Source organism: Dipodomys ordii, unplaced genomic scaffold (assembly GCF_000151885.1).
Source record: "Dipodomys ordii isolate 6190 unplaced genomic scaffold, Dord_2.0 Scaffold43, whole genome shotgun sequence".
Classification (NCBI taxonomy): domain Eukaryota; kingdom Metazoa; phylum Chordata; class Mammalia; order Rodentia; family Heteromyidae; genus Dipodomys; species Dipodomys ordii.
The window spans coordinates 14,932,523-15,002,605 of record NW_012267259.1 but is presented as its reverse complement, the minus strand read 5'-3'; the positions used below and the strand labels follow the sequence as shown (position 1 = coordinate 15,002,605).

Genomic DNA, 70,083 nt, shown 5'->3' with positions numbered 1-70,083 from the left:
TTTTTTTTTTCGGGCAAGTTCTGGGCAGTTTGGTGAGGAACTGGCAGAAAGTGTGAGCAGCTGAAGAAAGCCATGGTTTTGGGTACACCTGAGCTTCCTTGCCAAATTTGCCTTCTCAATGAACAAGATGTCCAACAAAAGATCCATGCCTTACATACAAACGAAACAGTGAAAGTTAAGAACTTCAAAGACGCAGACACTTGTAGAGCTTCAAATGAGTAAGACTCCTGATATTTTGGGTTTTGCGTTGTTTTGAATTACAAAGAAGAAAGGACCAGAAGGACACCAGTTACACAATAAGAATTTATTCAAGGAAAGGAAGAGTATGACTTTAAGAATTTTAGAAAAAAAACTGTTACATACCAAATGGCATCCACAAACACAATAGTGTGTGTGTATTAATTATAGGGCTTTATGAAATGTTTCTGCATGCAGAATTATTTTATCATCATTTGGGAAACAAATATTAGATGCTGGAAGAGGTAGGAAGTATTTATGGCCTCCAATGCCAAATGTTAAAGAGATACTATAAAAATTCTCTCTAAATTTTAGAAATATCAGCAGGTTGAGAAGGGAGAAGACAAAAGAACAATCATACCATTCACCACGCTTTGTCTTCTTCCTACAAAGTTGTAGAAAATAAACTAGGGAATGCCTACTGAATAGTGACTAAAATTATCGAGTATTTCTTACAAGAAATGTACTGAAATGGTTGTGACCTTTAGCCTGAAAAGATTCTGAAAAGGTTGACATTTACAAGAGCATGAAAGGAATAAATAAGGCTACTCATTTCAGAATATTGAATGAAGAAGTGTTGCTTTAATTCTGAAATAGATTTAAAATTGTGACATTTAAATCACTACGCATAAACCCTTGGCATTTATGGATTTCTATTTGTGGTTTAAATATATGAGATGCATTAAGCTTCTCCCTAGGCAGGGTTAGGACAAGAATTCCTTGCTTTTGTCATTCTGTGGCATTCAAAATACTCTGCATCATGTTGACTGTAGGATGTAACTTAGGTTTCAAAATGACAAAATCACACACACACACAGAGACAGATATCCTTCTGTTGAGGTTAATCACTATGTGATGATAATTAGGCTATTTACAGAAAGGCACTTCTCCAGTCCCCCATTTGTGTTTTCAACATTAAATATCTCCCATTACCTGTGAGTTTCTTCAGGACAAAAATCAAATTCCCTGGAGTTCAGCCAACTCTTCTCTTCTGTGGTTCCCAGAAGACAGGCTTATATTCGCTTCTATAGCAACCACTGCTCTTTCCTCTGACATTTTAAACTTAGCAGTGTAGGTTTCTTTGAAAAATATGCTACAAGATTCAGATCTCAAAAATCTTAGGGAGCCTGACTTTGTCCATTCTAAATCTTTGAAAGTGAAGACCTCGTTTCTCTATTTGCATGTATATCTGTAACCCTTCCAGGTGTGAGTTGGGCGAAGCAAGTGGTCCAAATCTTAGTCTTCAATAAAAGCAGAAAGTCAAGGTTCCAGCAGACGATGCCATTCTGATCACTCACCCCAAGCTGGAATCCAGAGCGACTTCCTGACTGATACAAGCAATCTTACTTTTTCCCAGCAAAATGGACCAGAAAGTGAAAGTATGATTCCCATGCAATCAAGTGTAATATTTCATTTTTAAAATGAATAAACAGACTGAGTTGATCAGAAGGCCTCTTTGGTGAATTCTCAATTTGGGAACATTTTTGGTGAGCTTCTAAATTCCAGTTTATTCATCCATTAGGCAGGGCTACTGATTCAAAATACTCGAGGAGTGTGTGCAGCCGGCCACACACCCTCTCCACAATGCAGATATGCATTAAGAGACTGACCATTCAAGCCAGACTAGGGAGAATGCAGACTCCACGTGTTAAGGCAGCCAGGTTTCAAACAGGAGCCTCAACTACACATCACAAATACATAAACAGTAGACCTTCCCCCTAGTGAAATCTGTATTTTCAGCGTCTCTTTATAACAGCTTCCTACAGTTTTCTAAATTCTGACTTTCCTTTGCTGACAGTCACAGTACCATTTCCTTCCTGTCCACTATTCTGTCAACTGCAAGAAAATAGCCACAAGGGCTTAAAGAAAAATGGCAGTTATGAGATATTAAAGAGAGTTGTGATTCACAGTCCCCCTCGGATGGGAAACAACTAGAACTAGAAGCACACAGCTTTCCTCCTGACAACTCACAACAGTCCTGGCTATCTACCGGCCAAATCATCTGCCTCCTCTTCCCCCTGAACAAATACAGGCAGTGGTCTTGGAAGAGAGCCCGAGACCAAGGCGACAGCTTAAGTCTGATGTCCCTGGTGGTTACAGATGCTGCTGAGACGGTGAAAGCCTTTGCTCAAGGTAAGATGGCCTCCTGTACACCCTCCCTCCATTTCCCCCCATTTCCCCCTGCTCCGCCTAACGTCACTTTCTCTGGTAGTAAGGGGGTGGCACCACTTTTTCTTCAGCTGAGCTGAAGCAGACTTGGTTGCCCTTCTCAAGTTTTTCTCCCAAATATAACCTGTTGGTCTGTAGAGTTTGCCTTTAAGCTCTTTTCTTTATCCATACCCTTGGTACTTGAGATACTTCCTTACCTTTCCTTATACCCTTTTCCCCCTCTTTCCTTCTACTCTTACACTGTTCTTAGTAAACCATTATTTTAATTGCTATTCTGCCACTGTGGCCTTATTTTCTGGCCCCTTGAGTGCTTATGAGGGTTCTTTACAGAGCTTTACTTTCAGACTCACCTTCCTTTCTCTCCTTTCTCTCCTTCACTGCCTGAGGCTAGCTGGCTAGCAGGATCCCTTGCTGATCTGGTTTTAGTTCAGTTACTCTGGGGGATTCACCTAGGAAGCTCAAGCTGAGTCTGTTCAGCCTGTGACTCTCTGGCCTGGGGAAAAGTCTCCCTTGGCACTGACAGCTTTTGGCATGGTTTTCCTTGAGAATTGGGTTTCTTCGTTTGTCAGTCTATGAGAGGTTTCTGGTCTGAGAAGCAGGAAGGGGGCCTTACTCCTGAAAAGTTGGTATTAAGTCAGTATTGTCTCTGGTCAGTAGACTGCAATTGGCATAAGGGTAACTCAAAATTTCAGATTTGTACACAGAGTTATGCCAACCATGACATCCTGAAATAGTTAAAAGAACTCAAAGATGAAAGAGGAGAGAAGCTGTTGTGTTAGCTGTTGTCAGGTGAAGAAGATTACAAAAGAAAGATCTAGTTTTACAAAAATATTTTGAAAAATTCCAAGCAGCCATTCCGAAGAATTAGATTTTAAGATACAATGATCATTTCCAGAGTCTTTCTGTCAAAATACACATATATTTAAAACATACAAGTACCATACTCAGTCCTATCTGGGCATTTTTCTCTAGCTCTAGGAGTTCATGGTCTATCAATTTTACATCACAGTGAAGGCTTATCAGTAATTTCACAGCCTGTTGTACTTCAAACCAAGCACAGCTTAGCAAATATCTCTGAATTAAGAGTTAATGTTTACTGAGTAGATCCCTTCATATTTTTCTTTTAAAAATACCTTGCCCTGGTTTTTACTTAGCTGGTTTGTTTTGTAGTACTAGGGGTCAAACCCAGGGCTTTGCTTGTGCTGTTCAAACACACTTAATCTTCATATTCTTTTTCTAATACCTAGAACATACTTTTAGAAAGGAATTGGTCAGGAATCTTTGTAAGTGATTTGACTTCTCATATCAACTGTCAAAAATGTTTCCTTAAAACCAGTCACAGTGTGGGGGGGGCATTGTGGAGGGAGGGAAAGGTGGAGTAAAACAGAGGATGGGTAACAATGCTTTGACTAGAAATGTACTCACTACCTTATACCTTAGTTATGTAACTGTAACCCCTCTGTATATCACCTTGACACTAAAATTAAATTAAAAAATAAAATGTCATAAAGCCCACACTTCTATACAATTATTATAGACTAATAAAAACCAATGCTGCTTTGAAAAAACAAACAAAAAAAACCAGTTACAAGAGAAGGACACTAGTGGCTCATGCCTGTAATCCTAGTTACTCAAAAGGCTGAGATGTAACAATTATGGTTCAAAGCCAACCCAGGCAGGAAAGTCCATCAGACTCTTATTTTCAATAAACTACCCAGCAAAGCTGGACCTAGCACTGTAGCTAAAGTGGTAGAGCTCTAGCATTGAGCACAAAGAGGCTCAGGGACAGACCCCAGACCTTGAGTTTGAGCCCCAGGACCACAAAAGGGAAAAATCCCCAAATCTCAAATAATAATGTTGACAGATGAACAATTTACTGCAGGAGCAGGGTATAATATTACAACAGTGCTCTAGAAACAATTATATGGGTGAAAAAAATGTGTCTCAATGCCAGGGGTCTGAGCAAACAGCTTTCATTATCTTTCTGTAGTGTCAAAGAATATGCACTTTCTTTCTTCCATTACAAACACCAACCTGTGCATAGATCCCTATGGAACTAAGAAGCCTTAGGCAGAGTCTCAGCAGGGACTTCATATCTTGCTGTCACTTACACACATTCCTTCTGTAAAATCAGCCTCAAAAGAACTCTACGGGCTCTCAGCTTACCGAGATCAAATATAAATCAACCTCTTATTAATTAACAAGGCTGGCAAGCTAGGAAAGAGAAAAAGTGTTCTGGGTCCACAATTCCAGAAATATTACTGTTTTAGCAGGTTTTTAGCTTTGGACTAGAGATTCATTTGATCTAGGAAATCATCTCAGGATAGTCCCAGAACTGCTACAAATTAGCCTTCAGAGCACATATTATTCTACTATTCTTAGTTTACTGTTAGGATTGGGGGTTTAATCATAAAATTCTGTTGCTATATTTCAATGATGACGTAGTTTAATTATATTAAAATTTCTCCCTTTGGTCATAGCATAGCTGTATTTCTGGGAGCAGGGGGAGGAAGGATGGGTCATGATGGTTTTAGTTTGTTTTTGTCCCTCATGAGCTTGAACTCTGTACCTGGGTGCTGTCCCTGAGCTCTTTGGCTCAAAGATAGTGCTCTATAACTTTTAGCCACAGCTCTACTTCTGGTTTTCTTTCGGCTAATTGGAGATAACAGTTTCACAGACTTTCCTGCCTGGGCTGGCATTGAACCACAATCCTCAGGTCTCAGTAGCTAGGATTACAGGTGTGAGCTACCAGCACCTGGCTTGTTATTATTTTGGGATGGCATTTCATTAAACTTTTTTGCCTTTCTGTTTGGGAGTGCAGTTGGCCTAATTTCCTTCCTCAACAGGCTTCTTCTGGTTTGTGCATGTTCACACTAGCTTCATTGAATAAACAGGTGAATGTTCTTTTTGTCTCTGTTCTTGGGAACTTCGTATCAGCAATGTGATCGTTAATTTTATGTGTCACCCTGACTGGATTGAAGAATTCTCAGATAGGGGATAGAACTTTAGTTCTGTGTATCTGTGAAGACATTTCCAGGAGCGGGTTATCATTTGAGTCAGAAACTGAGCAAAGCAGTTGGCCTTCCCAATGTAGCGAGGCCATACTTCTTTGGCAGGAAAAAAAGGCGGGGGGGGGGGGTTGTGGAGGGAAGGCTAGTTTGCTGTTTACTACCTCCGCTTGGGCTAAAATAACCATCTTCTTGTGTTCCCACTTCTTGTTCCTAGTCTCTAGGCCCTGGAATTCAGGGTGAAGTTGCATCATGACACCCAGTCCTCAGGCTTACACTGAATTACACAACCCCAGCATTCTTGGTTCTCCAATTTGGAAAGGTGGTAGAACTTCCTGGTTAGCACATCCTGTGAATTATTAAAATAGTAGCTTTCTTCCTAGTAGCTTGTATTTATCTGGTGAATCATGATCAATGTGAACTTCAACATAAATGAGAATGGGAGGGGGAAAATAAGAAAGTGATCTGCACTATATAAATCTGCTGCACTGCTTTTTTTGTTTGTTTGTGAAAATACCATACAGAGGGGTTAACATGGGCAAGGTAATGAGTATATTTCTTATCAAGCATTGTTGCCTCCTTCTGTTTCCCCTTCCCGTCCCCCCCTACCCTCCAGCCAAAGTTGTAAAGTTCGTTTTTCGACATAATGACTTGTACATCTCATTGTTGCAATGGGTCCACCTGAATCCCTATTTAAACGATTTGTTTTTTCCCTTCCCTCCACAAATTATACCAACATCAAATACAGTGAAAGAAGGGGTTATACCGTGGGGGAGGGACATACAAAGCAACAAAGAAATCATCTTATAATTATGTTAGAAACAATTGCATGAAAGCAAAAACATTTGAATACTTATCTTGGGGTTTATTTCACCTAACATCAACTTATTTGACCTTTTCTGCTTGTCTCAGACATATACTAGTTATTGCAAATAAGGGAAACCATGGGGCCTATGTTTCTTTGGGCCTGGCTTACTTAATATAATTTTTGCACTGCTTTTTTAACATTGTCTTCACAATAGTCCTCTTATTTTTTTAAGTCTATATTTTATTTAAAAAATATCTGAATCTGCAGAGTGCCTGCACAGAAGGGAAATCTAGAGCCTGCTTTCAATCCTATTGTAATTCACCATGTTCTTGTCACTAGGAATAGCATTGATAAGGACATTTCTGTCCAGCAGAATTTTGAACTTAAACAGAATAGGCCGACATCATATCCCTCTGTTGTTCCCCTGGCATACCCTTTCAAGAGCTGGTTTAACCAAAATCTGGTACCTTACTTCTAGTAAAAACCTTTTTTAAATCAGATACAGTGACTAGATGCAAAAGTGTTACCAGTTTTACAGCAATAAATCCTATAGGAATTTCTTTATTTTCTGCATAATCAGAAAGCAACAAAAAGGGAATGCCCAGTGCTGGTGGCTCATAACTGTAAATCCTTGCTTCCTGAGGAAGAGACTGTGATCTCAGGTGCAGAGTTCAAAGCCAGCCAGGACAGGACAGTTGTAAAGACTCTTCTCCAATTAACCATCAAAACACGCCAAGTGAAGGTGAGCCTCAAGAGGTCCAGTGCTAGCCTTGACGGGAACAAAAAGCTCAGATCGGCGCCCACGCCCTGAATGCAAGCCTGGGACTGGGCACACAGTGTGTGTGTACACACACAGTGTGCCTTTATTTATATATACTTATTTATATAGTTATATATATATACTTACATAGTTATAGTTATAGATACATATAGTTATAATTATATATAGTATATATAATTATATATAGTTATATATAGTTCATTAGTTATAATTATATATAGTTATATACATAGTTACATAGTTATAGTTAGTTATATATAGTTATAGATAGTTATAGTTACATATAGCTATAATTATGTATAGTATATATATAATTATATGTTGTTATAGTTACATAGTTATAATTATATATAGTTATAGTTACATATAGTTATAGTTAATTATATATAGTTATATATAGTTATAGTTACATAGTTATAATTATATATAGTATATATATAATTATATATAGTTACATATAGTTATAGTTATATATTGCTATATATAGTTACATAGTTATCGTTAGTTATATATATAGTTACATATAGTCATTATATATAGTTATAGATACATATAGTTATAATTATATATAGCATATATATAATTATATATAGTTACATATAGTTATAGTTATATATTGTTATAGTTATAGTTACATAGTTATCGTTAGTTATATATAGTTATAGTTACATATAGTTATAATTATATATAGTATATATGTAATTATATATAGTTATATATAGTTAGTTACATATGGTTATAATTATATATAGTTACATGTAGATCTGGTTACATATAGTTATAATTATATATAGTAGGGCTGGTAAGGTGGCTCAGTGGCAGAGCGTTTGCCTTGCATGCCTGAGGCCCTGGGTTTGATTCCTCAGCACCACATAAGCAAAAAGAAAAAAGGCGGAAGTGGTGCTGTGGCTCAAGTGGTAGAGTGCTAGCCTTGAGCTGAAGAGCTGAGGGACAGCGCCCAGGCCCAGAGTTCAGGCCCCGCGACTGGACCCCCCCAAAAAAATTACATATAGTATATATATAATTACATATAGTTATATAGTTACATATAGTTATATACAGTTATAGTTACATATAGTTAGTTATATATAGTTACATATAGTTATAATTATATATAGTTATATATAGTTCTGGTTACATATAGTTATAATTATATATAGTATATATATAATTATATAGTTATATATAGTTATAGTTACATACAGTTATAATTATATATAGTTATATATAGTTCTGGTTACATAGTTATAATTATATATAGTTATATATAGTTCTGGTTACATATAGTTACAATTATGTATAGTTATATATATAGTTACATATAGTTATAATTATATATAGTATATATACAATTATAGTTACATATAGTTATAATTATATATAGTTATATATAGTTGTAGTTACATATAGTTATAATTATATGTAGTATATATAATTATATATAGTTGTAGTTATATATAGTTATAATTATATATAGTTATATATAGTTCTGATTACATATACATAGTTATAGTTAGTTATATATAGTTACATACAGTTATAATTATATATAGTATATATATATAATTACATATAATTATATATAATTAGTTACATATAGTTATAATTATATATATTTATATATAATTCTGGTAACATATGGTTATAATTATATATAGCATATATATAATTATATATAGTTGTAGTTACCTATAGTTATAATTATATATAGTATATATATAGTTATATATAGTTACATATAGTTGTAATTATATATAATTATATATAGTATAGTTACATAGTTATAATTATATATAGCATATCATTATATAGTTATATATAGACAGTTACATATAGTAATAGTTCTGGTTACATATAGTTATAGTTATATACAGTTATAGTTACATAGTTATGTGGTTATACAGTTTTATATGCATATACACAGTTAAGCCCAATCGCCTTTGTTCGGGTTGTAGAGCGTCCGGTGCCCGGGCCCGAAGCTGACCGCGGCAGAGCTTTGCACTCAGCTCGGGGCTGCAGAAGCGGCTCGGGCTCGGCATCCGGGGCTGGGCACCGGGGCCCGCGCGCGGGCTCCCGATTCCCACGCGGCCCGGAGCCCGAGCAGCACACGCGGGAGGACGCCGGATGCGACGCGGCCCGGCGAGTCGCCCGCCCCCTTCACGCCCCCTCCCCTCCCGCGGGGCACGACCCCACGCCCCGCTCCCCCGCGCCGCCCCCCCACCACGCCGCCTGAGGCGCACACACGCGACCGCGCCTGCGCCCCGCGCATGCGCTCTGCTCCCCTGCGCGGACGCCGCGCCCCCGCGCATGCTCAGAGGCAGAGCCGGCCGGGCCCGCGAGGGTAGCGGAGGCCGCCAGCCCCGCCCCCGCTCCGCGCGGCGCTTCCCGGCGCCGGCCCGGCCCCGCTTCCCTTTCCGGACCGGCAGGCGGGGTCGCCGGCGCTTCCTTCTCACCTCCACCGGGCGGCGGCGGCAGCTGTCCATGGCGAGCGCGCCGGGCCGCAGGAGCCGGGCCGGCCTCAGGCTCTGCGCCACAGGTAAGCGCGGCGGCGAGGCGGCGCGCGCGCGTGGGGGCGCGGCCGGGCTCGGGTCGAGCCGGGGTCACGGCGGGAGCCGGGGGCGCGGTGGGGCCCCTCGGGGCGCCTCTGCCCGGCGCCGGAAGTTCTCCCGGCTCCCTGGGTGGGGGCAGGCCGACCCCCGACCTCTCCCCTTTCACCCCCCGAGTGGAGGGTGTGCGTGGAGTCGGGTGCGGAGGCCCACGCTTGCTCCTGGGGCCGAGGGCCGGGATGGTGCGGAGACCCGCGGTGGCCGGCCTGGGTCTGCGGGGGGGGGGGTGTCACCATCCGGGTCACCGCGCGGGTCAGGAGCGTGAGAGGTGCGCTCGGATCCGGGCCCCCCGAGGACCCTGTGCCGCAGGCTGGGAACGTCCCCCGCACCTCCCCGCCAGCGCCGGCTGCACACGCCTCGGCCTCACGCACCACGTCCCAGATCCGTGGTGAACGTTTGCTAGATGACCAAGAAAACAGAAATCAAAACGCCTTAACCGTGACGAAGCATGCATCAAAAGCCAGGTGATAAATCACCTCTGTGGGGTTTTTACATTTTCTCTTCTTTTTTTCCCCCCCTAGTGATATTATTTAATGTGGCTTTCTGTAAAGGCTTTGTAGAAGATTTGGATGAATCGTGAGTATATCCATTTAAATATCATTTTGACTTCGTTCCACTTAGACATCTAATGTTAAATAACTGGGAGAGCTCAGCGACAGATTGCTCAAATGTCCAATGTTGATATACTGCTAGCTTGATTCCAGGAATGATTCTGCCTGCTGTGTATGTCCAAAGGAGAGAGTGCCCCCAAGGAGCTTGTTTAAGAGTTTAAAAACTAGCATTCTGTTTTGTTACTTACATAGTTGTTGCAGTTTTATCATATGGAGTGGGTGCTGGAATTCATATCTTAGTATCACTGCGTTCAGTTTGGCTTATAGTAGGTGAAAGGTTTTAGCTTCATCCTACAGTCCTTTGTGTAGTCTTTCAGGTATGACTGCAGGCAATAATGCCATTTTTCCGAGCAGGTCACATGAGGGAAGCTGACTTCTTCACCCCAGAGTGGGTGTACAACCAGTGCTTTTCAGTCTCTGGAGTTTTGCCTACTAGCCAAGGATTCATGCTTCCCAGGCCAACCAAGTTCATATATGTATTGGCACTCTCGGACCAGTTGCTTCTGGCTGGAGGCCTGATTATTGGGGTGCCTTATCTTTGCCAGGATTGCCTTGTGGAAGGCTGTAAGCATAAAGAGGCAGCAGCTTGCCTTTATTCAGAGCTGCTCAGCCCCAGCAGGCATATTCCTGTCGAAGCTGCATCCAACTGGCTTACCTGGTGCTCTTTCATGGGAGAAAATGGATCACAGCTGGCACGTTTTTTGTAGACTCTTGGTTGCACTGTGACCATTTAATGAAGATTTGTTTCCTCCAGTTTAGCTTATCGTCCACCTTGAAGACACCTGATTGGGTGGCAGAATCTGTGTGATAACAGTACAGTACAGTTCTGGAAAAGCCCTAAGGAGGGTCTCAGGGGCCCCAAACATGTTCACCTGTTTTACAAAGTACCTGTGGTCTGATTAAAGAAATTTTCTGATTGTGAAGAAAACTGCAGTCAACAAGTGGTAACCTTGTTGAGCTCAGTGGTGCCTTGAAGGGTCTATCCCTTTTTGAATGTGTGGTATCAGTAGTGAATGCCTTAGGAGCTGTGCTTTTAAGAATCATTTGGTTAGGCATGTGGATGCTCATTGCCAATGGCATACCATGCTTATCATGTAAATATAGAAACTGAGTAGCAGCAGAATTAGCAGTTGAACAACTAGCGTCTCCAGGAGTCATAAGTTGCATGGAATTTATGACACGACCCTAGATTGAGCTTGACATGCCAATGTTGGCAGGGCATCAAAACAGAGAGAAATAGATGTCCTTCTGATCATACCCTGGCTTAATGCACAGCTCAGGGTCAGATTCCTCAAGCCAGAAAGCCAGGGTATTCTTCACCACATACAACCTTTGGCCCTTGGTGCCATTCATTATGTTCCCAGGGAGCCTAACTTTTCTGTCCCTATGCTGTCTGATGATTTGAACCACATTGCTCTGGGCTCTGCAGGTCTGTGTTTGCTTTTCCATGTCTTTTAAGAACACTGTTTTAAATGCTGATTACAGTTTTGACTTGGTTTACACATACTGGGCCCAGTCATGGGCATACAGCATAGGCACATAGCATCCTAATCCACAGGGCCAAGCGTTTTAATGGACAGGTAAATGGATAGGGTGGTGAAGGCCTGAGGTAGATAGAGTCATCTCACAGTGTCCAAGGGGATCGCTTCCAGGACTTAAAGTTGACAAAATCTGGATGCTAAGTCACCTGAGGTAAATGATGTGATTACACATACTCTGCACTTAAGTCCTATTTAAGTCATGTTACAGTCCATGCCTGTTACCATGTAAATGTTGTGTAAATAGTTGTCATGAGTTATTGCTTAGGGAATAGTGACAAAAAAAGAACATCTAAACCTGTTTAGAGCACAGGCAGTTCTTGCCTCCCAGAGTATTTTCAAGTCTTTGTTGAAGTAGGACAAAATTTAGAGGTGATAGAGTAAAACATTGTTGAAAGAATTTGTTACATTTCCTGTAGTCATCAACTTATTCTTGCCTGTACTAGAAATTTGTAACTGTGTGGTGTTCACATCTGTAGTGTGTCGTGTGCTATATAAGTGGAGATGTTTGTGGTGGGTGCCAGTGTCAAATTACAGATTTGTCTTTTTTTGTTGCCTTTAGGTTTAAAGAAAATCGAAAAGATGATATTTGGCTTGTAGATGTAAGTATATAAATTTAATTACCCTCCCCTACTATGTTATGTAGCATTTTCTAAAAGAAGAGAACGTGCATTTGGATCTACTGTTTGCTTTCTCAGGTTTTACTCTTAGGGTTTTGTATTTTGAAATTTGTATTAGTGTTATTAGTTATTTGTTAATTGATTATTATTACTTTATCAGTTCACATAGTTTATTATTTATTAGTTGTTTTGCTCGTTTGTTATTAGGTAGTAGGGATTTCACTGTGACATCTCTGTACATTCACCATTTTCCCTCTGTCACTTTCATTGCCTCCCTCAAAAAAACCAAAAATCCTCAGCAGGCTTCTTTGTTCCATCTTCGTAGTTGCAGATACTCTTTTACGATTTATTCTCTAGGTTTTAAGTTGAATTTATTCATTTCATAGTAAAAATTAGTCTCCACGTTTAAAGTTCCTGGCAAAGGAACTTACCTATTTTTGATGAAATTCAGAGGTCTGTGGGACAGTGAGGACAGAAGTTGGAACCCACTCCGTTAGTGAAGTACATCTGAATTACAGTACGCTCTTCCTATGAAATCTACTGTTTCTCCATGTTTTCCAAGAGATTGAGTATGTTCATATCTCTTAGTAGTCACAGCATACACTCATCTTGATAATGAAAAAAATTCAATTTTCATTTTCCTTTCCTCACTTTCAAGTTTGGAAGATACTTATACTTCGTAGTTTTTGGAGCTTGTTTTACATGCCTGAGTGCAACATAAAGCGGCCACAAATGAAAGGGACAGAATAGCAGATGTGACAATTACAAGGCCATTCAGTGGGGCACCGAACCTCCATCTCATTCTCTCTCTTAGGTGACTTCACATTTCCATAGTTGGAAGTTTAAGAATAATTTTCATTTCACGAGCAGTTGATTACGTAGTATGACTAGGGAACCTAAGTATCACCTCACAGTTTCATAAGTCTGAATGAAGTATCGGGGATTGTGGTTTTATTTTAACCATCCTGTCTTATCTCTTAGCCAAAGCAGTCATCTTAATGATCGCCCACATTTCACTAGTAGAAGTAATGAAAGTCAGCAAAGGCAACTGCTGTGCTTAAATTTCTGTAACGAAAAATAGCCCAGTGTTTGTCATTAATAGGGGATAGATGTGGTAATAGTATTCACGTGGTTTTGTGGTGTTTCATTTTTTATAGAATGTGGACATATTCACTTGAAGCAAAATCATTTCTTATTTATTTATTTTTTGGGTCCGGTCGTGGGGGCCTGAACTCTGGGCCTGGGCACTGTCCCTCAGCTCTTCAGCTCAAGGCTAGCACTCTACCACTTGAGCCACAGTGCCACTTTTGGCTTTTTTTCTTTTTGCGTATGTGGTGCTGAGGAATCGAACCCAGGGCCTCATGCATGTAAGGCAAGCACTCTACCACTGAGCCACCTTCCCAGCCCCAGCAAAATCATTTCTATGTTAGCTTATGTATCTTTAAAAAATATCAGTAGTCATTTTAAATGAACTGAAATAGTATTTGTACTAGAAGTTAACCTATCTAGATTTATACATATTTTTAATTAATATTTTATTATCTTTAAGTAGTTGTATAGACTATATAACTTAACACTTTTTTAGTATATGTGGTGTGTGTGTGTGTGTGTGTATGTATGTGTTTATTTATATTTCATCATCACGCAACTACCAGTGAGGTTTAAACTCAGTGGGCACTGGGTACTGTCCCTTAGCTCTTTTGCTAGTTACTTGGAGATAAGAATCTCACAAACTTTTCTGCCCAGGCTGGCTTCCAGCTACAATCCTCAAATTTCAACTACCTGGTTAGCTAGGATTACAAGTGTGAGCCACACAAGCCTTCCATCAGACTGAAGTTATTGTCAAATACAAATTATTAACATATTAATAGTCAAAGACATTCTTTAAATATTTAGACCTATATAGTAGCACTTTTTGAAGTTTCTTTCTTTTGATTTGGATAGTTCTATGCACCGTGGTGTGGCCATTGTAAAAAATTGGAACCAATTTGGAATGAAGTTGGTCTTGAGATGAAAAGCATTGGCTCTCCAGTGAAAGTTGGAAAGATGGATGCCACTTCCTATTCTAGTAAGCCTTTTCTTAAAGTTTATGGTTTTACTGTTCTTAAATTGAAAATGTTTTAATTACAGGCAGTAGTGTTTAAATCTTGCAAATTGCTTTTTGATCCTGTAAAATTATCTTGATAATCTCAAAGACATTATGAGCTAAGTGAATTGGTCATTACATATTTAATGTGGAGTGAGGCCCTAGGGGAGACCTGTAAACCATCATTTGTTACCAGTCAAGTCCATTTACAGGAGGCAAGTACAGGAGTCAACATGTTACTTTGATGTTGTTATTGTATGTATAGCCTTGGTGGAGCACACGGGAATGTGTAGGTAAGTGTATTTAGCATAGATACACAGTAAAAAATCAGAAGATATTCAGAGTTGAAAATGAGTTTATTGAGTCCATATCAAGAATAGAACAGAATGAAACATACACAGAGAAACTAGGAGATACGTCATGTTTGTTCTGCCTATTTTTGGAACCTGCCCAAAGTTTTGGAACCTGTTTGCTGTTGTCCTGGCGGTTTTTGTGCCTGTTAGCAAAATTGAACAATTGTGACAAAAACTAACTCCTAAAAATACTCTTGAAAGCCTGAAATAAATATTATCTGACCTATTACAGATAAAATTCACTGGCAATTGTCTTAAGAGATTTTGGAAAAAAGGAATTAAATATAAAGAATTATAAGTTATCATAGAAATTTGGAAAGGTCATAGCTTCAGAAAGCAAGGCCTGCCTTTCTTTCCTGTGTTTGCTCTATAATGCTGGGATTGTTTCTGAGGGCCTTAAACTTTGGTCTCCATATTGGAAAATACTTCATTGTAATGCTTTTCATTGCTTATTTTGAAGTTGTAATGACGTAGCACGTAATATCCCTTGTGTCTTTTAGCTAATAGAGAAAGTAGAAGGATGCAAGCTACACTTCTTTTTAGGTAGTCAACTGTCGTCTCTAGGTTACACCTTTAGAATGAGCTAGAATTAGGTTTTAATCTTGGCTGCTTTATAGTTTGGCAAAAATACTTACTCCCTCTGAAATGTAGTTTCCTTGCATCAGGGAGTGTGATGTTTTCAGGATTGTGAACACTATAGATGTTCTATATTCAGAGCCTCTTGGCATAAAGCCTAGCACATATATGATACTAAAAGGTACTCTTGATTGTTAAAGCCTCCCAGCTCAGGTAATGTATTTTGCATTTGATGAGTTATCCATGGGAAAGTAATACACAATTTTGAGACGGCAAATACTAGAGAAAAATGTTGATGGCACAGCTTATGGGATGCAAGAGGAGAACTGGTAGACCCAGAGGTCATTGAGGGAAACTTTAGAGTGGAAAATGGTAGGAATTGACCCAGTAGTGCAGAGGAGCATTAGAAGAAGTGACAGTGTACACATCTCAGTGAAGTACCACTCTTAGTGGAAAGGAATGTCAGTCGTATGTACATTTTCAATTATTTAATTGAATTGATAGTGTTATTATTTAGAATCAGGTGCATGTTAGAGCTACAATTAATGAGCAACACAAATACATGTGTGTGTGTGTGTGTAATTTGTTAGAATTGGAGTGTGAACTGAGGGTCCTGGTGCTTGCAGAATGAACGTTTTTATTGCTAAGCACCATCTCCAGTCCTGCAAATGAGTTTTTGAAACTTTGAAAGGACAAGAAACATAACCAGTTTATTATTGTAGAAAGGGAGAGAATAACGAATGAGTTTATATTTCTTGAAATGAATATTTAATGATATTAAAGAAGTTATTGATTTATTGTTCAGTAGTTACTCATGAAAGTAAGTTTTTATGTCTAGACGTTGGTTAAACAAATACACTTTATATATCTATTTGGCAGTACTGGAGATTGAAATTAAGACCTCACACTTATTGGGCAGGTACTGTACTGCTTGATCCATGCCTCTCGCCCTTTTTGCCCTGGTGTGTGTGTGTGTGTGTGTGTGTGTGTGTGTGTGTGTGTGTGTGTTTGTGAAGGTATGTGTGCCTGAGTGTGCACATGTGTACGCATGACAATATGGGGCTTTGAACTTGAGCCTTAGCTTTATTACTCAAGTCGGGCCATGCTTCCATTTGACCCATGCTTCCATTTCTGGATTTTTGTTGGTTAATTGGGGATGAGTCCTACAGACTTTTCTATGAGGACTGGCTTTGAACAGTGATTTTCAGATCTCAGCCTCCTTTAGGTAGGATTATAGGTTGAGCCACCTGAGTGCCCAGCTTGCTCTGGTTAGGTTTTGATAAGACTCTTGCTTAATTTGTTTTTTCAAGCCATCTCTCAGTGTTGTGTGTCTTAACTATGGAATACTGAAAATTTCTTCTGTCCTCTTGACCCTTCTTTTTCTGCTTATAATCTGTTGATTGTCTGTCTGCAATAGGTTTGCAGGTGCTTCTTGTCATCTCTTGATCCAAAGGCCCAAGCCAACTTCCAAATCTTTTAGATTGGGTCGAGTGGGCATATTTTAAAATGCATTTTACATGATTTTGCTACATACTTAAGTTGGACAGTCAAAAAGTAAGATGGTATGATACACCATTTTTGTGGGTATATACCTATAGGATTTTGGTTTGGAACAAGATAGGATTATTCAGAGTAATAAAGTATAGAAAATGTCTCTGGACATTCTTTGATAGTAGATTATTTTTCGTTACAAAACTGCAGTAGTTGAAAGGAAAAACCATCAATTTTCTTGCTGAAATCTACAGACTTGTATAGATCTGATGGCTTGACATTACAAATTTGACCTGTTATGGTCTATTCTGCTCTATGTATTTGAAATTGTAGCAAAACTTATGATACCCAGGTTTAATAATAGTATAAGATGTTAAATAGTGTTGAGTGTAAATTCAGGTTAGACTCTCAATAGGTCTTTTCAAAAATGAGTACTAAATTGTTTTACATTGAAAAGTTGAATGATGATATAAGCTCTCTGAAATGGTACATTTATCTCTCTTCAACCTGTATGTGGTAACTTTTATGGTAAAACTATTTTACCTCTGTGTTGCATAAATTTACAGTTATATTTGGACAATTCATATTCTGACTTTTTACTTATAGGTTACATTTATAAGCTCATTTTGGTCAATAATTGTGTTTTAGTTTTTCAACCTTGTGTTAATATTTTGGGTGGCCAATTCTGGAATCATTTTGGGGGGCATGGTTTTAGTGTATAGTAGGATATTTTACTTCCATCTCTGTCCTCTATTCACCAGATTCAAATAGTACCTCCTTAGTTCCCCTGCTCTCCCAGTGTATCCCAAACCATCTTGATTTAACTGACAATCACTACTGTATTTTGTGGCTTTTCTTATTAGATGTATAGTGACAGTAAATACTTAGAAAATAGGAATTTGGGGCTGAACAGGTTTCAAAGCCTTTCTAGTTTATCAGTCAAATAATAGAAGAAAACAAAAGGTGAAATTTGTATGTACTTCACACACTGAGTTAGACTATTGGTCCTAGGGTCAAAGATCACCATGACTCATATTCTTAGTTGTCTTTATGGCAAGCTGTTATCATTTCAAGGAGAATGCAGAAATGAAGTAGAGAATGTTATGTTTAGCTTTATTTTGTGCACATTAAAAATTACCAGTCTTCAGAGGAAGTCAAGCATGATTCTGATTCTTAACCCATTGAAAAATAGTCTCAATTCTTTGTATAAATTATTATATAAAATGAAAAGTGAAAGTCATTTTGTATTACCTGAATTTGCACACATTTTTCCTGCTGCATCGAAATTGTTGTGAGGAGCAGTTTAAAGATATTAAAGCTCATTATAAAATGCTCTACAAGCTAGTATTTAGGGTTATCTGAACATTGATGTGTCGGTAATTAATGATAAGATGGGGCTTACATCTAGTTTTTAAAGATCTAATTATTTTCTATATATTTTCCTATTTAAAAAGTCTCACAATCCTGCAAGATGAGTTGTATTCTCACAAGGGAGAGCAGACTCAGAGTCATGAAACACATCAGGTTACATTGGTAGGTGTATATGTATGTGTGCATGTATATAAAGGCATTGCCTAGTTATTACCTGTCTGTAGACCCAACCTTCCTTTGCTTCTATCCTTTTTATTGTACCATTCAACTTCTCTACAAAAAGCTTAAAGCTGATGAAGCTTTAGGACTCAATGACAAAAGATTCTATCAAAAGACAGGAGGATTGACTTAAGTGGTAAGCCCTTAGTTCAATCCCCAGTACTATCCAGAAAATTAGGTAATAAATGAAGGTTCGTGGTCCAGTAGACAAGGCATTTAGGGTAGGTGGTATGTGGTATCCCCATCTTCTAGATGTAAAAATGAAGGGCATGCAAATGCAAGTTAATTGATAGGATAGGGATCTGTGGGGAGCTAGTATTTTTCTGATGAAGCCTGTTTGGAGATTCTTAGCATCACTCTCTGTAAGACCACCACTGTTTCCAATTGATTGCATACTTTCTTTATTTGATATTTGGCATTATAGAGTTTGCATTCAAGGCATTGTGCTTTGCTATAAACAAGTACTCTTATCATTTGAGTGACACCCCAGTACTCTTTTTGCATAGGGGCCTCCATTTTTGCCATGGGCTTGCTTCAGACCTTGATCCTTCTACTTACAGCTAAAATTGTGGGCATGAATCACCACATCTGGTTTAATGGTTGAGATGGAGGTCTCCGTAATTTTTGTCCTAGGATAGCCTCAGACTACAGTCCTCCCAATCTTTGTCTCTCAAGTTTCTGGGATTACACCACACTTGGCCTTAAATTTTTAAAAATTATGTGGTGATATTACTAGTGGAACATCAGTTATTCTTTATGTTTGTAGTTTATGTTATTTATGGTTTTGCTTTTTTAATGAGTTTTAGTAGAATATAATAAGAACTTGTGTTTCCTGGCCTCCAGCAGTTGGGAAGGGAGACGTTTAAAATAATTTACTCTGATCTCCCAAGTCATTTGGCTTTGAACAGTGCAGTCCCAACAGCTACACTCATACTCTGTTAGAATGTACAGAATTAAGTCATAAATGATAAATGACACAAGTAATACAAGCAGTTGCATTGAGTTCACATGAATATTCACAGGCAGGCCTGTATCAGTCTTGGTTACCTTTGCTCTTTGAAGTGACTTTTATAGATTGACCATTAAGGAAACCTTTCCAAACAAATTCTTCCACACATCTAAGGGAGGGATGACAAACGAAGATGGAGAGCTTTGTGATATTATCTTGCCACAGATTTACTTTGTCATTCATTTGACTTGGGGAGGAATAAGAAACAACATTTATGAAGATCACTAAAGTATTTCAGAGAACTGAGCCCAAGTCTGGAAGTATTTTCTCCATAAATGATGAACAAGTACCCTGGAAGTAAAATAGTTGTAAAGGGGAAAATGATGTGCATTAATATTAATTCTGCATACTTTGCATAATTTTATAAGTGTTTTTGTGTAAGATCAAATAACTGAGACTCTACCATTCTGTTCTTGACTAGTCTTTCAGGTAGTATGGTAATTAATTTGGTAAACAGTTGCTATACTCTTAAAAGTCCTGATTTTCTATTGATGTTTGCTCTTTTGTTTTCAAATGATCCTATTATAGCAAATATTTCTCATTGTAATGTTTTTTAGAATAATCTTGAAAATTGGGTTATTAGGATTGTCCTAGGTTATTAGAAAAGCAGAAAATTAAAAATTGATTTTTTTATCATATGTTGACAACAGTATGAGATTTTTGCAGGTATAGTGTGTATTTTACAATTAAATATACTGCCATTCTTTGAAGACTCAGGGAACAATAAGGGAAGAGTAGAGGTTCTTTTAATTTTTTTATTAATTTTTGTAGAAGAATAATAAGATCTGTAATAAATTCTTGTTCTAGAATCAAATGAGACATTTTTTGTACTGTATATGTTTTTTTCTTCTTTTACCAAAATATCTTTTATTCTGAGTTCTTAATAAATTTAGTCTTTTGATATTTATTTTTGTTTGGTCATTATATTTTGTGTAGTACCATAGATTAAGAAATTATTTTATGTGAAAAATTGTCATTTTTTTTCTTTTTTTAATGCTTCAAAACATATATACATGGGTTTGTGTACATAGAGCTATATCCCTTAAGTAAAAGGCTCATTTGTTACCTAGTTTCTCATTTAAAACAAATTTAGAATTATTTATTCTTTTTCTTATCAAGGCATTGCTTCAGAGTTTGGAGTTCGAGGTTATCCAACAATTAAGCTGTAAGTTGAGTGTTGTATGTTTATATGTATATTTTTAATAGTTCACTCTGCTTACATTTTATGTTTATTTCTAGTATTTCCATGGTGAATTGAAAGATCTGGGGTTAGTCATGTTTTCTTTTTAGGCAAAGTGTGTTCAAAGAGGACTTTGTATCTGCCTTTCTTCTGCTTGAGTAGTTTTGCTGCTTATGGCTAATGTGTTGTGCTGGCTGTGTGGGGTGACCATATGAATAGTCTCGTTTGGGAGAGAGGGCTCTGCTTTGTCATTGTTAATCACAATTTCTCACAGATCACGTGTGTATATAATTGACATGGAAGCAAAAAGAAACTAATCATAATTGATGGATGGTAATTCTAAGTTTGGGTGTTGAGGTAGTGTAATAAAGCATACAGGTTAGAAGAAATAGTGTGGTGATTTTAAAGGACTTAGTTAATAATCATGACTTCTAGATGTTTCCAGGACTTCCATTACCCTTACAGTGGTAATGTGGAGAGCAAGTGAATTGGTTTGAAAGTTATTTTATGATAAAATAAGGAATTTTTTCAATATTTTAGAATCTTGCACTTCAAAATTTGAGTATTTTAAGCTTATTTCCTGTTGTGTGTATGTGTTGAACTTCCTTTCTGCACTTGAAAAAAACTTTGCTATGTTTCTTTTACTTGGATTTAAGCAAATCATTCTTTTTTTTTCTGTTTAACTACAGTGTTGTGTTATGCTTCTTCATTTTTCCTTTTTGTACTTTCAGTTAATTAGATAAACAATAACTCATTGGCAGGCTTTTTTGAAGAATTATTTAAATTTGTAGAAGAGTTTTATATTATGGACATTGGTTCATCTATTAAGTAACTATGATATTATATTGTTTAAAATCTGTTAGTTCTGTTTTTTCCCCTTTCAATAGAGAAGAGAGTGAGAGTTAGTGTTTCAAGTTTTTGTCCATGAGTGTGTTCATTACTCATTTTTCTGAAGGCTTGAATACAGTGTGCCTATCAAATACAGAGAAAAATGTTTTCATATAATTCTAGTAAAGCGCAATCTTTTTCCTTACGTTTTGAGTTGCTGGTGGTCTGAAGTCAATTACTCATTGTGTTTTACAGACTGTGCCATTTAGTAAACTCCTCTATACCTCCCCTTTTGCATACTGTAAGTTCATGCTGCAACAGAGGATGATTCTTAAATGTTAAAAGAGTTAAGATAACAAGTACTTATCCTTTTTCCTTTTCCTTTTTCTTTCTTTTCTTTTTCTTTTTTTTTGCTTTTAAGATTAAAAGGAGACTTGGCATATAATTACAGAGGACCACGAACTAAAGACGATATTATTGAATTTGCTCATAGAGTGTCTGGGTAAGTTCTTATTATAAAAATAACTTAGCATACCATACTAATACTTGAAAATGCAATATATTATAATAAAACTGAACCTCACACTCATATTTTAGGGACTTACCTAAATTAAATAAAATGAATTTATTCCATTTGTCTATGTATATGATAGCTTTAAACCATTATATGATAAATTAAAACAGCAAAGATTCATTGTGTTGGGCTGATAGTCCATCAGAGCATTTGAGGAAATAGAAATAGTAATGATCTGTATACATTAAAGTTTGTAATTATTGTTAATAAAACTTCTGTTATTTTCTCATTGTAATTGTGGGTTTCATTTTCGTGTCCTTTGTGAATAAAAACATTTTGCAGGAGCTGTGATATATGAGTTGCTAGTATGTGTTTTATTCCTAAGTGACATTTACTGTTCGTATTTATGTTATTAATAAGCTTGATTCCGGCATAAGAAGAGACCCCTGAGGTAAATGACTGGGACTCTATTGCAAATGCAGTTTCAGGAGCCAGTCCTGGAGTTGCATCACTTCTAGTTAATTACTAAGTATTAAAATAGAAGAGGGAAAATGATGCAATTAGCTATGTGTGCACTTTGAGAAACTTTGCCTTTAGCCTGTCTTGTGATCTTTTTAATAATGCCTTGCAGTACAAATCTAATATTGTATACCATATTTACAAGATTGTGTCTTTTATTTATTCCATGATATATTTTCTAATAATCTTTGCCTTCACTCATTTCCCAATGCCGGCTTTTGTCAGTTGCTTATATAATGAAACTATTGTAGAGTCCTGGTTTCTCTTTATGAGCTGAGCTTCTTATGCATAAACCATACTATTCTTTTCTTCATTTTTCTGAAACTAATATATTTTTTAAAGCTTTTGGGACTTTAACTTTCATTGAATACTTAAATATATTTAAATGACATTGTGTTTCCCTGAGTGCTTTTTGGAAGGGAAATAAGATCTCATGTGAATTGTTTGTTTTTAGCTGAAGACTCTAAATAGATGACAGTTCCGTTTTTTATCTGTCAAAATATTTTCAGTGATGATGCTCTGAAGCTATGTATTTATTCACAACTTAACCTAATTGATTGAACTGTGATACTTCATAGATATATGGGTAGAATAGTTGTTTCCTGGGAATTTGTTAGGTTATATTGATTTGCCAAAGCATCTGATATGCGGTTGACATTTCTAAAACCTTACGATTTAGAATATGATTGGCCATCATACAGCTGTGTTATATAATCTATTTTTAGTTCATATTTGTTCATTTTGCTTTCTAACAGGGCTCTAATCCGACCACTTCCAAGTCAGCAAATGTTTGAACATGTGCAGAAGCGACATCCTGTGTTCTTTGTTTACGTAGGCGGTGAATCACCACTGAAAGTATGAAATTACTTTCTTACCTACAGAAAATTCACATGACAATTTAACTTGGTTTCAGATGTCACTCAAAATTTACTCCACTCTTACTGGAAATATTTTGTTGCCTAAGTAATTTTTGTAACCAGAACACTGGTTGTGTACTTGCTGTTTGTGTTGTTAGCTGTGTATGTACATAGTGCCTGCCTTGGTGTTTCTCCTGTTACTGACCCCCAAGGCCATCCAGAGTTTGCATCGCTTTTAACAGTCTTTGTCCAAGGCAGTACTGCTGTGGGTGTCACAACTCACCACTGTGGACATGAGACATGCACATCTTCCTTGGCCACTGTGCACCAGAATTCACCTCACTTTCTGTTTATAACTAAGCCAACTCAGCCTTACTTGGAAACAGACTTTTACACGCAGTTGCAGTGTCTTTTGCCTTAATGATGTATTTGACTTGCTTTATTTTATGTTCGTTAACTCAGTGTATAATAGGAGAGTGTTAACCTGATGATGTTTACTACATAAAATTTCTTTGACATCTTATGAGTGACAGTTTTAATCTTTAGTCTTGTAAAATGGTCTTTATTTTCTGCTTGTGTTGTCACAGGAGAAATACATAGATGCTGCTTCAGAACTCATTGTGTATACCTACTTCTTTTCTGCCTCAGAAGAAGTGGTTCCTGAGGTAATATTTAAAATTGAATTCTGATAATAAAATCTCTTCTTTTAGATTTTACTGCTTGATTTTTTTCGTATTTATTGTGACATATGGAAAGAGTAAACCTGTTAGCTCTTTCTTTACTGCTCATACCAAACTACTTATAAAATCGACTATCAACAGATTCTTGACATTTACTGAAGAATTCATTACATTTGTGGTTTTGTCTTTATGTAATAACCTGTGTGACAGATGGTATCTGAAACCCTTGACTTGTTTATAAGTAGTATGTGTTGCAGATGAACTCTTCTGTTGGGTTGGCAGAATTCACTAGTGATGCTCAGAAAAACTTTTATAAACAGGACAAGTGCAGTGAAAAAAATCAAAAGGCATTGTGGGACATACAGGATTGGCATAACTATTCTTTATGGGTCAGCCAAGAAATATCAGTGTGAGAAGAAAACAATATAAACTGGGATTAAACCTGATTTAAAAAAGAGCACGTGAAGGTCTGTAGGCAGGCTGTCAGTAACAGTTTCGGGATAAAAGATGACAGAAAAGGAACTACAGTAGCCATTGTGCTTGGTTCAGTGAGACAGGAGGTAGCAGAGACAGTTCCATATCATGTATGTTGTGGCAGTGCAGATGATGGGGTTGTAGTTAAAGAATATGGACTGAATATTACTCTGTGTTACCCAGGATGTTCTGCTCTGTGCAGAAAGAATTGGATAGGTGTAAAGAGACAAGTTAAAGTTCTGCAGTACACAGGGTGTTAGGTCTTAGGCGCTAGTAAGAGAACTGGGGAGACTTGAAAGGCTTGTTGTGTTTAAGTGAGAATTGTCATAACCCCGTGATACAGAAGGAAAGGTTGCACTGAGGATGATGTACTTCTTGGGTGGAATACCTGGGTGGATGGTGGCATTCTTTATGACTAGGAGGGGTGGGGGAAAAAACTGGGGAAAAGTTAGGAGGGGGCGGGGTAATCTAAGAGCTTTCAGTGATTTAATTTGACTCAGTATGGCTTGCTTGATATCCAAAGGCAAACTTCAAATAAACAACATTAATGTGAGAGAGTGTGTGTGTGTGTGTGTGTGTGTGTGTGTGAGAGAGAGAGAGAGAGAGAGAACCTAGCTCAAGATTTCAGGGAGGTAAAGATAGAATGTCAGGTCAAGACCATTCCAGACAAAGTTTACAAGACTCTTATCTCAAAAACAAAATACAAAATACATGGTTAATTGCATGGCTCAGGTAGTAGAGCTCTGACTTAACTTGTACAAGGACTTGGGTTCAATCCCTGGTAATCCAGAAAGTTGAGTAAACTGCCTACTCCTGTCAAGTTTTCTAGTAGTTCTGGTTGTTGGTACCATCCAAGACCTAATATAAAAATAGGATGTATTAGTTAAGGCCCTCAGATGCCAAATCTTGGGGGACAGGGTACATATGACATCTACTACGTGGGCTCACTTTATTATTAGCTATTCCAGCTAATTTCTTTAAGCATTTTTAAGTCAATTTTCAAAATGTCAGTATGTGTCATTTCTCTTTATTAGATCTTAAATCCGTTATTGTAAAAAGTTGACTGGAAAAAATAGTAATTTCAAAATAATATGAAGAGTTTTACTACTGTAGGAGATTCTCAAGAAAATATAAAGTTTGTAATTTTGTGGTCTCTGTATTTTGAATATTAGTGTCTTATTCAGAATTTTTCTAGCTTTAATCTAGGTTTTATGAAAACTTGAGTAAGTACAGTGAACAGACATAAGAATGAATTGAAACAGTTTTTAACATGAGAATACTTAGATGCACAGAGAACAGTGAATAGACAGTTATAAGATGGTGCGATCACAGGAACACAGAGAGAAGGGTAGACCAGGAGTATGTGGCATTAGATGACAACTGCAAGTGTTCAGACTAGTTCAGTGCTCTTCTAGAAAGTGCCACTCAGGTTTCTTTGAAAGGAGGAGATATTGAATGTGAAAAACCCTTCCCAAACATCTTTGTGAATTAGTTCTCAGGAACAGTTAATAACCTGTGCTTGATCACTGAGCCTAACAAGTGCTTTACCACTTCTGCGATGAAGTAGTTCTTTTCACAGTCTACATCATTTTTGATTAGTAATGTAACTAAATCATTCCTGTCTTCTCGTACTGAGATATGCCTGCCTTCTGTTCCCCTTATTCATAGTTACTTTCGTTTTTCATGTTCATGTAATGACATCACTGCTTCTCTACTACAGTTTGACTCTTTAGAAGTACTTGTTGTATAGAAACAAAGGTTTTCCTAATGACCTTATGAATGACGATTGCAAGCTGGTTTTAAAATCAGTTGACTGTTTACACTGTGCTATTGCTTGTTCTTTAATGCAATTCATAGCTACTGTGTGAGGTAGGCAGCCTCGGTGTCTTTATGTTTGTGGGGGAAGGCAACAGACCCTCCCCTCAGTGAAGTGTTGGGCCCACATCACACATCTGGTGTGATGCCTGTCTTGCTGCTTCACTGCTCCTAAGAGCTTCCTTCCTAGGTGATACTCCAGCTGTTAGCAGCTTTAAAAGTGGTCCATGGTCTCCCATGGCAAACAGAACACTGTCCAAAGTATGTATATGGTATTTATAAACATTTAAATCCAACCTTTGGATGAGCTTTGAATTCTACTGGCTTATTATTGTTATTGGTGGTATTATTTTACTAACTTTCATTGACTGTGTATATTTTTGTACTTTTTGAATCCTAGCTGCCAATTAAAATTTGATAAAACTTGTTTAAATTTCTAATGTTTTACAGTATGTGACGCTAAAAGAGATGCCAGCTGTGCTTGTTTTCAAAGATAAAACATACTTCGTTTATGATGGTGAGTTTCAAAGATTTTACTGATAGAAAATGTGCAATGTTATATGCATGATAGGAATTGTTGCTAAAAGATTTAGTAAATACCAAAAGTACTTAGAGTCCCTGTTAATGTGCAGTGTTGTATGTATGATAGGATGTGTTGCTAAAAAAGTACTTACAATCCCTGTTAGCTGAATGATTGAAGTGAATTTTTTCTTCATCGGTTCTTAAGTGTCACGTTTTCAATTTAGTATACTTTTACTGACTTCTGTTTTCAGTGTGTTTTATCAAATGACCTGGCGTTTTGAGAACCTTTGATACTATTTCATTATGCTCAGAAATTACAAGAAGACAACAAACATTACTCATATAAACATGAACAAATAAAACAGTGTTAGTTCCTATTACACACACCCAGAAATCTCTCCTACTTCTCTCCCTCCCTTTCAGATATACTACTTCTTTGAAGCATATACTTTCTTTTGAAGTAATTTTTTTATACTAAGCATCATAAACAGTGATACAATCAAAGTCCTGCATACTATTACCAAGTTCTAACACATACCTAAATAGCATTTTTTGGATCATTTTAAAGTAAATCCCAGAGGCATCTCATGATCTTGTCTTTTGTTACACCTCTTAAAGAACCTTTCATTTTTGATGACTGCATACTATTTATACACATAAGGTGATCACTTGTTCCTTCCTGCCATCAATTATCTACTCACATGATTTCCAAATGGGATAGAGCAGCCAAAGCATGGGAAACTGGGAAATAGAGAATGACAGCTGCTGGTACTCACACAGCGCTGTCTCACAGGACATGCAGAGTTACTCATGGCCATCACTGCAACATTGTAAATCACAATTTAATAAATTCAAAGTGCGGTTTGTTATTCCAATCACTGTGAGTGACCTGATGTGGCCTGAGTACTGTGTTGAAGACCACAGATATAGAGCATTCTAGAGTGTGCTATGGCATTGACTTCTAGTAAAATGAGAATTCAAGTGGACAGAAAAATGTCCAATAGAACAATTTTGATGCAGTTTAGTAAAAGGAAAGTTTTATTTATTTTGACAGTTATGAAAACGAAACAATTTCTAATCTTCATTGTGTTTAAATGAAGTAGAAAGTGAAATTAATATCTTGCTATGGAATCATTGTGATTTATGGTGTCAAGACAGTAAGTAGACATTGTCATTTTCCTCCAAAGAAATCACATAGCAAATCGCTTATGTCCTGTGTTACAACGGTGGTAAACTGAGAGTGAGGACCAAGGCGGCATGTGCAGCTATTTGGCTATTCATTTATGTGCTCCTGCAATCATTCCTCTACTGCATGTTCCTTGAATGTTTGCATAGACAGCAGTCCAAAAGGAATCTTAAGCATAATTTGCATATGTAAAAAAGAGAAGAAAAATTTAAATCTAAATCTGTCCTTCCTACTTGCTGTTTGATTACAGCATTACTTACATGATACTCAGTTTGGTTTTGTTCGTTAAAATGATCCTTTAAGGGTCTGGCTTGGAGGGATGGGGGCGAATGATGAAAGAGGTGCGTTGTCTTCATAAACTCACTTTTCAGTGGTAACCCCTTTGAAGATAATAAAAATATTTTTTAACTACATAAAAGTATAATTAAAAATCCTTGAAGACCTGTATTCTTACTATTTTACAGATAAAACTTTTTTGCAGAAGAGGCTAAGTCTCTGGTATTAAGGACCAGCTTTCGGATATTTTTTTGTTTTTTTTTTCTCTTGTCAGAGAGCCACTCTGAGGCTTTTGGGAAACACATGGTCATGACTGTGTGGATGTAAATGTGTTCTTTGAGCCTGCCTGAGAAAGGACATCTTCTCATCCTCCCATGTTTCAGGTGTGGCTGCAGGACATGAGGATTATGTGGAGATCCTATTGGTGTCACCAGAGCCAAAATTTGCTCCTACACACTAGACAGTATTTAGAGCCTGTTCACTTTGGCGTTTATTCCAAGCATTAACTACTGCTAGTCAGTGTGGAAGCACTAGATCAGGAGGATAGTTTATTTTCCAAAGATGTTTTTTTCACCGGCAGAAAATTGTAGCCCAGTAATAGGCTAATTGTTTTTAAGTCTGTATCCCTAAATGCTTTCAGATTTGCATTATATTATTTTATCGATTTGATACCTTGAAAATGTTTTGTTAGCAATGTAAGTGACAGAAAAAGCACATCTTCCAAGAAATCAGTATAATCCAGATGACAGCCTTGGCAGGTGTTTAAAGATGTGTGCTTTACATGGGCTTTTTCATGCAGTTGCAATCATTTTTCAAAATTACTTCAGAATTACTTCTAATTGGGATAGAAATTTTTGAACAGTATATTAGCTAGCTGTTTACTGAGGAATTATTTGATATTGGGGAAGAAAAAAAAACAACGTACTACTATGATCTTACATGTATGTTTAAGTTATAAATGTGAGAAAGAGCTGTGAACTAAGAAAAATGTCAAAACAGAGAAGAGCAAAAAGCTGTGATAAAAATTGCTGCAGTGCCATCACTGAGGGAAAACCATCAATCCGGAGCGGCCATTTAATGGGTGTACACCTTTGCTTAACATTCTGTCACCATCTGTTGCACTTTATTTTCTGTAGTGTTGCAGCACTATTCTCTTTAAATTTATAAATAGTCTTTTTCAACATACCAGAATCTGCTCAATTTTGTTTGGGGAATCTTATTTCCTGTATTTTAAATTAATTGTTGCTATTTTAAATGAATTTTTGAAGAATTAATTTGTACACTAATCTTTTCTGTGCATCTGACTGTTTGCCTAGAGTGCATTCCTAAATATAGAATTTTCAGATTTAAAATTAAGACCCTCTGTCAAGTATTCTTATAAACATTGTCATGCTAAAAACATGTTCATTATCACATTGTCTTTCACTTTATTTTTTTTTTAAGAATATGAAGATGGTGATCTGTCCTCATGGATAAGCAGGGAGAGGTTTCAGAACTACCTCACTATGGATGGCTTCCTCCTGTATGAACTGGGAGACACAGGTAGCAAGCACATGACTGACAGCTTAAATACGGTTCTGTAGAAAATGGATGTGGTGCTCTGTTTCCCAATTTAAAGTAGACCTGAATATTGTTAGTTCTGGCTCTGTAGACTGGTATTCCCAAATAATACACCATGTGTATTGCTTAAAGATTAGAAAGAGGATTTGCTTATCAGAATTGAAGTTGAAGACACTGGATGATCAGGGAATGGGAGAAATTCTGCCAGGAAGCTAGAGGGAACAGGCTGCTTTTGCTTTTCTTCTTCTTCTTTTTCTTTTTAGTATATATTTTTTATTCTAAAAATACTTTTATTTTTATTGTAAAAATACAGAGAGGTTACAGTGACATTAGGAAGGTAATGTGTACATTTCCTATCAAGCGTTGTTACCCCCTCCTTTGTTTTTCCCCTACCATCCCTTCCCTCCCACCTCCTCAAGTCCTTCCACCCCCCACAAAGTTGTAAAGTTTGTTTTCAACATAGTGTCTTATACATCTCATTGTTACAGTGGGTCAGCCTGTATTCTTGTTTCAGCATTTTGATATTTCCCTTCCCCTCCCCAAATCAGAAAAATGTATAAACAAGATGCAAGACACCAGAATCAAATACAGTGGAAACGGGTTATACCATGGGGGAAGAACATACAAAAGAAACAAAAGAAAATCACACAGTACATTATAAGTACATTAAAAACAACAGCAAGAAACATAAAAGCTCTTGTGTCCCTATCTTGGGGTTCATTTCACTTAGCATCATCTTATATGGTCATATGTACATAGCTTTTTTTTTTTTTTGGTTGGTCATGGGACCTGAACTCTGGGCCTGGGCACTGTCCCTTAGCTCTTCAGCTCAAGGCTAGTGTTCTACCACTTGAGCCACAGCGCCACTTCCAGCTTTTTTCTTTTTGCTTATATGGTGCTGAGGAATCGATCCCAGGGCCTCTTGCATGCAAGGCAAGCGCTCTACCACTGAGCCACCTTTCCAGCTCATATGTACATAGCTTTTGACCTTTTCTGCTTGTCTCAGACATATACTAGTTATTGCGAACAAGAGAAACCATGGGATCTATGTTTCTTTGGGCCTGGCTTACTTTACTTAATATAATTTTTTCCAAGTCTTTCCATTTCCTAACAAATGGGTGGTATCATTCTTTCTGATGGAGGCATAGAATTCCATTTTGTGTGTGTGTGTGTGTGTGTGTGTGTTGTATATATACCACATTTTCTTGATCCATTCATCTACGGAGGGGCATGTGGGTTGGTTCCATATCTTAGCTACAATAAATAATGCTTTTCTTAATTTTGCTTAGTTATGTTGTCAGTACTGTGCGTGCTTGGTTTCTGGGCCTCATGCTCTTCCTGGGTCTTTTCACTCTGGGCTGTCACGTTTCCACTTGAGCCATGCCTCTGTGCTTTTCCACTTAATCCACACATTCACTTCTGTTTGTTTCTTTGCTGGCTAATTGGAGATGAAAGTTTCTCCAATTAATCTCCAAGACTGGCTTCCTACCACAATCCTCAGATCTCAGATTTTAGGTGGAAGCCACCAGTACCAAGTAAGAGATGATAGTCAAAGCAAATGTAGACATGGATATGCAGTGATATGATACTAATACAAAGTGTTTTGTCAGTATCACAAATTACAAATGAGAAATTCTGCCTGTTTCTTTTTTCTTTTTGCCAGTCATAGGGCTTGAACTCTGGGCCTGGGAGTCCCTGAGCTCTTCAGCTCAAGGCTAGTGCTCTACCATTTGAGCCACTTTCTGGTGGTTAATTGGAGATAAGGGTTGGACAGACTTTCCTGCCCCAGCTTGCTTTGAACCACGATCCTCAGATCTCAGCCTCCAGAGTAGCTAGGATTATAAGCGTGAGCCACTGGTGCCTGGCAAAGTTCTGCCTGTTGCCACAGTTTTTATGATAATCAGGCTAGAATTAAGACTGAGCTTTTCTGTATAAGAAGTAATGAGCATGAGCTTTTTCTCAGTGATGTCCTGCTCGTACAAATTAGAAAGGTTCTCACATGCAATTGTGTAATTTCAGCAGGTTATCTGCTCTAGCTCTGGAGCAGGATTTTGTATGCTGTGTGGGCTGAGATGGTGTCAGCTTTCTTGTGGAATGTGCCTGTTCACTGCCCCACCTGTAGCCTCCTGGCCTGCAGTGGATAACTTCTGCATAATGACTGAGTCATTTGTGGTCACATTGCCACATGCACTGACTATGCTAAAACATCTTCCCTTCCCTTCCCCGCTCACGCCTCACATTGGCCCTCCAGATGGTTAAGAGAGCTGTATCACCTGCACCAAAGCACTTTCTATGTTCTTTCTTAGAATGTTTTCTGTGCCTGGAAATAATGTCATTTCATTTTCATCTGTCTACACTCAGGCCAGATATTACTTCCTTAGGAAAATCTTCATTGACACCTTGAACTCTGTTAATTACTCATGTTCTTTTATAGCAGTGTGCTTCTTCCCTCACAACTCATCTTAGTCTTCATTGAAGCTGTATGTTATGGGAATATCTCTGCACCTGCTAGCCTGTGCTTTCCTGGGCAGAGCTCTGTCTGCATGAGCTCATCATGATGTCTTTGTAGCTAGCCCAGTGTCTGCCACGTTCATTATGGAGCACTCCTGTGAGAAACTGTTGCTGTGTTTCTGTGGACCTGGCGGGTCCATGGGATTGTTGTTATCCACATATAATTAAAATATTAAAAAAATTGCAAATCATGAGGCTTTTGAAAATTAAAGGAACACATTATAAAAACAAGTACTGTTGGGTACCAGTGCCTCAACCTACAGTCCTAGCTGCTCAGGTGGCTGGTGTCTCATAATCTCTCCAGTTAATCAACAAAAAGGCAGGAAAGGAACCATGGATCAACTGGCAGAGTGCCAGACAGAGCTGAGTGAGAGTTACAGTTCACACCCTACTGCCCACAGAAAAAAGAAAGCCACAAGAACAAAAAAAAACAGGTATTGAATATTAAATGAAAAGATTCAGTGTTGGAAGCTAGTGTTTTCCTCAGGAGGTAAAAAATGGCCACGTATATCATGTAGAATGTCTAGATCAAACTAACAGGATTAGGTTAGGGAAACTATTTTAGTGACAGATTATAATGATATATTGCTGATTTAATCCTACATTTTTGTACCTGCCCTGAGTCAGAAAAGATTGAGTATCATGCATGTCATCTCGTTTAACTCTCCCAATAACTGCAATAGTTATTAGTGTTCTAAAACAAATGGAGACTTCCTGAGGTAAAGTCACACAGACAGGTTGTTCTGCCTGGTCCTGAACATGGTGTCTGGCAGCCGCTTTCTGATCCCTTGTCACTGTTCTGCTTACTACGGCAGCTGCCTTTCTGTTAGGTGTGAGGATGTGTGAGATTATGTTCTATTTTGAGGTGAAGAAATAGAGTTCATTTTCATTCTGTTCGGTTGTATTGGCAGTTAATGAATCCTGGTATCAAAGGGAATGGTCTTCACAGACCCCCCTTACAGCCATGTCCCGCAGGTCTTTGTGCACCTCGCAGGGTTTTAGCCTTTAACACACTACGTAGTCGTGGGGTGCCATTGAAAACAAACACGATTGGACTCTCTACATTGTTACAGATATCAGTCACATTTTAGAAGGCATAAGAGATTTATCCTTGGTCATTTACTCCTTCATTTCACAAATACAAATTTTAGCATAATGTCTTGATTTATTTAGGTATTAGCACATAAAATAATTAGAATAAAGTTCTAGAGACATTTTGTGCTGATTCCTTATCAAAAGAAAAATGACCATTGTAAAGTTTGTTTTGTGAGGGTTATATCATTCTGTCTTAAGAATTGAAGTATATGTCACTCCTAATTTCAGGAAAGCTGGTGGTGATTGCAGTTATTGATGAGAAAAATACATCACTTGAACATACCAGGTATAGTTGCCTTGAAATTTATTGAAGCCTTAAATATCATCTAACTCGCCCCTTGCATGGCTGAAGTGGAACTTTGTGTGGGAAATCCCTTTTTCTACAACCACTTAATAATGCAGCAGATGTTACCTTTTAATTATCTCTAATACGCTTTTCAAGTGAGGAGTTGAAATTTTTATGTCTATTTCTCTACAGATTAAAGTCAATTATTCAGGAAGTGGCTAGAGATTACAGAGACCATTTCCATAGGTATGTGTGTACTTCCATTCTAGAAGATTCCTTTATTTTTGTGTTTTGCAATGTATTAAAGCAAAACTAACATGCATTGAGCAGCTCCAAAAATCTGAAATTCAGAGTATTCTCAGACTTCAAACTCGGCCCTGGCGTGACAGTATGAATGGAGAAGTCCACACCCAAGCCAATGGGCAGCAGGCTGGCGTCAGCCTCATTAACTGTAGCACGCTGTTTCCTTTATGCTTTGTCTTGGGTCCCTTTCCCAATATTTCTTATTCCATAGATACAGATATTCCTCCTAACTTTTTAAAAATCTAGAAGTTCTCTGTCTACATCTTCTAGATAAGAGATCTTCATTTGTATTTCATACTTTGAAAGATAAATCAGATGCTGCTGAAGTGTCTGGGTGGTAAAATTCATTGATGTCATATCAATTACCGGTTTCTTGCTAGTATTTGAGGTGAGTTTTATGAAAAGAAAACATGCACAGATTTTCATAAATTTGAAATTAAATGAACAGTGATTTAACAAAAATTTAGATGACTGAGTTAAAAATGAATGGAGAAGCACTTTTTGCTATTTTCCAAACCATTCTATTTGTTGCTGCCATGAAAGATAGGACTGTAAACTAGTATTATTTTCTTACTCCAAACCTGATAGATGTCTGTGTGTGATGTTCATGGTTCACAGTAAATGGCTTCATGAGTAGTCCTTTTGGATAGTTTTTCTTAAATATATTTTGCTTAGAACCGTTATTTCCTTGCATTTAAAACTTAGAAGTGAACTTAGACTATTAATATCATTTATGTGCTTTGTATCTCAAAAGCAAGCAAAATGTACAGTTGCCCTGTTATAGGGTTACGTACTTTTACTAGGTTATAAAGTTTATAGTATTTCTGTTTTAAAAGAAATATTGTTCTCTTTCTCTAATCTCTTTCTCTTCTTTGTTACTATCTGTTAAGAGATTTTCAGTTTGGCCATATGGATGGAAACGACTATATAAATACCTTGCTGATGGAGTAAGTCAAGTGCTGATAGTTTCTGAGTTCTATAGTTGGACCTTACTGACTTGAACATTTCTCCCAATTCCCAATAACACCATAAGCTGGGACCAAGCCTTCTACACAGTAACCTGTCAGTGACATTTCATGTTCAAAACTTAGCCAGGAGATTTACTCCCCAGGACACTGTTGCCTTAGATCTCTCTTAACAGATGTTCTATATGTACTTGAAAAGATACACATTTACTGTGTATTTATTCTGCTGTCTGCATAGTGTGACAGTGGGAACCCAGAATCAGAATTTGTCATAGAGAATTTGTAGTAGTATGCACTAAATACTTATAATATCCAAAATACTGTTCTGGATGTGTGACTTATTTGTCATGTAATTTTTGTAGCAAGATAGGTACATTGCTCTTCTCTTTATAAATGAAAAAAATGTATATGAAAGTAGCTAATTTACTTCCTAACCTCTTGCAGCTTTAGGAGAAACTGCACAGTTTACACACAGGCAGCATGATACGGCCCTAGAGGCAGTGCCCTTGTCTATGTCTCCTGTGTGCAGCTGTGATGGGACCGCTCAAGAATGGGTGCTTCTCACATGATCAGATTATTCTTACTTTACTTGTGATTACTCAGCTGACTAATACTGTATTGTATAAGGATGTTTTCCATACAGTCGTCCTTCATTTAAAATTGATACAAAATTGTAAACAAAGAGGGGGAAGCCATTTAAAACAGCTCCCTTCTTCAGGTAGAGTTTTTGAAGTAAAAGTAAGTGCCAGAATAGTTGCTGTTCTCCATTAATGTGATTTTGATTGGTTTGTTTTATAGAGTTTTTGAAGTAAAAGTAAGTGCCAGAATAGTTGCTGTTCTCCGTTAATGTGATTTTGATTGGTTTGTTTTATATTTCAGTGAATTAACAGTCCCAACTGTAGTTGTACTGAATACTTCAAACCAACAATACTTTTTGCTAGATAGACAAATTAAGGATGCCGAAGACATGGTCCAGTTCATTACTAACATCTTGGATGGCACAGTAGAAGTAAGTTTTCAGAATGAGGAAGGGAGGAAGTAGAATGGGAGCTAGGGGTGGCTGACAGGGAATGGTTTGTATGTTCTGTTCCTCTCCTAGTGCAGGCAGTCCTGTTCTCCTGGACCCAGAAGGTTCTGTGGTAGCATTCATGGTGTTGCATGCATGGTATGGGATAAATGTTACAGAGCACTTGTCTTGTACTTAAACATTTCTGGGTCAGAAGGACAATTGGATTAAGTGATATTGAAGAAAACCTACAAGGAAGACCACTATTTCTTAAAATATATTGAAAACCAGAGCCCCAGAGAATTCCAAACATAATCCTATGGCATGTTTTTCAGAAATAAGTGAACAGATAATTTTAACTTTGTATTTATTTTCGCTAAGTCTCACCACAGGGTTTTTCAAACTGGATTGCAACCCATGTTGAAAATTCATGTAGGCTGGGCAGTGGTGGCTCACTTCTGTGATCCTAGCTACTCAGAAGGTTGAGATCTAAGGATCGCAGTTCAAAGCCAGGCAGGAAATTCTGTGAGATTCTTTTATGTCCAGTTAACTACCAGAATACTAGAAGTAGTGCTATCGTTCAAGTGGTGTAGAGCACTTGCCTTGAGCTGAAGAGCTCAGGCACTGCCTAGGCCCAGAGTTCAAGCCCCACCACTAACCAAAAAAGGAGAAAAATTCATTTAATCTCAGGTCACAATTGGTGCAACAGCACATTTGCTACATACATACTAACATAAAATAAGAAAATAACAGTCTTCAGGACTATTTTGAGACTTTGTTTCACTTTATAAAAACTTTATTTGAAAGATTCACTTGCATAGCTACCCTTGGGTTAAAATCGAGTTTGAAAAGCATTCTTAATCCATGGAAGGATTTTGGTAGTTCTTTGAATGGTATCTTGGTTGAAGTGAAACTCATTTAGATGTGTGAAAACTTTTCTATGTGCAACTTAGTGAAAGCTGACTTAAAATGTGGGAGGACAGAAATTTGTCAGTCCTACATTTAGCAATTCAAGCAATGAACCAGACTTGGGAGATGGCTCATTCAGGGATCTGAGTAATGTTATTAGAATTCCTTGTGGAGCTGCATCCCCAGAAGGACTTCTGCATGGTAGCAAAGGTCTCCTTCAGCAGGTCTGTTTTAGCAGGCCAGGCCAAATTCAAAACCTGTGGACCCCAGGTGGGCGTGCTTCAGCAGAGCTGAGTGGGTTGTGAGCAAGAGGAGACAGCGTGTTGATTCAAGGACAGGAAACATGCTGAACATTTAACACATGATTTGGGGGTTATTGATGTAAGACTTTTAAGTCAACTTTTTGATCTGCAATTGCGTAACAAAAAAAATAAAGTATTAATACATGTTTTCTTATTAAATTGAAGGCCCAAGGAGGTGATAGCATTTTTCAGAGAGTGAAAAGAATAATATTTGATGCCAAATCTACTATTGTGGTGAGTTCCAGCTTTGTGGTATCATGGGTAATTTAAGAAGTATGGATTCTTTATGTCTGGCAATGGTAAAACCTACAATGCATAGCATTAGGTCAATATATTTCTTTTTTCTTTTGCAAGATCTGAACTACTCCATATTAAACATTCAGCAGGTAGACATTGCTTTTTGAATGATTAATGAGTTACAGAACTTCAGAATTAACTAAGCTGATGATAGAACTTAGGCAGTTCAGTTTTCCCAACCATACCCTGTAAAGGTTTTACTTAATTTCTGTAATTTGATAAAAACAGAGATACAGGAGATTTTTAGCCTGTCTTCCAAGAGCTAGCCACTCTTTTTGAAGAAAATATTTTGTCTTGGGGTATTATTCCTCTTTTGTAATAAAAGAGAAGTTTTCAGTGTTAAAGCTTTAACACCTTTGTGAATTCTATGCCTTTCTCATTTGCTAAGTAGTGAGGTTTCTACAGGTGTTTTCAGTGCCTTTTCTCCTCTGCTCTGCTTCCTTTTTCCCTTGTTTTTCTGGTTTTTTATTTAAAAAGTAGACCTTAAGGTATGAGTGGGTCAAGTGCTTTTCATCAATATTTTCAACCATTGGTTCATCTAATATTTATACTCATAAATGTAAAAAATAGCCTTAATGAACTAATTTGCTCGAGTATACTGTCATCTTCCCTCTAGAAGTAAATATATTCCCTCCATTCTCTTCACTCTCTCTGCCTGGTTATCTGTACTGTTCTAACTCCTCTTCATCCTCCTGTGTGGCACTCCTACCCGTCCTCTGATTGCCTGCTGATCAGATCTGTGTATATCTTTCCTCTGCCCATCACAGCAGTTTTTCCTTGGCATTCTCCTTTCCCTTTCTGCTGTGGCAGGACCTCTTCAGGCCCTGAACTGATGCTGACTCTCCCAGAGTCAGCTCTTTGTCAGCTTCATAGCAGAGACATTCTTTTCATTTGAGCCCTAAAGTTAGTTCCATGAGCTACTACATGGACATTTTTACTTATGGGCCAAAGCACTCATGAAGATACAATTTGCATACAGGGTCCTAGTGAGGTAAGCCAAGCTCAAACAGTACTTGTTTTTGCTCTGTCATATGCTGGATATTCCTGGGAATACTCCAAGTTGAACTAGGAAATCTATTCAATAACATAATTTTTATTTTTTTGAGATGTGATTAGATAGCATATAAAATGGTGGTAATTAGGAAACGATTAAGGCTTTACTACCAGCTAGATACAAAGCAAGTATTACCAATACCATGAGAGAGGGGAAAAATTTATGCTCTCTTCTAAGGGCAGATCCCAGCCTTCTTGTGAGCAGATTTCCTGTAGTTCAGCAAATACCTAATGGTGCATAGTAACCATCTTAAAGAGTCCTTTGTAGATAATGTGAAAAGAATACTTTTGGAAAGTAATTAGGCTATTTGATCTCTTTTTCTGTTGCTCATACTGGTTATATAAGTGCACATGAACACACACACTTGTATACTTGGATCTAAAATTAGTATTTCCTATAGAATGTGAATCAGGTAATTATTGCTAGTTATTCACTGGAACTAAAGGTAGTTGGATAGCAGCATGAAATCTGTAGTGGTTTTATGTGCATGTACTTTGTGTTTTTTATATCACAATTATACCTTATGAGAACTCAGTTTTAAATATCTCTCCACAGTCCATATTCAGGAGCTCACCACTTATGGGCTGCTTTCTCTTCGGTCTGCCACTGGGTGTCATCAGCATCATGTGCTATGGAATCTACACAGCTGACACTGATGGAGGCTACATAGAAGAGAGATACGAAGTTTCTAAGAGTGAAATGGAAAGCCAGGCACAGATAGAAGAGAGCAAAGAGCAACAGGAGCCAAGTGGTAGAGAATCACTAGTACCGGCCATGCAAGAGCCTAAGGATGTCTTAGAAAAGAAGAAAGATTGAGACTTTGCAGCTATGGAAATTACAAGAGTCTATTTATTAAATTTAGATATTTAATCATGGTCCTTACAGGAAAGTATTTGTATTTTGCTAATACCAATTGCATGGGTTAAAGTAGTCCTTCTACAAATGGGGAGACATTTGTAGCAAAGAGAAGAATGGCTTATCTAAAAATCCAGATCATACCATCAGAATTTACCTTGTGGATATTATTATACACATCAGTTCTATTTGCATGTTGCTCTATCTGAATATTCTGCAACAAAGTTAAAATTGGGCAGAATATTTAAGTTGGTCAATCAGATAGAAAATACATGTTGGATAAAGAAAATAATACCTCCCCCCTTCTGCTATCCATTCTCATATATTTTGTATAAGATTTATATAGGCAAATTTAAATCTTTAAAGTTTAGACACTAAGGAAAGCCAGTAACTTTTTCCATGTATCAAATTAATAAAATTCTGAGGTTAATGTGGTTTTATATAGCATAGTGATTTTATTTAATTACTTTTAAAGGAGAGGAAATGTTACTTTTTAATTTTATACTCCGTTATGTTGTTATAAAAATTTTTATATGGGTCTGTAGAATAGAGAAGGAAATTTTTGTGACTGACCTGTGCAGAAAGCCAGGGTGTACTGGGGGCAGCGGCCGCAGGCCCCGCCCTGCAGCACTCCAGCCCAGACACTCACTGGTCAGAAGGAGAGCATGTCTCTTATTTCTACTTTGCTCTAGCCTAAGTGGCTAAGGGTTTTAATTTTGTTTCATTTTGTGTGTGTGTGTGTTTTGGTGTTTCTTCTAAAATTACCTATGATTTAAAAAAAAATATTGAAAAGTAATATATAAATTTTGTTTAATGTATTTAAATTTTTATAGTGGCTATGGTCCAAAACCTGCATGTGTGTTGTTCTGCATACGTGTATACAAGTTACTGTCACACACGCACTGTGGTATTCTGTGGCACGTCTGTCACAGAAAGTGACGTCCTGGGCAGGCTAGGTGGGATGTTCTCTCCAGTGAGCCCGAGGCGGGCTGGTCTCCTTCGTGTTCTCCGCTCTGGCTGCCCAGGGAGTTGTGCCCATCTTTCCTCCTAAGTGGAATCATGCAGGAATTCTGGCCCAACTGATGTCGAAATATTGGTATTCTGTAGTAATAGTTTGGAAAGTTTATCATACATTCAATTTTAACGCCTTCAGTTCATCTATTTTCAGAATTTTTAATTGGGTTAACTTATTTAGATAGTTATCAGTTCCTTAGAACTTGTTCATTATAAAGGTTTTTATTAACATTAAAAGTGTTTAATCATTTTTAAAGTATGGTCCTAACACTGAAGTTTTTATGTATAGCATTTTGATCATGTGGGCTGCTTTTTGGCTGTTTCCAATGCCATGTTAATCAGGAGTGAACTGAGACTCTGGTGTCTTAAGTGCTAGCCAGTTAGAGGTCATCGTTGTGTGTATGTGTGTCCATTGTGCTCTTCTAGTGTTCATTTATTAAATACCATTCTTGATTTTAATTGCTAAATGAAATAAATATGCAGTCACAAAAAATTTCAGGTAATACTAGTGGGAAATAGTCTCATGGAAACTGGAGGTGAACACTGTTAATCTAACATGCAGTTTTCTCTCAAAGGCATAAGGCGGCATTTTGTGAGAATGTACGTGTGAGGTTTGTTTGCAGGGGTCATTGCAGGCCTAAGCGGGTACAGATGCCTCCCTCCGCACTCAGGTGATAAGGAAGTCGCACGGTGACACAGTCACGGCGGATGTAATGGGTTATTCTAAGTGTACTGCACATGTAGATCTGCAGCTTTTGCCTCATCACTTTGCATCATCACCTCAGTAGGAAAAATAGTGACTCGGTAAACCCACAAGCATCCTCTGTATTTGCACCTTTATAAAGGAGCCTTTCACACAGCTTTTTACTCTTCTCTTCTTCTGTCTGTACTTAGAAAATGTGCTTATTGGGAAACAAAGAGGGTAGGTGGTTTGTAATTTTATTTTTGTATTAAAATGTTGCTTTTCACGTGTTTCTCTTTGGGGATCATTTCATTTACCTTCTCAGCGCCTCACAAAACAGACCTTAGCATCTGTTCACTAGTGTGCTTTTCCACCACCTTGATTTTAGAACTTTACTCTGAGCACTGTTTTCCTTTCAGGATAAATTATGTCAAGATCAAAGCAGCTCTCAAGATCTGGTTAGAAGGTTACTGGTAGCCTCCTAACTTTGTGATAAATCAGTCATACGATTGTATGCCAATCCTAGGATCCTTCAGGAAATTGGAAGTTCATCTTCTCTTTCAGTCACAGGAGTTCTCTTCCTGATTTCTGTAGTTTAGAATTGTAGCTCCTTCTAGTCTGATGGTCAGCCAGCATGTAAGGATAGATAGCCCAGAGAAGGTGGGAGCTTTCAAGTACTTTGTGCCCCCATTGGCGCCTGCTGTCTTGTCTTGTATGCACCAGTGCTTTTTCTACTGCCCCAAACCCATGCAATGACCATTAGACCTGGAGTTTTCATTTCTTCCCCCGACACAGTGCTTCTCATTATCTAGTTTAGAAATAGCCTTAACATGCCACAAGTTTGGAGGCTGGGGAAGGGTCTGAACAGTAAAAACAATTTGCTCTTTGATTTTTGTTCAGTGGGTTACATTGCTAATGATGTTCTTTGTGTTTTCATTTGGGTGCTTTTCTGACTTCAGTTATGCAGAAAGTTGCTTAAATATCTTTATTATAGCCCTCGCTTCTTGGGACATGGAAATAGGGCAGGGAAAACGATTGCTCAATATATTATTATTGTGTAGAAATTGCTCAAACCAGTGTGTGATGTTGAGTTACAATGAATTGGAGAGCTTAGAGCTGCCATTTTATTTTTTACATATATATATATATTATTTTTCTGAATGTGAGTGTCAGAGTGAGCAAAAAATAATTTTCTACTTTAGACTAATAATGTATAAAAGGTTTTGGAAGTCTGTAATACAACTAACTTGTTGAATTCATGATACCCTGACTCATGGCAGTTGTAAACCTTTTTTGTAAAATAAATTAACTAAAAACATAATTGTTACTTTCACTGTGTATATTTCCTTTTGCTCCTTTGAAGGGCTTGCATGTTGAGGTACTCATGAATTTAAATAACTTTATATCCTGAAATTGAGGCTGCAACCCGAATGTTCTAGTAAGCCTGACACTGGTAGCTCACGCCTGTAATCCTAGGTACCCAGGAGGCTGAGATCTGAGGATTATGGTTCGAAGTCCCCCCAGGCAGGAAAGTCCGTGAGACCCTTACCTCCAATTAACAACCAGGAAACCAGAAGTGGCACTGTGGCCTAAATGTTGGAAGTGCTAGCCTTGAAAAGAATAACTCAGGGACAGAGCCTAGGCCCCAAGTTCAAGCCCCATGACCTACAACAACAAAATAGTCATAAAATTGGTGAAATTCTATTGTTTCAAAATGTTTTGGCATTCAAAATGTTCCCATCCACCAGTGGACAGCTGAGAAACATGCACGACTTAACATCTGTTTAAGAGGTGGTAACCACTACATTTTGTTCCCTTACCTCCACAGGAGGAGAGATTTTGAATTAGTTGTATTCATTTGCTTCTACCTCCATGGTGAATAAAACATGCTCATTGACCTGCATACCACCATGCACTGATTACTTCAAGACAGTGGCCCTGATGTGTGAAGCAACTTATTTTGTACAAAATCTAGGAAAGTATCTTTATGATGTTTAGTTAAGAACAACTTGAAAATACAGATGGTATAGACTACTCAGAGAAGTAGCTATTGGATCTCATTAAATTCTGCTTTAAAAAGACCATTAAGAAAGTTAAATTGGAAGAGAGACTAGGAGAATATATTCACAAAATTCACTCTGTTACAGAGCTGCTGTGTACAATAGATACTAGATACCTTCAAACCACTGTAGGTAAGGACAATACAATAAAAACAAATGACACAAATAGGAGTCTTAAATATAGCAAGGTCTCAAGTTTACCATCATTCAGTCTCAGCTTTAAAGTCATGCATTAGTTCAAAGGACATGGCCTCTTATTTCTGATTTCTCAACAACTGCCTCTTCCTCAGTTTTCTCATTTCACTAAGTGATGCTGACATTTTACTCATGCCCATAACTCTATATATGCTTGAAACAGACCATAATTTGTGAACCAAGTTTCTCATAGCTTTGATATAGACTCGAAATCCAATTTTGCACCACATTGAAGATTTACCTGCTGGTTCAGTGTGGAAGATTTATGTTTCGTTAGCTTGGGCTCTGAATCTTAAAATTATTGAAAATATGAAAAAGTTGATGTCAAACAGAAAATTCACATAAATCCCCATTGCTCATATTAAAAATGAAGTACCTTTTTATCTTAACAGCTGCCAGTCTAGAATTGTTAGCCTTTATCCAGATAATTAGTAAATCCTAAGCCAGGGTTTATAAAAACAAATGTTTATCGGCACTGCATGAGCATCAGCTTTGATAAGTTATCAGTATACATGTGTATATCCTGGTTGTTAATTGGAGGTAAGGGTCTCACGGACTTTCCTGCCTGGGGGGGGGGGGGGACTTCGAACCACAATCCTCAGAAACCTTAGAACCATCTATTTGGTCAGTCCTAGCTGACCTGCTTGAAGCCTGAACACAAAAGCAACAACAACAACAAAAAGAAATCTTTCCTACATTGATTTTTGATGTGTGCCCGCAGATTAAATAATCATGATAGTGTGTGTATGTGTGCGCACACGTGCGGGTGTAAGTCCGTTCCCCCGAGAGGCTGTGTTTTTGTGATTTCCGGGCATTCCAAGGTCAAATGCAGCACAAGCAGGAGAGATCCATTTCAACAGCTGCACCAGACACCTGGGCCCAGCCCTGTGAGTAAGCTGCCAGCAACACATCACCCTGTCAGGAGACTGATTTTCATCCCTGTAAACAAGAAGTAGATGATGTCCAGCTGGGATTATTTACCTCCCTTTACTCTCCCATCCTGCTTGTAGAAGAGAGCACAGGCTCACTGCCTGGGGTCAGAAGGGCTGCTGGGGACATGGGGGAGGGGTGGATGGATGGGGCGGGGGGGGGGAGTGCATGGAATCCCTCCCGAGGGGTCACACTCTTTCCCTTCATCTGTACAAATCATTGGTATACAAAATGATACTGAATTATATCTTCACAGTCTCTTTTCTTCTACAATAGCTAATGCAAAGCCACTTTTTAAAATAATTAGTGCTGGACCTGAGTATAAACTGGACTTTTGTGAATAAAAGTATTTCTTCCTGAGGAAATTGTAATGAGTAACTTTATAGAATAAAAAGGAAATAAAGCAAGAGATGAATAAATTCTAAAAAGTGCTATGGCTTTGACCCTGGTAGTTCTGCTTTTGCTACAATCATCTTTCAACATTTTTGGAATCTGGACCAAGGACAGTTTCAGGCATCGCCATACACAGATAAAATCAAACCTGTGATATAAAATGGTATGGTACGTGCATACAATGTAGCTACATCCTTCCTATACTCTGAAATATCTCTGGATTTTTTTTTGTAAATGCTACATATACTATTGTAAAACTATTCACACTACTGTGTTTATCTTTATACAACTATATACTACTGTAAAATTGTTTGGGGGAATAATAGAAAAAATTCTGTACATGTAGTATAGGCAAAGTTTATTTTTCCAATTTTTAATTTTAATGGGCTGAGCATTGAATGTAGGGCTTTATGCCTGCTATACAAGTGTTCTAGTACTGATCTGCAACTCAAGTTCCTCACATTTTATTTTCTGAGTGATCTGTGTTTGATTGAATGCACAGATCTGGAGTCTATGGGTACAGAGGGCTGACTCTTCTGGTTGGAAAAGGTAAGCAACTTTCTGAGAGCTTCCTGTCGCTCATAAGTAGAGAACCAACATGCAAAGCCATAGTGACCAACTATTAAAGCTCTCTAGGGGCATTTCTGCTACAAAACCTTGTACTTCTCCACGAGTCAGCACTCATTCTTTATGCAACTCTTTCTTTCTTTCTTTCGTTCTTTCTTTTGTTCTTTCTTTCTTTCCTTTCCCTTCCTTCCTTGCTTCCTTGCTTGCTTGCTTCCTTCCTTCCTTCCTTCCTTTTTGTTGGTCATGGGGCTTGAACTCTGGGCCTGGGCACCATCCCTGCTCTTTAGCTCAAGGCAAGAGCTATACCAATTGAGCCACAGTGCCACTTCCAGTTTTCTGGTGGTTAACTGGAGATAAGAGTCTCACAAACTTTCATGCCCAGGCTGGCTTTGAACCACGATCCTCAGCTCTCATCCTCCTGAGTAGCTAGGATTATAGGCGTGAGCCACCAGCACCTTGTGACTTCATGCAACTTCTGTGTAGCTTCTAAAAACTTAAAAATAAATACTCAGGAAAAATGAACACAATGAGCAATTTAAAAATATTTTATTGTGGTTATCTTGAATATACACCCAGAAATACTTTTACTATTAAATGAGATAGATAAAATATAGTTTAGCAGCACTGTGTGTGGATATGTAAAAGTATTTTATCTCAAATAACTTAGGGGGAAAATGACTTTCTGTGACATAAAAATCCATACTGTCAAAGATACATATGAAAAATGTGTACAAAATTGGCTTTCAGAGACCTAAAAAAATGTTTTATTGTGAATAAGATGTAGATAATTATATTCATCAGACTACACTAAAAATGTCATCCCTTTCATTCAACTCTGAAAATAATATGTAAATCTATAGTTTGTTATAATTTTTCAGGAAAGTATAATTGTCTCACTTATTACTCAGTATATATCAAAGTTATCATTAGCAAACATATCCGGCTTAATCTATAAATTAACACCTCTTTGATGACCAATGAAGTGTTAAGTTTCTCTCTTCATGTTGGCCTTACAAGATATTATGTCTGCTGTTTAATGTGTAGAATTCACTGATGAATTAAATGGATATATCTATGCCTTTGTTGAAATTTGAATGCCATTTTAGGGCATTTTAGCCGCATTTTGTAGCTTCGGACACATACATGCAATTTAAAAAGTCTGACTTTTCCACCTGTCAGTTATGAGTAGGTGATTATTTCCACTATGTGTTTCCATGAAAACAGAAGACAAAAATGCCCTGTGTGCAGACAGCTAATAAATAAGGCTAATGTATCTTTGAAGCACACACACACACACACACACACACACACACACGCGCCAGGACTTTGTACTTCTCCAAGATGGAGCATGTTGAACATGTTGTGCAGTGCTGTGATCCTCATTTGAGAGCCTGAAAATCAGAGGCCTAGCTCTCAGAAAGGAAAGCTGAATGGTGAGCTGTTAGAGGGGCAGTTGATGAAGAATGGGCCGAAGCCCATCTCAGTTCTCGTTTTCAGAGCTTGGTGATATGGCTGTCCTTTCAAAGGCCTCTCATGGCTCAGGAGACCACACCAAAAGCAAAGGCTGAAGGGAAAGGAAGCATGTTTAGTTCAGCCACTGCTCCATCCAATGACGTAAGCCAGAGATGAAGGGTTTGTATGAACTACAGACATCAGAGACTCTGTCTGCCTCCATATCTCACTCCATTGCTCTTGTGTCTCTTGTTCTGAGAATTCTGGAAGTTTTCTGCTACCCAAGGTAACTTGTTACAGAGCCATTAAGTACCCACTTGCTGTCTCTAACACACTTTCAAAGTTCCTTAATCCTAAACCATGCTTAACCGCCCAGGAAGGACAGAATCTGAAGCATTCTTTTATTTAATCCGGTACTATAATTTTTTGTACTATTTTGTATAGCCAATAACACATTATCTCTGTCTTGTATTTGGGAGATCGTTTTCTTTTGCTTCTGGTTCATGTATATCATTTTTTAATTCTCTAATTTTTATATCACTTTTACCACTGGAGGTGTGCACCTGCCATGCAGTTTCTTTTAATTTCATTTACTTAATTTTTCATTGTAAAGGTGATGTACAGAGGGGTTACAGTTACATAAGTCAGGGGTCATGAGTACATTTCCTTTTGAATAATGTCACTCCCTCATTTTCTTTAATTCTCTAATATAAATATTGTATATAAAGTTAAATTCAAACAATGCAATTTATGACCTATGACAAGAGGCTGAGGAAGGGTAGGTAGCCAAAAATTAATAATAGTCATCATAAACATGATATACATCTACATACCTATTCATTGTGATTGTGACTGGCACTTATAGCCACTTCTTTTCGCCTCCAATTCGACATTTAGCCTCTCTCCCTCCCCTTCCCCCCTGCAATATCACCATTCTTTGCCTAAAGGAGAGATGTCCATGTTTCCAGAAAGATTCTGCTTGAACTGAGTTGTGTAGTTTTCCACTGATGTTACTTGTAGGGTATGCAGTGCTAAGCAGCACCCTCAGGAACTTCCTGTGCCCCAGATACACCCTCACCCCCTTCTATCCCAGTATCCATTTCTTTTTGATTGCCAGTATCAAACACCGTAGCCAATATAGTATTTCTCTTCTGCGCTTGTTGATTCTGTTGAATGGGGAAAGCACAGTGACCCCCAGCCTCTGGTGCTTGCATTTCTCTCTTCATAATAACTCCCTATATCAGCAGAGTGAGGAAGAAAGAACTTTGTGTAGGGATGGATTAGGGACCATCATGAAAGAAGGCTTCCCTCCTATGGCTATTTTTCAGGATCATGAACCCTTGCTATCGAAGAAATTGTTGGTGAGAGTGTAAGCTGGTTCAACCACTTTGGAAAGCAGTATGGAGGTTCCTCAAAAGACTCAACATAGAGCTGCCCTATGATCCAGCAATCCCACTTTTGGGAATTTACCCAAACGATCACAAACAAGGCTATACTAAAGCTACCAGCACAACCATGTTTATCGCAGCATTATTTACCATAGCTAAGATATGGATCCAACCCAGATGCCCCTCAGATGAATGGATCAAGAAAATGTGGTTTATATACACAATGGAATTTTATACCTCCATCAGAAAGAATGACATTGCCCCATTTGTTATGAAATAGAAAGACTTGGAAAAAATTATATTAAGTGAAGTAAGCCAGGCCCAAAGAAACATAGGTCCCATGGTTTCCCTTATTTGCAATAACTAGTAAATGTCTAGGACAAGAAGAAAAACAGGATTTTATACAGTGTCCTCAAGCCTGGAGTTCTGGTGACAAAGGAGTTGCCACCCGAGCTTAGAGGATTTCATGTGGTCTCTTCAAGTCAGCAGCATGGGGATGAAGTTCATCATGATGCTGGTGGTGAATTGCATGGTGGGTGAGGGGGGAGATCCCATCCAATATCATTTGACATGACATGAATTCCATGGTCAGAAACAGTGTGTGATAACACCATCCATGAACAGAATGATAGTTTTGAGAGTCAGGAAAGGTGATCCTGTATTCAAAGCTTCCATTCCAGCCTCTTATTTTGATTTTTTCCCCTTCTTTTTTAGTGTTTTTAGAAATGGTTCAGTTATCTGGCTTCGGACAACTAGCAGATTGCCCCAGTGAATGGTGTTAAACCGTGGTCTCCATATTTGCTCATTTTATTCTGAATGTATCCACACTGTGTGTGAAGCAGAGAGGATCAGTTGTTATTTACTTTACAAAGTTTCCCTAGGATGAATTCTTACTCTGCAGCAATGTAATCAAAGTCCTAGACCACCCTGTAGGTGTATCAGTATACAGCCAGAGAGCTGTAGTACTTATACACTTGTAGTCTAGCTTTCTTCTAGAAGGGGGATGGCTTCTACTTCTTCAGGAAGTTCCAGAGTTCCTTATTCTCATCCCTTCCTGGCAAACACATCTTCCAGGAAACAATAACCCAGCCTTCTTTTCTGATTAGCATCCAGAGTTGTCTTAGTTCAGGCCCAGTACATCTTGAAATAAAGGTCTGCAGAAGATAGAGAACTCTGAAGTCCTATGTAACCAGAAAAATGTCTCCAAGGTTCAATATTCATTCAGAGGCCAAATTTCAATCCAGTTTGCTCAGAAATGCATGCAGGACAGCAAAACACCAAAGAATTTTCTCTAAAAGTTCCACAAGGGGTCAGCAAGATTTTTTCTATAAAGGACAGAACAATATATAACACCTGTGGAGACCACTATGATTTCCTCCTTACTCTTTATTTGTTCATTTGTTTAACTCTTCACACAGATAAAACCCTATCTTAGACCAAGGGCTGTTTGAAAAAAAAATTCTACTGGCTGGATTCTGCCTCCAAGTCTCCCTGATTCAGAGATGAGAAGCACTCACCAGATCATAGCTCTATTCCAGACATGAGGGGGCCTGTCAGTTTGCCCCAGTAAAGACACTACATCTGGAATCGCAGCTGCAAACAAGTCACCTCTTTATTAAATGCCCAATACTCTTGTTTTAATCTCCTGCGTCCATCTGTTCTCCAGGCAGGCAAAATAAGTGAGTGGGAGAGAATCCTCACCCTTGGGATTTCAGATTGCTGTTGGTGGCAACAATCTCCCCTTTTATTTAGAAATGTGGTATTGATTTGGCTCTCTGTTGTCTTAGGTATAGGCAGATCCCATGATTTCCATCTTGCTCCTTGTCATAGCTTGCAATGCCTGGTCAGATAGAATGAGAATGCTACATGTGGCTGTACGTATATATCCATGTTATACATTCTGGCACTAGGCCAGTCCCCTTTAAGAAGGACGTGAGCTGGGTCTTCAAAGACCTCACAGATTCTTTCTCTGGTGACCCCAGTCATTGTCAGCACCTGTTCTTGTTGGTTGACACTTGTATCTTAGCTATCCTAGGGAGTATGATATAGTGTCTTCTTTCCTTAGTGAAAAAAATATATGGAATATCTTTTCACATGTCTACTCTTTGTGTTCTTTTTTATGAATATTCAGATCCTTTGTTCACTTAAAAATTTGATTTATGTGTCTTTTAATTATTGGGTTTTCACTGTAACTCACATATTCTGATACAAGTTCCTTGTTATAGTCAATATATTTGTTCATAGGTTACAGGTCTCAGGAATCAGATTCATTTATGATCAGACAGAGAATAGTGATCACACAGGAGTTTTTGTGGCCAATAATCTTCAAGTCCATTCCACTCCCTAAGGGAAGAGAAAGAACTCTATCTCAGTATATTTAACTATGTTCCTTTTTAACTCTTCACCTTCCTATTATTGAAGCAATAGGCGTTTGGAGGAACTTCTTCAAAACAATTCTAAACTGAAGCTTTCTGAACATCACCACATTTGGTTCAAAGTGCTGACATTGTCTCTTGGCAGAGTGGATGGCAGAGTTGACCATCATATTCTGGCTTTATTGCCAACTAGCTGTGTGAGCCTTGATGAATTTCTTAACCTTTCTGCTGCTGCCATTTTCTTCATCAGTAAATTGGATACAATCATATTATCTGAAAGACATAGGCATTGTGGGAACAAGTGAAATAATATCAGTTATGCATTATTTCACACATTTTCTATTCTATGCAATATAGTTTGGGAAGCCTCTGTCAGTGAAAATATCAACTCAAGAATTGTATGCATATAATTCTTCCGTTCTTCATTATTCATGAGAATGATCCTTGTTCAGTTATTTCCGACGTTGTTTGGTGACTTTGGGGAATAATTAACTGCTCTAGCTGTTTGTTTTCTTGTCTGTAAAATGAAAGCCCATGGTTGCATTGATTAGATGACACAAAGAATTGTTTAGTGGGCACATAAAAAATATTACTATGTATAAGCAGTAAGTATCACATTGTTGTTAAATTTTCTACAACTACTGCTTGGTAGTCTTAATCACTTTCAACCACACATGGTAATATATTTTGAAATTTTCCTGGAGATTTCAATGAAAAAAAATTAAATGGCAATTTTACATGCTGTACTTTCAGATTGCTTGTCTTGGATATTTAATGTGAACCTTTAATGTGCTTTAGAGTTTTATGTAATAGTTCACCTTATCTTCCTGTCTTTTAATCAGTATACCTCATCTGACTTGATTTGTTTTATAACTAACATGTCTGAAAATAGAATCTGCAAACTTGCAATAGAACTGTTTTCATTTTTGTGTGTCAACTTTCCATGTTTATTTTGCTTGTGTTTTTTCAGGGAAGAACTAGAGACTAAGGATGTACGACTTGATTTTTTTCCTAAATGATAGAGACCTGCCATGTAATAATGCTTTCTGTAATCTTCAAGTTGATGGATTTTATTCCTAAACCCAGAATTGTGATAGTTTTATTGTAAGCAAATTTTGTGGGTGACGTTTCTCTGTGCCTCTTGGGAAGTAGATGTCAGATTTTATGCATTTATGTTTGGAAAGAGATTGAATTTAAATAATGCTCATTTTTCATTGCTTAACCCAGCTATTATCTTTGTAGAGGTGAGTGAAAGAGAGCAAAAGGACACATTGACCCAAGGATCAAATTATTCTGAAATCCACGTTGCTTGCATTATAATTGTGTTTAATTTGTACAAGCAACTTAATCATCTCTCACTTGTGCAAACGCCTACCTGATTTTCCTTCAGACCAAACACGTTCGACTCAGATGCAACACGGTGCTGCAGGCCCACTGCTAAGGTTTCAAGAGTTCTGGGAATCCCAGGGGTGGAGCTGGGGGAGGGGTGAGAGGGAAGGCAGAGGCAGGCAGGGGTGCGGGTGTCACATGGAGGCACTGAGCATCATGGGTGGTGGAGGCTGGCTCTGCAGGGGATTCTGGGAAATGCTGTGATGCCCATGTCTGGAAAGTTCCCTGGAGGCCTGCATGGAGACAGCTGCCCAGCCAGGCGCAGCGGGGGGACGTGCAGGATGTGCGCATGTCCAGCCCCACAGGGCTTCCTGGGGCCGTGGGAGGAGGAAAAGCCCTTCCGGCCTCTGGAACTGGCAGGAGCTCAGCGCCCTGGGGCGTTGGGAGAACGTCTTCTGAAGGGTCTCGAGGGAAGGAGAACAACACGGTGCCACAGGGAAGCAAAGGATGAACCTCAAGAACGCTGAGTTCCCTGCTGAGCTCTGTCTCTGATGAAGGAGGCCAGTGTTAACCAGGCCTAGATGTGGGGTTGATGTGAGTTACACCCGGTGAGGGAACACACTTTCCACACGTCCTGCTAATGCCAGTTCCCCCGTTAGTCCTTCAACACCAGCAAGGCTTTGTGCTCCTGCGAGCCCATGGTGAGCTTCTGGCTGCGGGGACGGGAGGGAAGGACTGGGGCCCTGTCCTAGCCAGGTACAGACTCTCACACGCTGCCATGTGTCCACCTGCTCCAGAAGAGATTTCCTTTGGGAGAACTGAGACATGGAAGACAGAGAATATTGTGTCCCGGGCTCAGGAAATACTGCAGGACAGTGGACCACACGGCTTCCTTTACACGAGGAAGATGTCTAAACAAATGAGAATTAAGCCACTATTGTTTGTAGCAGTATACATCGGGGAAATAATCGTCACAGTAGCTTGCAGTGACTTAAAAACTGTTTGTTATTTTCAGTTTTATTACTAGAAGCAATGTTCTTGTGCCAAACCCCAAAGTTTTATCATACTGGTTTGCTTTACTGAATTATTGCATAATGCATTACAAAAAATGGTTTATTGCCTATCTGCTTTGAGTATATTTAAAATTTGTGAACAGATTTCTAAATAAACAATGACAGATTGCAATATGCCAAATCAAATATAAAAGAATACATAAAATTAAGTGGCATGCTCAAGTAATAGGTCTCAACTGTTCATTATAATTTGCTTCTCAGCTCCAGAGCTACAGAATATATTCCTAGAAAAATACTTTGCTTTATTCTGAAAGCCACCTTCTCTGTATCTCTAAGTCAGTGATGGAAATTTCACTTCCCTTGGCAGTGATTGATTTACAAATTGAATCTGAACATGTTTCTCATCAAATGTTCCTGAAGGCTTTTACCCTACCCTCAGAATGAATGCCACACAGAAATGTATTATGTTATTTGTGGCTAACTGTTGTGAGCCAGGTATGTGAGGAGTGGAACCATGGCATCCATCTTGTAACCATGAGACACAAAGCCCAGGGCCATTTAGGAAGAATATATAGTAGACGACCACCCAGAGTACTGATGATGGATTTAAGCAAAAGCTGTTGCCTCATCAAGCCTGAAAATGTTCCTCACAGGATTTCTTGTAATACAATGGAGCTCATTTTTCCCAGTTTAAAGCAGCTTTTACTAGTTGCTGCATGGGATATAAATCCTTCAGTAACATCAACAGGTTTGTAGAGAGCATCCAAGAGCAAACAAAATCCACTCGGCTTTTCTTAACACTTTCCAAATTGCTTCTAATGGAAGCTCACTCTGTATTTAAACATTCAGAGGAGGGAGATCTCCCTGAGCATGGCATGTGTAAGTCAACGCACTTTAAAACGGTTATTCTGTACAGGGAGGAGAATGAAGGGTGGAGGAGTTTTCTTGCAAGATGAAGTAAAACATCCAGTACATATTTATTGAATGTCTAACATTATTATTTTTTGTGATAGATCTTCTTTAAATCAGATCAGCTACTGTTCTGGGCTCAGTGGAAGGCAGAGTCTGAAGTGTGTGTGTGTGTGCATGTGTGTGTGTGTGTGTGTGTGTGTGTTGATCTCATTGCTGCTATTATTTCTCTTCAATAGTTATAATTATTTTGTATATAAAGATAGATAAACCTAAGTTATACGATATACAATTTCCCAATAGTTACTTCTTTTAACAGATGAAAAAGTGATCTCCTATTGAATACGCAGAGAGTTGTAAGTTTTGATCGTTTAAGTTGCCCCTGGATGTGTCTTCAGGGGATTGAATGTAGACTATTAGAGAAGCCAGGCCAGCAGCATCTGAGCCCCCTGGACGGCCGCGGAGGGACGGCGGGGTTGGTCCACTGGGTTCCTGGCTTCCTGTGAGCCGGGCACACACGATGCGTCCGGGACCTGCAGCCCAGCCATCAGGGCGTGAGCGCTGGGGACTGACGTCCTTGTCCAGCTTAGGACGGGTGCGGGCATGCACAACTCCAGCACTGCGTTCCAAAGCCTACGACAGGAACAAGAGCAGGGTCCCTGGGGCCTGCTCACAGGGGGGCAGACCCCGTCTCCTGTCCCCAGGCCCACGGGGAGCGGTGCTGTGGAGCCCACGGCTCTGACAGCGCGAGGCCTTGTTGCCTTCGGTGGACTCAGCCACTGTCTTAGAGACCGCTGGCCACCTGGACTTCATCTGTGCGTCTCTGCAGGCCCTGAGAGAAGTGTGCACACCTGCCCTCGGTTCCGTGGATCCGCCCTGCGCACTGGGCCGCCCAGAGCGCGCGTGCCGGGCCTGGCCGGGGTCCTTGCTGCCCTTCATCCGAGGATGCGCCCAGCCTGCACGGATGCGTCCTCAGGGCGCCAGGACCCGAGTCTGAGGCTCCATGTGACGCCAGGCTCTGCGTGGTTCGTTCTGTCCGTCTGGACACACAGGTGATGCCGTGTGCGAGCCGGTGTGGGATCACTGCCCTAGAATGTTCTGTGTTCTGCCTGCCCCGGCCCCACTCCCCCATCTCCCGGCAACCTCGGATATTTTACTGTCGCCATAGTGTTGTCCTGTACAGAGTGTCGTAGAGTTGCAGCCATAAAGCACATGCCCTTTGCCAATTGGCTTCTTCGTCATTTGCATTGTAATTTATACCTGGGTTGATCTTTTATAGGTATGCTGAATAGCATTTCATTGATGTATCTCAGTTTACCGATATGCCCACTGAGGGTCATTTTGTGTGTCTCCAAGGTTAGGAATAAAGCTGTTTTAAATGTGGTCTAGCCTAGACAGGAAGCAGCAAGGTATAACATGTTATTGAATGACTAAGCCGTAGTCCTAGACTCTGTGTGCAAGGAAAGCCGTGAATTTAGAAATAATCTGCATGTGGTAATTTTTGGTGATTAATCTTCCTCTTATTGTGGAATAATTATAAACTTGAACCTACGTATAGTTACCATACAGTTTACAAATATATAGGCTCATGTTATGTGAAACAAGTATTCTGTGGTATTATAGGAATGGTAGAGAGGAAGGCAGGACACAAACACAAGCTTTCTTTCTCCTCTTGTCTTCTCACTCCTCGATGTGGTGGATTTTTTTTTTTTTTTTTTGGATTTCAATACTTCAGGTAGGCCGATAAAAGCAAATGTTTCTTATGTTAAATATGAAAAGGAAAATAAACCCAAGGTAAGAAAAGAATTAAGACAGATGATGGCTGTCTGTGTTGTCAATAGTAAGCGAGTTAGCATACCATCTAAGGAGCTCGTGATAGAGATGGATGGAGAATAATATTAGGTTGTGCGAACAGCGATCAATATTGTAGTTGGTTTGCATTTTCAGTGGGGAATTGGCTGCCCTTATTGTTTCAGGAGACATTTTTGATCTGTAAATGATGTAAATTGATCATGAGGCATACTGATATCAGGATGGATTCATAAGCAAATGATGCTAAAAATGGCTAAAGACATCGTAACTTTTAATGGATGCGATATTGAACTCACATACTTCTGAGGCCCTGTGATGTCTGAACATACACTCTGTATGTTTAGGTTTCTATCCTTTCTTTAGTTGAAGATGAAATATGATTATCTCAAGAGAGCTGAAGTCCATGATGTGATATAAAGGAAGAAATAACATGGCAGAGAACCAGAAAAACCATCGGGTCAGTGATTTGCTGACAAATCTGATTCAGCAAAATTTGGCTTTAGAACTTGAGCACCCTGGAGACACAGCATCAGTTCCATATGAAGAATAATAAATCTAAATGATAGGAAAGTAATCGTGGTTTAATTCATGGGATGCTGCTTGCTCCAAGGTTTTTCTCTGGTTGAATGAGTAAAAGTCTGAATAAAATTCTCTAACTAACTGTGCAAGGACAGCCCACCTTGTTCCAGGTCCTCCTCCCCCGTGACGCACTGCAGAGCGCAGAACGAACGGGAAATACAGCTCATCATCGGAAACACTATGCCCAACACAGGGGCAGTTACTACAAAACGCTTAGCAATCCCAACTGCGCTAAGAATGCTAAGTAACAGGTTCAACGTGGCATAAAGATGACAAATAATCTGGGAAATACTCAGGATATTTTTTCATTCTTTAAGATAAGGTCACCTGGCTTTCAAGAGTAGAATTCATAGGAACCACATGATGAAGAGCAGGTGCATGATGAAGAGCAGGTGCATGATGAAGAGCAGGTGCATGATGAAGAGCAGGTGCATGTGGTGTGTGTGCGCACATGCACACACGTGTGTATGTTCATATATGTTTGTGTGTGTACATGTGTGTCCATGTAGCCAGAAGAGGCAGAGTGACCTACTATTTTAATCACATTACATGATACCATATGGCGTGAGTAGTTTCTATTAGCTTCAATTTGACTAGAGTCTATCTATCATCTGCTTTATGATAAATATTGTGTAATGAAAGTAGAATGAAAAATATGTAGGCAATAGGGACCTCTCTCAGTTTTGAGGGAAAAGACATACAAAAATTGGAAAACTATATATAGTAAGACACAGTGTGTGTCTTGGTCCCTTTTGTGTTGCTATGACAAAAAAAATGCAGGAGGCAAAGTTCCTGTCTTACAGTTCTGGAGGCTGAGAAGTTTAGAGGTTAGCTTCAACTTTCTTCTTATTATTTTGAGCTTTGGGTGAAAGGCAAAGGGGGGTGGTGAGAGAGAGTGTAAGAAAAGGAGTAGGAGACCAAGAGCGAGAGGGAGAGCGAGAGTGAGAGTGAGGGAGAGAGAGAGAGAGAGAGAGAGAGAGAGAGAGGGCCCCTTCTGAGGAAGCCAGTTGCTTGGCAATGGGAACCACCCCATCAATATGCAGCCTCATAGGTGGCCTGACCTCTCAGTGGGCCCCAACTGTGCACACTGTGGCACTGGTGTTGTGCCCCCAGTGCATGCTTTGGGAGCACCACAGTGAAGCCAGAGCAGATTGGAAGGCTTTTTTTTTTTTTAAGCTATGGAAGCTCAGAAACCAGGAAAATGACCCATGCCTGCCTTTGGTCCATGAGCTGCTGTGAATAATGCCTTTGGTTCCCTATTTTTGTCCACGTGCCTCTTTAAATATATCATCTCTAGTCGAGAAGGCTGACATTGTGTCTGAGTGGTAATATAGTGCCTTGTCAGAAATCCTGGGACAATTGTTGAGAAATATCCATTTGCAAACCATGTACCTCCCCTCAGAAAAATCAAGAATTAAAAATGATGTTTCATGTTCGGATAGCGTGTTAGCAAAGATACAAGCATTTTAAAACCCAGTACTCTTTATGTGCTAGTTTGTATATATTTTAGAGGACTTTTTTTGGTCATATTTTGCAATTCTGTTTTTCAGTTAAATGTTGATTTGATTGGCACATTTACATGTTGGGTAGCTTATTATATTTCTAGCCATTAAAATAACATAAATCTCCTCCGACTTCTAAATGGGGAAAGAGAATGACTCAAGATAATTCCTTAATATTTAACTAATAATCTGCTAATTGCTAATAAACGATTTTTACAGCATGTCATATTTGTCTTCACATATCTCTGAGCCTGACCCTATAATTACAAAGATCATTGTCAGCTTGTCGTCTGGTGAATACATGTCATTTATTCTTTGTAAATTTTAATAAGAATGCTCACAATTTGATTATTCTGGCTGAGTTTTGAATCGTGCTGAAATCATCCTAATAATCTTCCTTACTGTACATAATTATTTCAGTCTTATCACTTGCCACTCATTTGATCCCACTTGAAAATTTAGGATTAACACTCAGCATTTGATTAATTAAAAACCAGAGCTGCAGCTTATGTGATTTTTTTTTCAAGAGGAAAGAAACTCTGTGGTAGGCTAAGTAGAAAAAAAAAACCAACCAGTTCTCCTGTTGTTTATACTTATGGTTAAAAATGGAACTCTGGCAGCAAGTCATACCACAAATCTGTAAGTAATACCCTGCTGGGGATGGCTGTAGGGGCAGCAGATTGACGACAAAGCACTGTAATCAATAGTGGGGGAGTGAGTAATGTTACATGAATTATTTAGTTTTCTAGTTCTTCCTCAAGGAACAACAACAAAAATAAATAAATAAATAGTCCAGTGGATCAGCAAACCACTGTTCTCATTGCCTCGCGTCACTCAGCCCTACCCGCGCTGGGCGGGTGGTTATTTAGAGATTCAATGGGGAGGAGCCAGCGCGCACGCCAGTCTTGGTGGAAAGAGCAGGTTTCGGGGGACACGGGCTGTCCTTGGCTCCGGGCAGGTCTGATCCCCGGTCCCTGAGCCAGGTGAGCCGGCTCTCTGCAGTAAAATGGCAGCCAGGGAACGAAGCGGGGAGGCCTGGGGGCGCAATGAGGCGCCCGGGGTGCTGGCTGGTGGAAGAGGAGAACCACCCTCGCAGAGTTCCCAGGGAGGAACGCCAGCCCGGCCCACGAGAGAATGAAGACACAGGACCGGGGAAGGACAGAAGGACGGAAGGACTGAAGGATGGAAGGAAGGACGGAAGGACAGACACAAGAACCTCGGGAGTGAAACTCCCGCCTGGCCGGGCACTGTGCACTGAAGAAGACAAAGTGGAAAAGGATCTGGCCATCCTTGCCCCCGCTTCTCCCCCAGAATAAGATGGTTGCGATGAAAGGGAAAAAAAGTAGAGGGAATGTATAGGTGTTGAGTGTTTCTGCCTAGCTGATGCTTTCCTCTCACCAAATCAGGCCCTCTAATCCCTCCCATAAAGCAACTCCAAGGAGACACGGTTCTCCAACGTGAAGGAAAGAGAGAAAGAAGGCCTGGACATGAGACTCAAGAGTCCAGTGTGTCTTAGCATCGTGAGAGCTCACGGGTCGCAGAGCTATGCAGACAGAGACCCTCTCCTTCCTTTTCGTGTTATGTGAAATGTAAAACAAGGGCAGATACAAGGACACAGATTGCCCCAGACCTGCCTGGGGCTTGTCCACAGAAGGGTCCGGGGCTGTGGTTGTGAATGCGGTGGGGAAGAACTCCACACATACCTTGGAAGGCTCCACAGCTCCCTTGCTGAATTCTCACCACCCACTGAGGAGGGCAGGTGCACCTGGTTCTGCTCAGTCAGACTGGCACGTCTGGAGAATTGAGACACACTGGCTAAGAGGAAAGGCAAAAGCACTGGCCTGCAAAGGAGGGCTTACTGCAGCGGGGTGAGATCAGCGCTTCGGAAACATTGTTACTGAGAAAGTCTCTTTGGTGTCCTGCCTACCCATGAGCATGAAGAGTTTCACTGTCACCAGAGTGTTCAGTCTGTGGCACATTGGTGTTTAAACAGCATGTGAGGTTCCTAGTCCATAAATGGTGCAGTATCTGAGTCTATATGGCTAGATAATCAGGTTGATGATTTTTATTTCTGCCTCTTGTTGTGTATGTAATGCAGGAGGAAGTGTAGTGTTACAAACTGACATCACATTATTAACTAAAGTTGCTGAGCTTAGAGATACTACAATATTCCCATTTATTGTTGCTTTTAAAAAATCTCTTATAAGGGCTGGGAAGGTGGCTCAGTGGTAGAGCGCTTGCCTTGCATGCATGAGGCCCTGGGTTTGATTCCACAGCACCACATCAGCAGAAAAAACCAGAAGAGGCACTGTGGCTCGAGTGGTAGAGTGCTAGCCTTGAGCTGAAGAGCTGAGGGACAGCGCCCAGGCCCCACGACCGGACCCCCCAAAAAAATCTCTTATAATTCACTCTTCATAAAAGGCTAATGTAAGTGAATACTTTGGGTATATAGGTTAATTTCTCTATCTCAGCCTCATCCTGTAAATATACAATCAGCTCCATATCCATCTGCCCCTCACTCATCTTCATTTCCTCCCCATTCCAATATTTCCTTCGTCCCAGTTTAAAAGGATTAAATAAAAAAGGGACAAATAACAATAATTGTAATAATAATAATAATAATAATAAACCAAATAGTTTAAAAAGAGCCATACAAGTACTGAGATAATTGCCTTAATATATTAAATATTTACTCAATCGTCATATGAGGTTAATGCTTTTAATTTAAGTTTGTAATATTGGATAATTTAAAAAGAATTAAATATCCATGAAAAATTTAACCAACTTTTTCACCCTCTTCATGCACAGTTTTTGTCTTAAATTATCATGCATTTCATTATGGCATTTCGTTATGAATGTGTACAACGTGTAGCAGCCCATCTCCCTGCCTCTCACTCTTCCTTCTCCACGATTCCTACGACATTTCCACAGATTTCCTGGTTTACTTTCACAATGCGGCCCATCGTGGCTTTGGCTGACAGTACAGCCCAGCCGGGGCTCTGTTCAGAACAACCACGCATTATTCCGGACTGTTGCAAACAGTCTACCATCTCGAGCTTCACGGGCTCCTCTCGGGCTGCAATGGTAGTTTATAGAGCCCCACTCTATTTAGGGGCAGAGAAAAATAATCAAAGTGCATAACCAAAGTGAGCGGACACCGCTGGTGTGTAGGGACTGCTGGCGGTCTCCATATACCCCAGTGACCAGTGTAGAAAGGAGTTAGTGGAATTAATTTTGCAGCACTTTTTTTTTTTTACTTTGAAGCACTGGGATTTACGCACGAATCACCTGAATGTAAGGTATGAATACAGAATGAGGTTTGGGGATGTTGTAGGAGAATATTCTAAAATGCGATTTCTGCTGAGGCATGTAAGATAGGCACACGCACTATTTTGCGTGTATCGAGCCGGAGAAGCGGCAACAGCCGTGTTATCATCTGCAGCGATGCTGCCAAACCCACGCGGCGCCTTTCCAAGGTGGGGGAGTGGAGCTGCGCGCCTGACCGTCTCCTGCGCGCCTGCGCACCGGACGGGTAGGGTCCCACGGGAACTTCTGGGGCTAGCCATCCATTCAGGAGGGTCACTAGGCTGGTTACTAGTTAAAATAATACTGACGACTGAAAGAGAACTTGGTTCATTTGTATCACCTTAAGGAGAGCACAAGTAGTTATACTGTAGAGGAATTCTCACCCAGTGGCCACCCACAGCGCAGCATCCTTCTACCTGCCGCTCCCCTGCCCAGGACACCTTCCAGAATGTAGGCATCAAACTAGCAGAGGTAGAATCAGGCAGAAGGGCTTTCTTGGCGAATGCACTTTCTAGATCCACATACATATAGATACCCATGCATATGCACACATATGTGTGCATATATGTACAGATAGAGAGCGAGCCAGCGAGCGAGTCATTTACCTGCGCTCCTGAATTGGTTTGCTAAGAACTAAAGAGGAACCAGATATTTTTCCGTGATCATATTTGTGCCCTGCTGCTTGGATAAATGAGCTCTACCGGTGTGGTGTTGGTGGAATTCTCGTGTGTATACCACACTTGCAAATGCAAGTCTGTGCGCATTTGCATCTGACCTGCATTTGCTTCCGACCTCAGGGGTTTGAAGATGGATTCAGACACAGCGTTCAGTGTGTGCCAGAGCGAGCCTGTCCCTTTCCCACGGAGTGCTGTCCTGCACGTTTTCCTGGCTTTGTCGCCTCCAGTCTAGCTTGGCAGACCCTGGGGGGCGGCTGGTGTGAGTGGGAGCGGGGCGGGTGAATGGGGAGCGCCCGGATGGCACACCAGAGACCCCTTCCTGTCCCCTTCCTCCCCCGGGCCGGGGGCCGGGGCGCCGCACAGTCCCACGACTTCCTCCACAAAGGCTGTTTTATACAACACATAAATTGTCCTTTGAGACACTTTACACTTGAGATCTTTCAGCTTGGCTTTAATGCCTGCTTTTCACTTTCCTCTTTGATCTTAGGCGCAGGCCCGCAGAGGAGCCCGCCTGGCGGCCTGGGTCCAAGGCAGACTGGGGCTCTCCCTTCCTCTCTTCCCTACTACTTTCTGGCATTTTCCTTCTATGTGGCTGGAACGAGGTTGGCGTTCAGACCTGGTTGTCCTTCGCTCCTGTTACCCAGCATTCCCATCAGGTCTTCTGGGCTGGGAGTCTCCTCCCTGGCTTCTAAGGAGCCAGCTGGCAAACGTGGAGCTGGAAATTTCCCATTAGGATAGGACAAGTTCAAGAAAACGGTCCACACATTTCCCTTTATTTTGGAAAAGGTATTCGAGTCAGGTTGCTCCTTGAATGCAATGATTAGATAGATACCATAGGTTCCCGGTGGGCACTCCTACAATAATTAAATGCATATAAAGACTGAAAAGGAACTTGATTAATTATAAAGGAAACTGATTTATCTTGTATTTTCCGGGTAGCTTCATTTTTGTCCTAAGTTTCATTATTTTATGAAAAAGGGAAAGAGAGAGGCATAACAGAGAGAAAGAAACAAGCAAAATAATCTCTGTCGATTACTTACAAAGGAGCAGATTTGGCAATAATCTTTCAGAGCCTAGCATTTGATATTAAAATATGTTAAGGGAATTCAGAGAGCTATCTCATATTGATAGGATATGAAATCCAATAATAAAACGTGGGTCTCCGGAATGCTCATGCATATTACAAGACTGAAATATCTGAAATAGAAATTGGTGAAAGAAAATGGAAACAAAATAAAGTCAGAAACTAAAACTTCTGAGGCAGTCTACAGAGTAAATGCCAATGCCTGGGGCTCAAGTCTTGCAATCGTGATAACAAACGCCCCAGAGGTGGGCCATATTGTTTTTAAACAAGGATGAGCAATCACAGAAGCAGACTACCCTGCTTTAAGCCATGGACTCTTCTGCCATTAAGTATTCCAGAGGGCTAAGTGCACAATCACTGCCCTCTGACTGTGGTGAAATCCATTTATCTATCACCAATAGAAAAAAAAGGTAATAAAATAAAGCTTATGCTCTACCTTGAAAATACATTTCTGAAAAATTGTGGAGCTTAGTAACTGACACTGACAAGATATTCTACAGCTGTAAATATTTTTTTAAAGGAGAAACAGTGAGATATTCAATTCAAGTAAAAAGACAGAATATAAATATAAATCTAGCCAATATAGGGAGAAAAGCCATAGGGAGAAAAGCAGAAATGAATGAAGCAGGTAGATAGAACATTGTAAAAATGTTAATTGACAACAAACCAAATTAAATTGAGTTCTAGTTTGCTACAAAATGTATTGGTAAAAAGCAATAGGAGTGAGAGGAGAGAGAGAATAAGTGTAAAGACTAGGAAGACATGGTTAAAATGGGATTGGTAAGATTAGACTGTTATTTCAATACTACTTAGAATTCTAGAATCTGAGTTGGATTGGATAGTTTATAAGAAAATATAAGGTATCAACATAGAAGAAAAAGATGTGAAGTTTAATGAGCCCCAGTCATCATTTCTAAATTCTCCAAATTTGCTGCTGCTATGTTATTACAGAAGTAACTTGACTTAAAGGAAAAGTTATAATAAACTTTCAAGTAACTTTAATCCCAATATTATATAGTCTTATAGACAATAGAGAATGGTGAGACTTTGTTCTCCCTCTGATATCTACCATATTCTTAGCAGTCAAACTCAATAAAAAAGTTCAAAATTCAACCCATACTAACCTCTAAGAAAGAAAGAAATTCACTTATGTGTTTATACAATTACATAGTAAAATATTAACTATTAACTAAAATATTAACTATTTACTTCTTAACTTCTGAACTTCATGACTCTTTTTAACCTCCTTAAATTAAAAACTTCAGCACAATTTGTACAAAGCTTGCTCAGCGAGTCTTGTCACTTTTTATTTATATTTTATGCAATATTGCATATTGAACTTGGGCCCTCATGCATTCTAGGTAACTAGTTTACTATTTAGGCTGTATCCCCAGTCCTTTTTTTCTCTTAAGATAGCCTTCAGTCTTTGGCACACTGGGCTTCAAGCAAGATCCTTCTGTCTCTGTCTCTCAAGTCACTCAATTCTCATATTCTCTCTCTCTGTCTCCCTCCCTCCCTCCCTCTCTCCCTCCTCCCTCCCCCCCCTTTCGTCATGGGGCTTGAACTCTGGGCCTGATTGCTGTCCCTCAGCTCTTCAGCTCAAGGCAGGCTCTCTACCACTCAGGCCACAGCGCCACTTCTGGTTTTGTGAGTGGTTAATTGGAGATAATACTCTTATGGACTTTTCCTTCCTGGGCTGGCTTTGAACCCTGATTCTCAAATCTTAGCCTCCTGAGAATCTAGGATTACAGGCGCGAGCCACTGCGCCCGGCACCTCAAGTCACTCTATTCCCATCTGCTTGCTTTTGTATCATTTTGTTTCATTTATCAATAATAAATCAGATAATTTATGTGTTAGACATATAACTTTTATAGTCTACTTTAAATCTATTTATTTGATTTCAGGTGACACCTAAGAGTGTACTTGTCTTCCTGAAAAGATGCATGATCATGAGATGATCATAAAGACTTTCATGTTTGCTTTCCTCTCACTTCCAATACTCCGTCTGGAGACTTGTACTTAATGCTTGGGGTTATTTTGGGGATGTCTTACTTTCTGTCAGGCTCTTGGCTACAAGACAGTTTTTCTCTTTTAGGCTTCCTATCCTAGCCAGAACCACAGGCATGTACCACCATCACAACTTTTTCTGTTGAGATGGAATCTCATGAGCTTTTCTGCTTGAGCTGGTCTAGAACCAGAATCCTCCCAAGCTCAACTTCCAGAATGACAGATGTGAGGACACCTGTCCAAAAACTACATGCATTGTTGGCCACCAAAATTAAATGGTGAGAATTTATATCTACTACAAAGCTGTGCAGTTTTGTTTTCAAGATTAACATACTTTATTTGAACAATTTGTCCCCCACCCCCTGCCCTTACCTGGTCCTGGGGCTTAAGCTTTGGGCCTGGTGCCTATCCCTGAGCTTCTTTTGCTTAAGGATAGAGCTCTACCATTTGAGCCACAGTGCCACTTCCAGCGTTTTCTGAGTAGTGTATTGGAGATAAGAGGCTCATAGACTTTCCTGCTCACGACGATCAGATCTCAGCCTCCTGAGTAGCTAGAATTACAGGTGTAAGCCACTGGCACCTGGCTTGAGCAGTTTTATCTTCATACGACAATCATTCAAAATAGGGAGTGTTAACATGCTAAAATCATGTAGTGTAACAGTCATGATTCAGGAGCAAATGGTGATGCATTTTGACTTAGACTAGCGCATAGTATGCACCCATCCTGGCCCCTCCAGGCCCATCGCTGGTCCCGCCTCTTGTCACAGAGCACTGTTGTTTTCATTTGCAGTTTTCTAATGATATATTATGCTGACAATGTTCTTAAAATGCTCGTTTATCATCTACATACTTCCTGTGGTGAAGTATCTGTTTAGATTTTTGGGTGTGTTTGCATTTTTCATATATATTTTTTATTGTAAAAACACTATACCGAGGGGTTACAGTTACATGAGTAATGTAATGAGCATACTTCTTATCAAGTATTGTTACACCCTCCTTTGTTTTTCCCCTACTATCCCTTCCTTCCCCACCTCCCCAAATCCTCCCTCCCCCCATCCCAAATGGAAAAGTTTGCTTTCAACATAGTGTCTTGTATATCTCATTGTTAAAAATGGGTCAACCTGTATCCTTATTTAATCATTTTGTTATATCCCTTCCCTTCCACAAATTATAAAAATGTGTATACAAGATTCAGGGCACCGACATCAAATACAATGAAAACAGAGGTTATACTGTGGGGGAAGAACATACAAAAGAAAAAAAAAGAATCACATAGTGCATTATAAGTACGTTAAAAACAATAGCAAGAAAGGGAAAAAAACCACTTGTGTCCTTGTCTTGGGGTTCATTTCACTTATCTTATATGGTCATATGTACATAGCTTTTGACCTTTTTTGCTTGTCTAAGACATGTACTAATTATTTCAAATCAGGGAAACCATGGGACCTATGTTTCTTTGGGCCTGGCTTACTTTACTTAACAAAACTTTTTCTGTCTTTCCATTTCCTAACAAATGAGACGATATCATTTTTTTTTGATGGAGGCATAGAATTCCATTACACACACACACACACACACACACACACACACACACACACACCACATTTTCTGATCCATTCATTTACTGAGGGACATCTGGACTGGTTCCATATCTTAGCTATGGTGAATAATGCTGCAATAAACATGGTTGTGCTGGTAGCTTTAGTATACCCTTGTTTGTGATTGTTTGGGCAAATGCCCAGAAGTGGGATTGCTGGATCATAGGGGAGCTCTATGTGGAGACTTTTGAGGAACCTTCATACTGCTTTCCAAAGTAGTTGAACAAGTTTACACTCCCACCAACAATGCAGTAGGGTTACCTTTTGACCACCCACTCCAGTATCTGTTGTTACTAGATTTCTTGATTATAGCCATTCTAACTGGGGTAAGGTGGAATATCAATGTTGTCTTGATTTGCATTTCTTTTATGGCTAGAGAAGATGAGCATTTCTTCATGTGTCTAATGGCCATTCTGATTTCCTCTTCAGATAAGTCTCTCTTTAAGTGTGTTTGCATTTTATGTGGTGTTTTGCAACTTGCCCTTCTTTGTATATTATCCCACTTTTCCATTACCTGGTATTTATTCTGCAGACATTTGTTTTCAGTATGGCATGTGAGTTTTCATTCCGTCAATACTATGGTCTATTGTGAAATGCAGTAATTTACGGGAGAGTGGGGTTCAGCCACTGGGTCACGTGACTGGGAAGCGACTTGATGAGGCAGCTACTGAGGCCTGGACCTATGGCTCAGCCTGTCTGTCTGTCTGTCTGTCTGTTTTTATCTTGGTTGGAATTTTTCTTGTCAGCAACATGAGCTAATTAGAAATGGCTTCCAGCCCAAATTTGGCTTATGCTTTTTACCTGCCCCTTTTCCTTTCTGGATCAATTCTTGGTGAACTATTCTGTGCCTTAACTCCAAGAATGATGGAAAAATGGAAAACAAACAAACAAACATGTAGGCAAAAGACTCATACAATTTTCTTACAATTCTGCCATTAAGCAGAATCTATTGTGTCATGGGGCAATGTCAAAAACTCGTGTTAAGTTAAAGGAGGATACTTACCGAAGTGTGTCAATGAAATTGCACCTGTATCTTGTCAAAGAAACCTAAGATTAAGCCATGGAACTCTTAAGTACTAAAAACATGCAAGACAGAGCCAGCAACATAAGCTAGTCCCTTCCAGCCGAATGCATTTGATTTGCAAAGTGTATAAAATGTTTTCACACTCTGAAATCATTTTCAGATATTATATTCAACAATCTCCCGAAATGGTTAGCAGTTCCTTTAAATGAGATAATCACCAGCTCTTGAGCTCTAAGGCATGAAAAATATGTATACACAAGGCCTGTATAAAAGGGGAGAATACAAATACATCTGCCTGTGCCCACACGTCATCAAACAACTGCCTTTTCCTAATACTTATTCTTTCACTGGGGAAAGTCATCGAACTCTCATCTGTTCCATTATGTAGTTCACAAGATTCACTCCAGTCGCAACTTACGGCTTCTAAAATGAATAATTCATTTAAAGGCGTATACAGAAGGGAATGTAAATCTGGACTACTTAATTCGAGTTACTGATAATACATTGAAATATAAATCTGTGCCAGTTAATTTGAGTTACTGACAGTACACTGTTGAGGAGTGTCATGACATAGATTTCTTGCAATGCTGGTACTCATAACCATCATATTTGCTTTCTAATAGACTGATGACCAAGGAAAACACTTCTCTATCTGTGTCATGACCTATGAACGTTTGATCTCACCACTCAGTGGCTTCTCTTCTTGCTTTCTGCACTCAGTAATCAGTACTCAGATGTAATCAGTGTGGGTTATACCTGTGATCAGATGCATTTGGCATGGTAGCAAGGTTTTTGTCTTGGCTGTGGCAGCTGTACCCATTCATTCATTCCCATCCATTCAGCATGGCTTAGCTTTGGGCTCATGTCGGCTCAGTATTGGATTGTGAGAGCTGCTGTGAGAACAGAGTGAGCAGTTTAAAGAACAAGAATTTACTGTCTTGCAGTTAGGGAGAGTGGACATCAAAAGCAGAGAGCTGTCATCTAGTTTCTTCCAGGGCTGTGGTGTATGGATCGCATCCTTCCACTCTCTTTGCAGCTTGATGACGGCCATCTTCTCATGCATCTTCCGCTCGCCCTGGGACTCACAGACCATCAGCCTCTGTGTCTAGTTCCTCCTGTTCTACGGACTATAGACTTCACTTGCACTTGACGAGACTCTGCCTAAGTGACATCTAGATATCTCTAGAACAGTCTGTCTCCTAACTCAGCCAGATTCTGAGATAAGGAAGGGTTAGAACATCAATGTATGCATCTTCACTGGGCGCAATTCAGGGAAAACTACCTGAACACAGGCATTTTTCAAACACTTTAGAGAAAATGATGTGACTGGGGCAGTGACTTTTTCATGGTTCTACTCTGCACTCAATTTTCAGAGCCAGTTTTGAACATTCTAAAATGTGAAACAATGCAATGTCAGAAGCTGCACCATGCTGAGGAGCAGGCCTGCTTTGCCTTCTGTAGTTTCCTGCGGTAATCCATATTACTGACATAGCAGCCTTTCCTCCCCAGATCTCAGCTTTTGTTTTTTGTTTGTTGGTTTGTTTTTGTAATGAAGGTGAAATACTTCTATCTCGTTATTCTGATCTGTAATCATTTAGTTTTGCAAAAGCAAATTTAGACTTTGTGCCAGCTCCTTCCCCAAAAGTTTGAACTGCTGTGAATTGTCTCTCGCGTGGACTTCCTTAGGGACCTTGGGAGACTTTGGGGTGTTCCCCTCTCTGTCTTCTCCGTTCCTCCCACAGAGTAAAGGTCTTCCAGTTTGCTCACAGCTTCTTAGTCAAAATCAAAATCAGGGCTTTGGAAAGATGTGATGAATTTCTTCACACTGAAGAGTAGCACCAGGGTTCACTAATGCCATTTCTCCAGGAGCGTTTCAATTTTAATTTGAAGTCACTTCAGTCAAGGGTTGAAGCATTTGGTTCCACCTGTGGAATTAGAAACTTGAAGAGCTCTGTGGGGCGTCCCTCCCCAAACTGAAGAATCCTTAGGTGATTCTGTGAAGGTGAAACCAATGCATACAGCCACGGCTCTTATCATCAGGCTGTGCACCCTGTGAACGTTCATCATTGTAACCAAACATCCCATTAGATCCATGATGAAAGTGCATTTATTGAAGTATCTAGTTAAAATCCTTCCCATGAATTGAGAAGGTATTTTATCAGATACATCCATGTGATATTTTATTTGATTTTATCTTTTATTATGTTTTGTTCTCTTTTTTGATATTGGCAAGAGTTCTTTTTCCTTTGTTGCACTTTTAAATTTTAGGGTTTTGAGCCAGACGCCAGTGGCTCACGCCTGTAATCCTAGCTACTCAGGGGGATGAGATCTGAGGACTGCTGTTCAAAGCCAGCCTGGCCAGGAAAAGTCCGTGATCCTCTTATCTCTAATAAACCACTCAGAAGACCAGAAGTGGCGCTGTGGGTCCAGTGGTAGAGCCTTGAGCTGAAGAGCTGAGGGACAGCACCCAGGCCCAGAGTTCAAGCCCCACAACCAAAAAAAAAAAAATAGGGTTTTTTTCTTTTTCTTTTGTTTTATTATTATCTTTAAGTAGGTGTACAAAGGAGTTGTCATTTAACAAAGCAGTTTACGAATACAATATACCTTGATTAGTGTCGTCTTTTTCAATATTCTCACTCATTCCTCTCCTCCACACCCCTTCCCTCACTCCTTTTAATTTTGTAGGATATGCATTGCATTCTTGACTCA

At 39.3% G+C, this 70,083-nt stretch overlaps 1 protein-coding gene across 1 annotated transcript; it reads left to right on the top strand.

Annotated features, from left to right (window-relative positions):
- Positions 1-9,435: 9,435 nt before the first annotated feature.
- Tmx3 (thioredoxin-related transmembrane protein 3) lies at positions 9,436-40,253 on the top strand. The gene is made up of 16 exons (XM_013018992.1): positions 9,436-9,539; positions 10,131-10,185; positions 12,321-12,360; positions 14,323-14,446; positions 20,603-20,648; positions 21,913-21,993; positions 23,280-23,379; positions 23,969-24,046; positions 26,801-26,867; positions 29,778-29,876; positions 33,729-33,786; positions 33,979-34,032; positions 34,980-35,036; positions 35,934-36,063; positions 37,437-37,505; positions 39,178-40,253. The coding sequence occupies exons 1-16, from the start codon at positions 9,485-9,487 to the stop codon at positions 39,436-39,438; spliced, it is 1,374 nt and encodes a 457-aa protein (XP_012874446.1). The 5' UTR covers positions 9,436-9,484; the 3' UTR covers positions 39,439-40,253.
- The last annotated feature ends 29,830 nt before the right edge of the window (positions 40,254-70,083 follow it).

What these genes read in the sequence shown, in the direction of transcription:
- Tmx3 (XM_013018992.1), top strand. Translation starts at nt 9,485, where the DNA reads ATGGCGAGCGCGCCGGGCCGCAGGAGCCGGGCCGGCCTCAGGCTCTGC. An exon ending in ATGATATTTGGCTTGTAGAT is followed by an intron (nt 12,361 to 14,322) that starts GTAAGTATATAA and finishes TGATTTGGATAG; the next exon opens with TTCTATGCACCGTGGTGTGG. An exon ending in TACAGAGACCATTTCCATAG is followed by an intron (nt 34,033 to 34,979) that starts GTATGTGTGTAC and finishes CTATCTGTTAAG; the next exon opens with AGATTTTCAGTTTGGCCATA.